At 49.2% G+C, this 60,948-nt stretch overlaps 1 protein-coding gene and 1 long non-coding RNA gene across 2 annotated transcripts in view; both read left to right on the top strand.

The window, feature by feature from the left end:
* Positions 1 to 19,981: 19,981 nt before the first annotated feature.
* Positions 19,982 to 37,491, top strand: LOC144892218 (uncharacterized). Its single transcript, XM_078777696.1, has 4 exons — positions 19,982 to 20,273; positions 22,073 to 22,129; positions 24,815 to 24,922; positions 36,295 to 37,491. Exons 1-4 carry the CDS (start codon positions 20,165 to 20,167, stop codon positions 37,434 to 37,436), a joined length of 1,416 nt encoding a protein of 471 aa, XP_078633822.1. The 5' UTR covers positions 19,982 to 20,164; the 3' UTR covers positions 37,437 to 37,491.
* Positions 37,492 to 60,117: 22,626 nt separating this feature from the next.
* Positions 60,118 to 60,948, top strand: part of LOC137418209 (uncharacterized) — a 13,105-nt gene continuing 12,274 nt past the window's right edge. Inside the window, exon 1 of the long non-coding RNA XR_010982582.2 lies at positions 60,118 to 60,948. This exon is cut by the window's right edge and continues 911 nt beyond it. This is a non-coding gene — a long non-coding RNA (uncharacterized LOC137418209).

The following is a 60,948-nucleotide window of genomic DNA, read 5'->3' as shown; positions in this document are numbered from 1 at the left end:
CAGGCATGATTGCCATTGCCATGGCATGCCGCCCAGTACATGCTCCATCAATCTTTCAAAGGTGGCGGGGGCGTTACACAAACCAAACGGCATCACAGTAAACTGATACAGTCCCTTACCTGTGGAAAATGCCGTTTTCTCCTTCCCTGCCCTATCCATCTCCACCTGCCAATACCCACTCTTGAGGTCCAAAGTTGTGAACCAATTTGAGCCCGCAACGGCATCGAGGGTGTCATCAATTCTTGGCAGGGGATATGAGTCCTTGAGTGTCACGTTGTTTAGCTGGCGATAGTCCACGCAGAACCGCGTGGTCCCATCTTTCTTTTTGACCAGCACAACAGGTGACATCCAAGGACTTCCCGAGGGCTCGATCACACCTGCGTCGAGCATTTTTTCAACCTGCTCGTCATCTTCCGCCCTCTTGCTCCAAGGGAGCCGTCGGGCGGCCTGACGAATAGGCCGGGCCTCACCGGTGTGGATCTGATGTTTCACCAGGCCCGTACGTCCAATATCCTCGGTGGACAAGGAGAAGAGGTCCAAATGGGACCCAACCAGTTTGTGTAAGGCCTCCCTCTGGGTACCTCCCAACTCTACACTACTACGATTTACCATCTCGCAAATGGGATCGGGCCAATTCCTAGAACTTATTGAAGGCTCCCCCTGGGGCCGGCTCGGCTGGACGTTCTCGCCCCTCACTGACGCGACTTCTCTAACTGGGGTGCAGCCAGCTACCTTCGTGCCCCTCACTATAGTGCGTGGTTCTGTGCTAGTATTAATTACTCGGACGGCCACCACCGGCCCGTCCGTTTTTACAAGGGTACGGCCCACGATTAAACCAGGTATGGATAGCGCTGCCACCGGTTCGACCAGGCCGCAGGATTCCTGCCATGTCGGGCGAGCTGACCATCGGGCCGGCACTACGGCCTCGGCCCCCGGAGGGATGGTCACGGCCTCAGGAGCCTCCAGCTCCACCCTCTCGGCCGTGCTCACCCCCTCCAATGGTAGCTCTTCCACTCCCCATCGCAGGATCCCCCGACTCAAGTCGATTTTACAACCGCTGGCAGTCAACAAATCCAACCCTATTAAGCACGGGTCGTACACCTCCGCCACCCAAACCTCTATCTCTTCCTTTACCGATCCCAACTTGAGGGTCACAAAACCACGCCCTATGATCGGAGCCGTTGCCCCGGTAGCCAACTGCAAACTATGATTTTCCAGACGCTGGATTTTACCCCAGCCGTCTGCACTCGAATTAAGGACCACGGGGCTGATGATCGTGGCGCTGGCTCCCGTGTCCACCACGGCGTCCACCCCCACGCCGGCAATTTTGCACCGAATTGTCAAACTACCCGTCCCAATTTGGCCACAATGAATGACCTGTCGCGTCAACGAGGGCTTCTCTCCATCCCCTACTGCCGAACACCGCCCTGCATGCCCGGCACGTTCTAGTTTCCCGGGCCCTGGCGGGGGGGTGTCTGTGGTCGGCTAGGCCGATCGATACTGGGCGGAGTTGAGGGCATCGGTTGGCGGGAAACGTCCCGGCGCGGAGCTCGACACTCCCATGCACGGTGACCCATCCTAGCACAATTATAGCACCTCACCTGGTAAGGTGCTTGCCTCCGGTATTCCAAATTCCCCCCCCTGTATGTCCGAATTGGGGTACTCTGTCGGGGACTACCGGGTGCCACCGCTGGGGCCGCCTGCCATGGTCCAGGTCCCGCCAGGCGCCGATCCACTAACCTCCGGACCATGCTCTCCAGGTCAGGGCCCCCGTCGGGGGCGGGCCCCCTTGGGGGGCCGCCCCCCATCACGGGCCCCATCTGACGCACCGCCACTGCATGGCGCTCGCCTCCCCGGGCCAGGGGCCTCGCTGCTTCCCAACGGGCTGCAGCATCGGCCGCCTGACTCATGGTTTGCGGGCGCCACATGGCGAGCTGTTGCCGGAGCTCCAGATCCGGAAGGGCCTGAATAAAGTGATCCAGCGCCAGGCTTTCCTGGGAACTTGCCGCCATGTCCGCGTGTGCAATCCCGACCGCGCGGCGAATATCGTGAGCAAGTTCCCCGATGGTCTCCTGGGGCTTGCGTTTTCGCTGCGCAAGTTGGGCTTTAACAAGCTCGCTTTGCTGTTCAATGCCGAACCGATTAATTAATGCCGCACGGAGGGCTGGCAGGGTGAGAGCACCCGGTGGTAAAGCCGTCAGCACCTCCGCCGCCGCGCCGCGCAGTGCCCCCACCAGGTGTACTCCACCTTCGTCCGGATTCCAACCGTTGCCTTTACACACGTACTCAAACTGCGCCAGGTACGCCCTCAAATCGCTCTTGCCGTCATACGGCGCGAGCGGGACCTTGTGGGCGCCCGAAGGTCGGACCCCGCGCGTCACTCCTTGCGGGATCAACGCGGGACCAAACCGTTCGGGCTCCCACAGTACGCTATTCCCGGGGGGCTCCCGCGCGTCCCCCGTCCCTCCAAACACTACCCCTCCTGGTGTCGATGCCTGGGTCGCCCCTCCGCAACCCGCTACCCACGCCATACCCCCACAGCCTTGCTCACCAGCACCACCCCCACTCCCCATAGCCAACCCTCCTTGCACACCTCCTCTGTCCATACACTCCGGACCAGTCATACATCTTACCATTGGTCCCTCACGAAGACCTGGGTCTACACCACCCCCCAAGCCGACTGAATCTCCCCTCACATCATGTACATTGCCACTCACCTCCGTACCTCGTCGTATTTCTTCTGCCACCTGCAAACTTTTTATTTGGTCAGTGAGCACCGCATCATGATTTGAACACAGACCCTGTTAGTCTAGTAGGAAGACTAGGTCCCCCTGCACCCCCCGGAGATATACTTCTAATCAGTGTTTCTAGATTGGAAAAAATGTGTAGAAAATGACTAGCTATGGCCCCAAGCTGAAAAAATGTCCCACATACCATTTTTATGCAAATTACTGCTGCCATTATCAAAAAAACGATTTTTGACATATCTCAGCCAATATTGCAGATAATTGAAAAATGAAGGTGTCTAGACCCATGTTTTGAAGGGCATAGATCATGATAGAACTATTCATAACATGATTACATGTGTCTATGGTATACTAGTATGCTAATTAGTGCTTTATTTACAAAATAATCAGTTTTACGAAATAATAGACTCATATTAAGGTCCGTCTACACAGACGTTAACACAAAGTTTTATTTTTCTAAATATTACAACTGTCAAAATAGTCCTAGCACTCAATGTGACCACTCTTCTCTTGCTTGTTTTAGATAAACATCATTAGCATAAGTGATTCTACACTGAGGCAGTCATCATCATTTTCATCGAAATCGTCAGAGTCAAACTCTTCTTCTCCTTCCTCTTCCTCCTCCTCTTCGTGCTCTCCTGTGTTCAGAAGATCCACCAGTGAGGTTGGTAGGATGGGACCACTGGACCACATTGGTTTCAACAGTCCTTCATCAGTCCTTATCCATCCTTGCTCCTCATAAGGTTTTGGCTTTTCGATGATAGGTTGATCGGCTCTTTTGTACAATGCTACGCGGTGGTTCACACGCTGGATGTGCGGCTTCAGGGCAGACTGGCATGGAGGAAGGCGAGCCAGATCAACCTTGGACTTGGATGTGAGGGTCTTGTCCTCTCCCACCATTTTTCGTAGCAGCTTGGCACGGACAATGTCCACTGATGACTCGCGACTCTGGCCGTACATCACACAGGTGAATTTTTCTAACTGCCTCTCCACCTCAGGGTTGGCATCCCAGTTGTCACCCAGTTCACCGAATGCCCTGTGAAACCTGGGATTCTTCTCCAGCTTTTTCAAGGGCCCGACTTTTCCCTTCCCTTTGAAGGCACTGGTGCAGTCTTCTCCGCTGAACACATAGTACCCCAGGAGAGTGGCACAGTAGTCCTCTCCCAGGGATTCTGCCAGCTCAGAGACGTTGACAAGTTGGCGATGCTTCCCTGACCCTGTATCCAGGTACACCGTCAGCTTGATGTTGTGGGCATGGTGGAGCAGGATCAGGAGGATGTCTGTGTCCGGTGTTCTGACTACAGCGTTCTTGTATCCGATGGTAGCAGCATGATGGAGGTACAGAACCACCCTGGTATCAGTCTCTTCCTGGTTGCTGTAGATCGTGGGGAGTTCACGTACCTCGACCTGAAACACAAAAAGGCACCGCATTTCAATCACCAGTCACTGCCAGTTTCAGATCTAGACAAACATCACAGGTAATCACCCTTTTTTCAGGAAAAATTACAAATTGAATCGCCATTCACGAAGGGCTTTCAATTTTACCTTGCCATTCGTTGCCCTTGCCATTCGTTACTCACAGTGGAATACAAGGTTGCCCTCTCCTGTCACAATTTGTGGTGTACGATAAGTTGAGACTTCATCCAGGACCTTGGCGAGAGCAGTTTCCAACTCCAAGGCGAAATCGTAGCTCTCAGAGTGTCCAAGCCTGTGTAGTATTGTGGTGAGCTGTTTGCTTCGGAACAGGTGCCTTACAGTCACACAGAGGAGAATGTGCTTTGGTAACTTCCATTTTCCATCTGACACTGCACGGCACAGATCTTGTCCAATGGAGAAGACCAGACGCTTCACCTTTTCTGTCTCGATGCCCTCCTTGCCAGTCATTAGCACGCTGAGAAAGCGGACAAGGTCTGGAGGTAGGATGTCTTCAGGATTGAGCTCCATGTCTTCAGCTGTTGGTGGCCATGGTTGGTCTTTACACTCTCTGAAAGCCTGTAGAATACCCTGGCGAAGTTGGAGGGCAACATTTTGGTTCTTGTTTGTGCTTCCGAGTGTGAATGCTCGTGCGAGAGCATTGGAAACTGTTATGTTTGAGCTGTGCACAAGCCAGAAAGAAATGACATCACATTTGTCATGATCAACCTTCGTGAAGTGGATATGCTCCTTGATTGGGTCATTCTGTAGGCGTGTCAGTAGTTTCTCTGACCGATAATTTGAGTTCTCATATCCATTCAGTTTCAGTTCCTCGACATAGAGCAAGCGCAAGGAAGAAAGCTGTAGAACTTTATTCTGCTGGATGACCTGGGTTTGAATGTGTTCCAGTACTGAGTTGAATGCCTTTTCATGGGCGGCTGACATGCAAGCCTGCTCCTTTGGTGCTTCGGCTCTGTGAATCGCACGCTCATAGTTGTAGAATGCTGTGCGGAAAGCTTTAAAACATGACGGATGGTGTTTGGCCTCACATGCAAAGAGGTCTTTGTTTTTCACCTTTCGATGGAGTCGATAGAGACCCATTTTCTCAGCCCGTGTTTCGATTTGCTCCCATGCATTTTCTTTGTTTTTAAAGGATGGGAAGGTTGTAGGCCTCTCAGTATTGCGATGAGCATCTTTGGTCTCAACTTTCTCACAAAATATACACTCTGGCGGGAAGATGGGTTCAGCAGAACCTCCTGGTTTACGAGGAGAGTGATGCCATGATGAGGTTGATGGCCCTGGTTCTGTATCATCTCCCAGACGATGAAAGTGGCGGACAAAGTGCTTATAACACTTGCTGTGATATCCTACTCTTTCTAGGTCATCAGGAAGAGTTGCCGGGATCTGATCACATACTGATTGCATACGACATGGGGAGTCATGCGGTTGGTTGAGACGTCTATCCCGGATCTTTTGAAGCAGTTGCAGTTTTTCTGAAGCAGATCCTTTAATTTTACGGAGGGGCGTGAAATCCCCATGATCAGACATGAATGGTACATGAAGGATGCATGTAGGAGGAGAGCTTTGGGCTGCAGGTTCTACACTCCGTTTTCTTTTGGGCATGCTTGCTGTCGATGTCTACCATCACTGTTAAATGACAAATAAGAAATCACGAATGATGTTAAAAGTGCCTGTGAAAGGAGGCTCTGAGTTTTCAGTGAGGTAACAGAGGTTCTGAGTCATGTTCTACACTAGGGTACTTTTTAGCTGACTAAACCATGTTTAGTGGCATCAAAAGTGCTAATAGCTAAAACATCTAAATTCTTCCACACTAACGTTAGCTATCTAGGCCAATGAAACATTGTGCTAAGTTACTGTAGCTAGCTCAGCTGTCGTGCCTCTTTCTGGTTCAATTCATATACAGAAGTCAACAGATATGTCTCATGTTTGGCATTAACAAAAGTTTAAGTTACACCGACATTAGGAACATACTGTACATAGATGAGGCTAGCTTTAACGTTAGCTAACATGGTGCTAGCTGGCTCAGCTGTTATTCTGCCTGTTTATGATTTCATGCAGAAACTGAAGTCAAGAGTGTGAGTAACATTATAGTTAGCATCTTACCTGGCTAGATTGGAGGATGAATACCAAGAACAACACACAGATGGAATGGAAGACTGAACTTTCAACTGAGGTATTCAATAACATCAACGTTACCAATTGATACGAGCGCGCGACATTACCAATTGATACGAGCGCGCGAGCGCGCATGTTACATGGATGGAAATGTAAAATGGCAGCTATAGCAGCACTAATTTGGATCTCTAGTCTGTCATTTCTGCACTGTGATTGGATAACATAAAAAAATATGTTTGGGAGTTAACAGCAGGAGTTGGTAGATTTTACGTGGGCTGGGTGAGAAACCTTTAAATAAGCGAGTGAAAATCTCTCGCAATACAAGGTCAATGGTGGGAAGAAAAGTTGAGTGGTACCAATGTTACTGCCAATGTCCCGCCCCTATGCAAGACTCAGGAGCATCTTGTTGACATTTAACCTTGAAAATACCTGGGTTTAGACCCCTTATGTACCATGTTAAGTTATCTGCAGTATTAACGTATCCTTATCATTTGTAAAACTGATTATTTTGTAATTACAGCATTAATATGCATACTAGTATACCATAGACACATGTAATCATGTTATGAATAGTTCTATCATGATCTATGCCCTTCAAAACATGGGTCTAGACACCTTCATTTTTCAATTATCTGCAATATTGGCTGAGATATGTCAAAAATCGTTTTTTTGATAATGGCAGCAGTAATTTGCATAAAAATGGTATGTGGGACATTTTTTCAGCTTGGGGCCATAGCTAGTCATTTTCTACACATTTTTTCCAATCTAGAAACACTGATTAGAAGTATATCTCCGGGGGGTGCAGGGGGACCTAGTCTTCCTACTAGACTATGTACATATTCCATGACTTCCTCCTTTATCTCCCTCTTAGTTTCCCTCCGTCTCTTTTTAATTTCACTCACCCCTTCTTCCACCTCCTCTAATTTTTCCTTTACCTCCTTCATCTCCCGGTGCGCCCCCTCTATTTCTTCCTCTAACGCCACCTTAACCGTTTCTACGTGCGTCCTTACCTCCCGGTCCTTCGTCTCCATTGCTTCTGTCACCTCCTCCAACTTCTTCGTCAACCCCTCATGTACCATTTGACATTCCTTTTGTGTCGCTATTAATTCATTTTTTATGTCCTTTTGTGTTGCTTTTAAACCCCCGATGATTGCTGTGTTCTTTTCCACTTGGTCCGTTAGTTCCTTTTGTCCCACTGTCAGCTGTTCTACTCCTTTCGTCAGATCTTCTATTCCCCCCTGTAACTTTGCCGTATTATTTCTCACCTCTTTCTCTATACGCTTTTCGCCTCGCTTTACCTCCTCGCGCAGCCCCGAGACCTCCTCACTCACCCCTCGTCGTATTTCCTCCATCTGGTTCCCCATCTGTTCGATTTCCCGGGCGGATTGTTCCCCTATTTCCCGCAATTTGTCCTCCATCCTATTTTCTAACCCCATTAACCCATTTTTCACCCCCTCTAACTGATTCTCCTGGGCAGCCATTCTATTTTCCACCCCCATTAACCCATTTTTCACCTCTTTTATCCCGTTGTCTAACCCCTCTCCGGTACCCCTCGCTTCGTCCCTCATTACCCCCATTTGGTTTCCCATTACCCCCAATTGCTCACTCTGAGCATCCATCCGGTTCCCCATTACCCCCATTTGGTTTCCCATCCTGTTTTCCATCCCTTTGAAATTATCGTCTGTTTTTACCATAAAGGCCATCATCTGTTTCATAAACAGGTTCCAATTCATTGGCATCTCGGGTTCGGCTACCGCGACCATGGGCGTGGCTAAATTTGGTGCCGCAACAACCATGTGCGCGAGGACGCCATCTTGTGCACCTGATACACCCTCAACCACACCTTCTTTACCCTCCTCCACCCTTTCCTCCACATACATTTCCCCGAGGTCCTGGGTCGATTCTACCCCGTCTATCTCTCCCACCGGCATCCCGTCGCCTTGAACAGCCATGGCGCGATTTCAAAATTCGGGTTTTTATACAACAAACAAATTTCGGCTTTATAATTTCGAGCGCGTAAACGCGCTCCGGGTCCGATCTCACTCCTCGACACCAATTGTTATAGATCGCGGTTAGATGTTATAGACCGAGCGGTGGTGTAAGACCGCGACCTAACAAAACTCACCCGATTCACCCAGAACTTTGGCCGTATCGCACCGTAGCTGCTCAATGAGGGAAAAGACAAAAACGACGCAATGCAAGAGGAAAAGGAATTAAAACGAGAAGACGTACAGACGAGTAATGGGGTTTATTATTTACACACACAAGCAAAAAGGAGCAATCAAGTTTATTTACAACACATAAGACGCAGGTGACACAGTGCAAATACTAGCTTATCTACAGGCTTAACTTATCCCATGACAGAACAAACAAAAGACACTGACTCACGCGGGGAATTGCAGGAATCGCAGGAGGTGGATGGCTGGAGGGAGAGGGAAGTCCAAGGGGGGTCATGCAGCACGATCGGCGCGTTTAGCAGCCGCCGTTCCTTTTCGGCCCTGCTCCAAACCGCCGCCCAGGCCCCAAGCGGCTGCCGGGTGTCGCTGCTGCTCCCGCCTCCACTTGCCTTGCCAGGCCTTGTCCCACTCGTCTGGTCCAAACCCTCCACTCTTTCTTGGTCCCTCACTCTGACCACCGACTCCTCACCGCAACCAACTCTGTGCAACCAACTCTGACCAACGGTGCAACCAACCCTGACCAACGGTGCAACCAACTCTCTGCGCAACCAACTCTGTGCAACCAACCAACTGTCCAACCACCTCTCCTTTTACTTCCGTGCGCGCCTTTTTATAGCGCCTCCGGCGGTTAAGCCGCCGGCGTTCAGGACACGCCCATCGGGGTGCTCACCTCGGCCCTGGTTGGTCGCGCGACCCTCGGGCTCCGCCCTGGATGACGACGGGCGGGCACGCCCCTCCTCCCCTCTGACGAGGTGGAGACACGCCTTCCTTCCCTGACTCGTGCCTCGTGGTCAATGGCGGTTATTGGAGGGGAGGTAATATTGGCAATCGAGGCTCGGCAATGACGAGAGGGGATGTAATATGGGATGGAGATTTTGGGGATGGGAAGGAAAGGGGATCTATTCTCTTTCACTGGTGCAATGGAGTATTTCAATTAATGGAAGACACAGCCTTACGCTAATACACATAATAAGGATATAACTGTCAAAAGAAAGGATATATCGTGTCCTGCATGTATGTTTTATGGACTAACTACGGAAACGCCCTTTGACCTTTATACAACCACAAACGGAGGGAGGAGGGGTGATATTTTACAACAACCTTTTACAACAACATTTTACCACAACAACAAAATAAAAAAACATTCTCATATCCACAACAATATTATGCGCAAGAAAATTTAAACCATGTCTAACCCACGGTGTTTAATTTAATAAAAGTGTAATTCTAGAGGGTTCTAATGGTCTTGAAGGGTAATTCTGAAGGATTCTAACGGGTAATTCTAATGGGTTTCGCTCGTTTCTAGGCCTTGCCTATTTCATATTCAAAATGCTAAACTGAACGGCTTCCTGCGGACACGATGTGATTATATATATATTTTTACTCTCTTTGTCTGTCTAGCAGTAAAACAAAATTGAAAATCATACCAAACAGGAAACTTGCTGTTTTTAAGGATGTCATGAAGGACACAAACAACAGGCATGAATAACTAACGTAACGTGTCATACAAGGTGGTGTAAGAGACGCTGCAGCAACAGTGGTAAACTTCCAATAAAAGGTATTTTTTCTACAACCTTGAAAATCATCTGATTTCCATTGAATTACAAACTTAGACATTGTGGAACACAAATCACCTTTTTGACACTTTCAAAAGCCTTCCGTTTCGCAGTACTTGGACAAAATATTACGGCATTTTATGTAATCTCAACAAATCGAATTTGCCGCTCGGCAAACCCCACCCTGTCCTCGTTTCTCAAGACTGTGCGGGGTAAGGTGTTCTATGAACTCTCTGGTTAACTAGAACGGCACTCAGTAGAGAGCATACCTCCGCCTGGTTGGCCATATCACTCAATGGTGAAGAATCACTAAAAAAATTAAATAATTCTCATATCCGAATCCATATTCAGATCTTCACCAAAATCGAACCAATTCTTCCTTGTCCACACACAGAACCTGTTGAACAAGTTTCGTCCAAATCCATGCATAACTTTGAGATATCCTGATATGTATCATTTTTGGCCTTATCTCCCAATGGTGAAGAATCGCTTAAACAATTAAATAATTCTCATATCCAAATCCATATTCAGATCTTCACCAAAATTGAATCTATTTGTCCTTGTGAGACACCGAACATGTCCACCAAGTTTCGTCCAAATCCATCCATAACGTTTTGAGATATCCTGCTGTGTATCATTTTTGGCCCGATCTCCCAAAGGGGAAGAATCACTTTTTAAAATTCTAGTAGCCGGATCCGGATCTTCACCAAAATCTAATCATTTGGCCCTTGTCACATACGCTACATATCTGCCAAATTTCGTCCGAATCCGTTTACAACTTTTTTATATGTTGTTCACAAAGAAACAGACAGGGGTGAAAACATATTAACCTCCATCCACCTTTGGTGACAAACGTAACTACAAGGACGTGAATGACAAATGGAATGACGTCGTCGTTGGCCTGACGGATTCATTTAATCTAGCATTGGTGTTGTACAGGCATGATGGGCCAAATGGCCTCCTGCATGAAATTTCCTTGTTAACTCGTGAACGTTTGCAATGCTTCACTGACGGATGAGTCGATCAATGCCGACGGCGGATCACTCACATGCTCCAGGGGATGGTGATGCATCGGGGGAGATCGCCTTATTTTGAAAGTCCTGCGTGGAGAGCTCATCAAGGGCACTTTTGGCACTTTGCAAAACCCCGTCATGGGGGATGGGGTAACAATGCACCGAAGAACAAGATTTGCACAAATATAGATTGTTGATGGTTCGAAGATGGGAGCCACATGGGCTGCCCAGGTGATTCCCACATGACCTCACCTGGGTTCAGACACAAAAGACACATGCACTATGTCGGTAGGTGGGGTAGGCAGAATTAACACCTTTTTACATGAACTAAGGCACGCAATGGGTATTAAGTGCATGTTTAGGGCTAAGTAGGCCTCTGTATTGTCCATTGACTGGTTTTGTCTGATTAGGTGGTCAGGTTGAGGATGTAGGTTAGGCTGCCTACCCCACCTACCGACATCCTCAACCTGACCACCTAATCAGACAAAACCAGTCAATGGACAATACAGAGGCCTACTTAGCCCTAAACATGCACTTAATACCCACTGCGTGCCTTAGTTCATGTAAAAAGGTGTTAATTCTGCCTACCCCACCTACCGACATAGTATACTAGCAGAAGTACCCAGCGTTGCCGGGCGGGGGAGGGGGAGCAGAGGGGTGGAAGGGGAGGGGGGGAATGAGGGTGGGAGGGGAGGGAAGGAGTGGAGGGGGGCAGGGAGGATTCTTCTCAAATGCGCTAAGTTAAATATCAATAAAAAATATGCATCTCGTCATCGGAGGTCATTTTTAGTAGGCCATGTCCTTCCCAGGCCCAATGGCCATGTCTATGCCAAAAATCAAGTACGTGAGTGAGGATGGAACATCACGTGATCGCTCTGAGCGAATCAGCGAGCTACTCTGGCACAGGCTGAGATCAGTGTATAATGTTCCTCACTCAAATGCGCCAAGTTAAATATCAATAAAAAATATGCATCTCGTCATCGGAGGTCCTTTTTAGGTAGGCCATGTCCTTCCCAGGCCCAATGGCCATGTCTATGCCAAAAATCAAGTATGTGAGCCTCCGTTTAGGAGTCTATAGGTAACACACACACACACATACACAAACTGTGTTTTATTTATATAGATAGATAGATAGATAGATACCTGGTAGTGCGTAATTAGCATTTGTATCAACGTAAGAGCAGCAAGTCTCGCATTCTATTTGACACATTTCTGTTTTCAATGTTAAATCTGGATAACGCAAGACAACTCTTGTGAATAGTAGGAAAAGTTTTTTAACCTTAATGCAGGCAACTCTATTTTTAAGAAATATCAACAACAAAAAAACAACCAGAAAGTTTTGTTTTTCACGAGGAACAACTGACAAGTGATCAGCCATTATTCAAATTTTAAAAATGACGAAAACCGTTATGAATGTCCTCGGACAGAGCTGCTTCGATCATTTTGAAGGTTGTCTGAAGAACAAGGACTTGGGTGGAAATGTTTTTCTTCCTCCAATTGTACGAGACTGTTGCCATCAAATGTGACTCAAGTCACGCAAACCTTTCTGGGGTGCTGTCAATGCTTTGAGTGATGTCAGGTTTATCACAAAGGAAACGGTGGTCCATGCTCAGCAGGATCCGACACTCTCCATGTAGTGACGTCACACCGCCTGCACGAATGGCAGTTCATAGACAGCCCAGCATGTGACTGTTTTCACCTGGATCAGACTGGCCATCATATTGTGAATGAGTGTCACCTATGGAAATTTGACGAAGGATTTAGTTCAATTCAGCCTAACAACGTTTTTTTGTATTTTTTTGTATACAAGGTCGAGGCTCATGTAAGAGCTAACATTGATCACGAAAAAGACAAACTGAAACATAAAACATGTGATAAAGGGAGCGCGGGAGAACAAGATGGAGAGCAGGGACATCAGGAGATCTGTGGGAGGGAGAGGGGGCATCCAGTGGGATCCAGGGGGAGAAGGCATGGTTAGATGGGGGGAGGGAGGGGGGGGGGGGAAGGTAAAAAAAACACGTGGACACTGCTAGGACTTCCAGGAAAGAAGGCTGAAGAAGTTGGACTTTCAACTGTGAGCTGTAATTTGTCATACTAAAGCGCGGCGTTACGCGCGCTGCTTGTGAGCAAGGAGGAAGCGGACAAGCGGTAACATATAAACGTCTTTATTGTAAGACTGCACTGTAACACTGTACCGTTCCGGGCTGGGCGCCCGGTGTATATCATGAGGCCACGCCTACCCCTGGTGCGTGGCCACCGCCCACTTGGTGCGTGGAATGATGTCACCACGCCAGTGGGCTTTTGTGTCCGCCACACGCGCCCCCCCAGAATTCCCGCGCACCTGGAGGGCCAGTTTGCGGGGCAGACGAATGACCCGGCCGAAGCGCCCCCTGGCGATCGGCGGCGTCCGGGGTGCAGGGATACCAGGTGGGATGCCCCTGGCTGCCCCTGGGATGGGTGCAGGACCGGGGGGCGCCGTGGCGGCGGGGCTGGGCGGTGCCGGGGGTCCGCCCGCAGGAGGCCGGCCCCGACGTGGGGGTCGGGCCACTGGCGGTGGATGGTCCACATCGAGGTGGGCCGGCTTGAGGCGGTCTACCGAAACGCGGTCAGGAGTACCGCCGATGTCCAGGGTGAAGTGCTTCGCCCCGGTCTCCAGCACGCGGAAAGGCCCGTCGTACGGGGGCCGCAGTGGTGTCCGATGGGCATCGTGGCGGACGAAGACGTACTCCGCCGTGCGAAGCTCCGGGGCGACGTGCGTCGGTGGGTGCCCGTGGCATGCCGTTGGCACCGGGGCGAACCTCTGGGCGGTCTCTTGCAGAGCGGAGCGCTGCTGTGCCGCGGACCATGGTGCCGTGGAGTCGGGGAGGAACTCGCCCGGCACCCGCAGCGGTTGCCCGAAGACCAACTCCGCCGCGGATGCGCGCAGGTCCTCCTTGGGCGCCGTCCGGAGGCCCAGCAGGACCCAGGGGAGCCTGTCGACCCAGCCGCCGTCGCGGAGGGTGGCCCGGAGCGCATCAATGAGCGGTGAAATCGCTCACACAGGCCGTTAGCCTGGGGGTGGTAGGCCGTGGTTCGGTGCAGCCGGACCCCGAGCCCCTGCGCAACCGCCCCCCAGAGCTCCGAGGTGAACTGGGGGCCGCGGTCGGATGAGATGTCTGAGGGGGCGCCGAACCGGGCGACCCAGGTGGCGATGAAAGCCTGCGCGACATCGGCCGCCGTTGTCGACGCCAAGGGCACGGCCTCCGGCCACCGGGTGGTGCGGTCCACCATGGTGAGGACGTAGGTGAAACCCCGCGAGGGGGGCAGAGGTCCCACCAGGTCCACGTGGACGTGGTCAAACCGGCGTTCCGGCACCGTGAACGGGGCCAACGGGGCCTGGGTGTGCCGGTGCACCTTGGCGCGCTGGCACGCGAGGCACGTCCTGGCCCAGCCACGGACGGCCTTCCGGAGGCCATGCCAGACGAACTTGTCGGCGATCAGCCTTTGGGAGGCCCTCGCGCCCGGGTGGGACAGGCCGTGGATGGCGTCAAACACCTGGCGCTGCCAGCCCGCGGGCACAATGGGGCGAGGACGCCCGAGGGAGACGTCGCACAAGAGGGCCGCCCCCGCGCCGTCGAACGGCACCTCGGTGACGCGGAGGCCCATGACGGCGGTCCGCAAGGCCTGGACGTCGGGGTCAGCGGCCTGGTCCGCTGCCATCCGGGCATAGTCGATGCCGAGGTGGACTGCGTGGGCGACGGCCCGGGAAAGGCAATCCGCCACCGGGTTGTCCTTCCCCGCGACGTGCTGGATGTCCGTCGTGTACTCGGACACGGCCGAGAGGTGACGCTGCTGCCGGGCCGACCACGGCTCGGTGACCTTGCCCATCGCGAAGATCAGCGGCTTGTGGTCGACGAAGGCAGTGAACGCCCGGCCCTCGAGCAGATGGCGGAAGTGCCTGACCGCCAAGTGAAGTCCGAGCAACTCGCGGTCGAAGGTACTGTAACGGCGTTCGGGCGGGCGAAGCTGCCGGCTAAAGAACGCCAGCGGTTGCCAAGCTCCACGCACCCATTGCTCGTGCACCGCGCCCACCGCGTAGTCTGAGGCATCGGTGGTGAGGGCGATCGGTGCATCGGGCGCCGGGTGCGCGAGCATGGTGGCGTTAGCCAAGGCGAGCTTCGCGCCCGTGAACGCCGTGTCCATCTGCTCGGTCCAGGTAACGTCGCCTTTGCCCGGCTTACCTCGGAGAGCTTCGTGCAGGGGGCGCAGGAGCTGGGCGATACGGGGCAGGAACCGATGGTAAAAGTTCACCATGCCCAGGAACTCCTGCAGCCCTCTGATCGTGCGGGGGCACGGAAACCCCTTCACCGCCTCCACCTTGGCCGGCAGGGGGACGGCGCCGTGCCTGGTGACACGGTGCCCCAGAAAATCGATTGTGGCGGCGCCGAACCGGCACTTTGCGGGGTTCACAATCAGGCCATGCTGGCCCAGGCGTTCGAAGAGCGTGCGGAGGTGGCGTAGGTGCTCTTCGCGGGACGCGCTGGCGACGAGGATATCGTCCAGGTAGACGTAGACAAAATCCAAGTCGCGCAGGACGCTGTCCATCAGTCGCTGGAACGCCTGAGCCGCATTCTTCAGACCGAAGGGCATGCGCAGGAACTCGAAGAGTCCGAATGGCGTGATGACCGCCGTCTTCGGGACGTCCTCCGGCCTGACGGGGACCTGATGGTAGCCGCGTATGAGGTCCACCTTCGAGAAGAAGGACCTGCCCGCCAAATGGGCGGAAAAGTCCTGAATGTGGGGGACGGGGTAGCGGTCGGGAGTCGTGGCGTCATTGAGACGGCGATAGTCCCCGCACGGTCGCCATCCCCCGCCGGGCTTCGGCACGATGTGCAGCGGCGACGCCCAAGCGCTCTCTGAGCGCCGAACGATGCCGAGTCGCTCCAGGGTAGCGAACTCCGCTTTTGCCACCGCCAGCTTCGTCGGCTCGAGGCGGCGTGCCCGGGCGTAGACCGGTGGCCCGACGGTGGGGATGTGATGGGCCACCCCGTGCTTGACGGCCCCCGCCGAGAAGGTGGGCCGCGTGAGGGCCGGGAAGCCGGCGAGGAGGCGGGTGAATGCGTCCGCTGCCGGAAGCGTACAGACCAACGTGGCCGGAACCGAATCGTTCGGCAAGCCGCTTGGCAAGCCGCTCGTTGAGCTGGGCAACGCACATGCGAGCGAGCTGAACGTCTCGGCCTGGACAAGCCGTCTGCGCTTGACGTCGACCAGGAGCCCATTAGCGCACAGGAAGTCCGCGCCAAGCAGTGCCATGGGCACGTCGGCGGTGACGAACGTCCATCGGAAAACCTGCCCTCCAAACCGCAGAGAGAGGCAGCGCTTTCCGTACGTACGGATGGGCGTCCCGTTCGCGGCAAGCAGCGCGGGGCCCCCACCCGCGGCGTGCTTGTCTGACGTGCCGGCGGGAATGACACTCACCTGTGCTCCCGTGTCGCACAGGTAACGGCGCCCGGAGAAGGTGTCCGTTATGAACAGCAGGCTGCTCGAACGGCCGGCGCTCATCGCCACAATTGAGCGCCGGCCCGGGCATTTCCCGACCCGTTGAAGGAGCACGGCGGATGACACCGCCGAGCTTCGTGGCCGAACTTGGCGTGGAACCGGCACCAGGTGGTGGAGCTGGAGGAGCGCGGCTGGCTCCGCCAGGCCGGTGGAGTCGACAGGTTTCCCCGCGGTGGCGGTTTTCGCCGCGGCGGTGGGCGGGGCGTGGCGGCGTTCACGAGGTGCGTATCAGCATGCTGCTGAACCACAGCGTGCTGTAGAAGATGATGCTGTGGAACATCAGCGTGCTGTAGAAGATGATGCTGTGGAACATCAGCGTGCTGTAGAAGATGATGCTGTGGAACATCAGCGTGCTGTAGAAGATGATGCTGTGGAACATCAGCGTCGAAGGCCGTGACGGCCACGCCAACGCTCGCCCGCGTGTCCGAAGCGGCGAAGTACTTGTCCGCCTCGGCCGCCAATGCTCGGGGTTCCGTTAGCCCGGTCCCGGCCAACGCGAGGCGAACCTGCGCTGGAAGTTGGCGACGGAAAAGCGCCCGGAATAGCGAACCGGGGGCCTCGTCGCCCAACAGGGACAGCATATGGTCCATTCGGACCGACGGGCGCGTCTCACCGAGCTCGGGGAGATCCAGGAGGCGGTCGGCATGTGCGTCGTCCGTGAGGCCGAACGTGGCTAGGAGTAGCCGCTTGAGTGTCTCGTACTTGTGGCCGTCCGGTGGGTGGCGAAGGACGGACACAACTCGAGCGGCCGTGCCGGGCCCGAGGGAGGCGACGACATGGCAGTAGCGCAGGTCGTCGTTGGTGAGGCGCCGAAGCTGAAACTGGGCTTCGGCTTGAACGAACCAGACCTCGGCCTGGGCCTCCCAAAATTCGGGAAGTTTAATCGCCATTGCCATGGCGTCGTGTTCGGAAGGATCGCTACGGCAGATCCAACGTCGAGGGTCACCAGTAAAGCGCGGCGTTACGCGCGCTGCTTGTGAGCAAGGAGGAAGCGGACAAGCGGTAACATATAAACGTCTTTATTGTAAGACTGCACTGTAACACTGTACCGTTCCGGGCTGGGCGCCCGGTGTATATCATGAGGCCACGCCTACCCCTGGTGCGTGGCCACCGCCCACTTGGTGCGTGGAATGATGTCACCACGCCAGTGGGCTTTTGTGTCCGCCACAATACACAAGAAGAAAGAACCAAAGACCAGGGAAATGCATTTCCTTCTTGGGAACAAGTAGGTGAAAAAAAATTGCTTGTTCGGTTCTCAACATCTTTTCTTTCTTTCCGGTTTTGGATGTTCGCATCTGAAATTCAAATTATGAAAGACTAAATTACAGTATTGAACAAATCATGGACAATAAAGCTTGAATTTTATGAAGTAAAACCTACCTATGAGCTGCCTGACCTGGGGTTTCTCTTCACAGACGGTTGCATCACAAAGTGCGCGTCCCTCGGATGGATATTGGTTAGAGTTAGGCAGTTAAGAGGAAGCATCGTTCATTTTTTCAGGAAAGCACCAAATTTGGCACAGATGTAGTATGGACCTAAACAATTGTTTTCCTGAGGGGCGCCCAAAAATTCAGAAAATTCAAAAAATCCAAAAAAATGTCCTGGATGCCGTGAAAAAGGGGAGAAAACGGGTATTGATTCGAACTGTAGATTCTGATATTGTGGTCTTGGCAATAGCACACTACTTTACCTACCAGTCACACGGTGTGGAGGAACTCTGGATTGCCATTGGCACTGGTAAAAGCTACCGCTACCTTGCCATCCATAAAATTGCCACCGGCCTTGGCCGCAGGAAGTCCGAGTCTTTGCCATTATTTCATGCCTTCACTGGCTGCGACACAGTGTCATTTTTTGCCCAAATTGGGAAAAAGACAGCCTGGAAGGCTTGGGAGGCATACCCCAGCATCACGCAGACCTTTCATGCTCTCGCTTATAGGCCATCTGTGGACGCTATTGCTATGGAACTACAGAGCATAGAAAGATATGTTGCCATCCTCTATGACCGGACTACCGAGATAAAGACAGTGAATGACATGCGCCGACACTTGTTCACGAAGAAGGCAAGAACAATTGATCACATTCCCCCATCAGCAGACGCCTTCGAACAACACCTAAAACGTGCGTGTTTTCAGGCTGGACACGTATGGAGTCAGGCACTTGTGCCCTACCCAGAACTTCCATCACCAGCTGATTGGGGCTGGATGAAAACAGGGACTTCTTGGACCCCAATTTGGACCACAATACCACTGATACAGGAGGCATGTTCAGAGCTTACAAGCTGCCATTGTAAGTCGGCCTGTAAAGGCACAACTGTAAATGCTCCAGGGCAAATCTGCCCTGCACATCACTGTGTGACTGCGATGGACAGTGCTTGTAGTACTACGCGTCTGTGCGAGAGCCTCCACCTTTCAAGTGCCCACAATATTTTAAGTTAAAACTGCAACTGTGTGTAACTTTGATGAATTAATACCATTCCATTGTTATCAGAGACCAATAAAACAATGTGTATCACTTGGAATTGAAATTTTACCTAAAATACTATGAGAGATTCAAGGAAAATGGAAACACCATGGCGGCCATCTTGAAATTAAAGATGATGGATGCCAATCTTTATGCAATTGATCCCATTGGATTCAGACACCATGAAAACATGGGGTAAGACACTGGAACTGTGGTGTTATCGCTCATAGTATAGAAGTTATTGAGGGAAATAGGTCACAGAGGGCGGTCATGTTGAAATTCAATATGGCGGCCACCAGGGGTTCTGAATTTTTGGGCGCCCCTCAGGAAAACAATTGGATAGGTCCATACTACATCTGTGCCAAATTTGGTGCTTTCCTGAAAAAATGAACGATACGCCCTATTTTTCGGTCTTAACTGCCGAAGTATAAGGTTAGGTAAGGGATCCAGTCAAAAGTCAAGCTTGGTGAGACAGTTGGGCCAGACTTCTCCCTTGGGCCAACTCCACAAAAAAGTTTGGATTAATTGTAGTGACAGTACTGTAGTAATAGTAGTAGTAAATGCTGTTCTATCACCTGTGCTTCTGCATTCCTATAGTCTATACATTATATTTAGTCCCTTCCAAAACAAATGAACTGTCTTGACATTGTTTGTTGTTTGAACATTACAGGCTCGACATGAGACATAAATATTATAACAAAGGTTTTATTTAATTTTCAGACTGAAAGGACTGAATTAAAAGACTGAATTAATTTTCAAACTGAATTAAATTGTATCGTTAAGCTGAGCTTGTCCATTCCCCCTTTAACCTTTTCAACGTCTGTTTTTTTTCGATCTTCGCGTGAAAGTTTGAAACAAAAGTCGGGGCTTTCGGGCAATAAATAATCAAATATATTTTAAAAATTGTTAACTACAAGCGTTCCCAGAACCAAAACGAAAATACAGAACGCACATGTGCTGGAGGTGTGTCGTGGCCAACGGCACGGCATCCTGGTCGTCATGCTCAAGTGCAAGAACGACGTCATCAGTTAAAGACGAACCTGATGCCGTGCTGATGTTCATGAAACGAAACCCCCCGATCTGCGCACACAAACTCAGATCCTCGGACTCCAAGTCGGGCTCTGATGGAGGGAACGGAGAGGGTGCAGGAGGGGAATGGTGGGATCTGCGGGTTCAGGATCCTGGACATTCAGAACCTTCGTGATGGAGTGGATGAGGCTTGCCTGGAATCAGGTACGGGGCTCTGTTTGTGCCGGTTATGCTCCTATCGAATGAGATGCATAATAAGTGCATAACATTAGGAGAGGGAGATTTGGCGAAGTAAGGGATGAGGGGCATGGGAGGACACCTGGGGTGATGGATGCAGTAGAAAATCTCCTGGGAAGAAAATATACTGGAAGCCTGGAAAGAGGTGGGCTTGTGGAGGGTTAATGGTGGTGGAAAAGATCAACATTTTAGAAGGGGGATGATCTGAGATGGTGAACAACTGTCTTGAAGACCTGGAGGGAAGAATTGGATTGAAGAGGATGTGGAAGTTGGTTCCACAGTTGGGGAAAGAGAGGAACCAATGAGGGGAGGTGAGAATGATCTTGGATTTAGGACGTTTCACCAGAAGAGGGTTCATGGTGGATCTCATGCACCTTGCAGATACCTTGGGGGGAGGGGGGGGGGGGGGGGGGGGAACTTTCTGATCATCCAACTTCTGAGTTTATCATCCATCGAACCTTCTGAATTGTGTGTTACCGTTAACCGGCTTAGTGCTCGTCGTAAAGGAGGTTTGTGGAAATTTGGAAGTAAGTTGGGATTCATAATCTGGATGTGGCATCAGATCGAGATATGATGTAAACTTAGCCTGGGTTATAAAATCCACTTGGTGGTGGAGTTATGTTACGACTGTCAATTCGGAATACATGGTGTGAGTCATCAAGTATGAAGCTTGAGGTGTCACTAAAAGGTTTTCATGGATGTTTGTTAAACTAGACCTTCCCACTTTTATTTGTACCTCCGCCACCGAAGGTGGATACAGGGTTTCACCCGTTGTTTGTCTGTCTGTGAACAGGTTGTCTGGAAAGGTTCGGGATGGATTCGGACGAAATTTGGTGGACAGATTGGTTGTGTGACGAGGTTGAATTGATTCGATTTTGGTGAAGATCTGGATCTGGATCTGGATACAATAATTTTTTAATTACCTCCACCAACAAAGGTGAACTGAGGTTATGTTTTTGAGGCACTGTCTACTTGTTACTTCTGAAAATTGAAGATTTTTCAAGTATATTGGTTGGTGGTCACATGTGTTATTCCGTCTGTCTGTCTGTCAATTGCCTACAGGTCTCAATTTTAAACTGATCTTCACTAAACTTCACCAAATGGTAGAGTTGGTCATAAGGAAGAATCCTCTTGATTTTGAGGTCATAGGTTAACTCCTCAATTTTCATCTAAAATCCTTAATTTTCATCCAAGTGACTTGAAATTTGAATAGGATTTGCATGTTTGGCCATTAAATTCAACCACCAATTGCTTTTGAGGCCAAAATTTGTTTTAGGGATTTCACAAGTGTTTTGCTCTGCACAACGTCCTCCTTGTCTGTTTGTGACCAAGATATCTCAAAAGGTTGTGGATGGATTCAGACGAAACTTGGTGGACGGGTTGGGTGTGTGACAAGGTCGAATCAATCCGATTTTGGTGAAGATCTGAATACGGATCCGGATACGAGATTCATTTTAGATTTTTAAGAGATTCTTCACCATTGAGTGATCGGGCCACAAACGATGTATAGCACGATATCTCAAAAAGTTGTGGACGAGTTATGACAAAACTTGGTGGATGAGTTGGTTTGGCAACAAGAACAAGCCGATTCGATTTTGGTTAAGGTCCGGATCCTGATCCGGCCTATCGGTGAGATACAAAACGTAAACTTTCTGAACCGTTTTTGGTTTCTAGTTCAGGAGTGTTGAAGATGTCATCAAGATGGTGATTGCCCTTTGTTGATGTTATTTTGAGCTTTGTTTATAACAGGTTTTGTTTCTCTGCAGATCCAATAGTGGTGGTGAAGGTGGAACCTGAATCTACAGGTGGTTCTCCCTCACAAGGTAGGAATCCAGACTCACGTTGCACAATTTGAAGGTAACGATACTGGATGATAAGAATTGTTTGTTGGGTTGTGTCGAGGTTTACAGTTGATTTGTAAATGAAACCTGAAATTTTTGCTAAATCGAGACTCTCTTAAAATAGCCAGATCACCGTCACAGGTTGTGCTTTTCACGTTTGAATAAATTACTGCTTAAATTTCCACGAGCACCAGCTTGCCACTTATCTTTACTCCATAGGCCCCAGAAATGCATAGCTAACCTGGTTGGTGTGGAGATGTGTTCAACTCTTCAACCGCTCTCGCACAGTAGGTCAGTTGCCACTCTTGGTTTGTTCTACAGATGTTTTCATGGCAAATGTTCTGTTGGACTTTCTAACTTGGTTCCTCCCGTACGAGTGTTTGGGCGCAAAACTCGGTTTGCCATCTCCGCACACCCATACACTATAGCTGATCCAAAGTGCAGAATGAAAGGCTGTTCTGATAGTTTTATCCCTCGTGCTGTCTCTCTCTGGAATTCACTACCTGTAACATGCTTCCCATTCTTCTATGATCTACTCTGCTTCAAGAGGAATGTCAATTTCTACTTCCTACATCTTTGAGGTTTAATCACATTTTTCCTGACTTCTGCTACTTCCTGTGTCATGGATGTTTTATTGTTATTTTTTTTTCTTTATTTCTATTTTGTTTTGCTTTATCCTCATCTTTTCCTTACCTTTTCTTATCCCCTTACCTAGTGTGGCTCTATGCCTTCTTTGGGGCGATTCCCATAAATAAATAAAAATTAAAATTGGCAATTCTTTTTTTTAAATTTTCATCCGATAGCGTTGTCTGCTGTAGCTTTCTAATTGTGCTTACGTATATGATCGTTACTGAGAATGTAGTTTTAAGTTGTTTTCCTTTATAGGAATTTTTGGGAAATGCTCAAAATGGTGTTTTCATGTGCATTTCGCATTCTGCAAATAAAGCGGAAAAGATCTGTTCACGGTGAGCGTGACGTGGGTGAAATATCCACGACATCAGAACGAAAACCATTTTTGTGTTTTGTCATTCTTTGTGTGGTCCATTCATTGAGATCCTTGAGATCGGGCCCTCACACCACCCTTCTCCTGTTCAAGTCCACCACTGTCCCGTCTTGAATCGCCATGGGCTGGCGTTGCCGCTCCGCCTCTCTCATGGTCGTAGCTTTCAATCGGACAGTAACATGCGGAAGTCTCTGCTTTCACCGGTCGACCTAACGGTCCACGTCGTGATTTTCCCTGGCAAATAATTCCCCCTCAGTTCAGATTATTTTGAAGTCAATCACCTTTAGATATTGATAATTTGCACCATCAGAAGCCATTCTCCGGTGCGTGCCACCTCGGTGATTGAACTGTAGCACTTGCGATGAATATAAGGTGCATGCAAGATGTCATAACTTTTATTGTAAGTGCAGTGTGTACGCTGTAAGCGTCTTGCATGCAAACCCAACCGGAAGTGTGCAAGACAACAAGAGCTCGTTAAACAAACACTGTATAGCTCCACCTGTGGGGGTGATCTGGCTCTTTAAGAAAAGATGGCCTCCATTGTTTTGCACAATGCAAACTGAGCGGTTACATTTTAAATATTCATGGAAATGAGAAAGTGAATCTACGCATCCGTTTGTCAAAACATTTTCTGCAGAAGTCATTAATTAACAACTAGAATGGCACTCGGTACAGCGCATACATGTACGTCCGTCCAACAGCTTGTTTTGTAGCCCACTATGAGGCCGGATCTGCATCCGGATATTAATAAAAATCCAATCGGCTTGTTCTTGTCACCGACACAACTCATCCACCAAGTTTTGTCATAACCCATCCCAACTTTATGACATATCGTGCTATGTATGGTTTTTGGCCCCATCTCTCAATGGTGAAGAATCACTTAAATAATTATAGTATCTGCATCTGGATCTTCACAAAAATCGTTTCAATTTGTCCTTGTCACACACCCAACCTGTCCACCAAATTTTGGCCTAATACGTGCATAGCTTTTTGAGATATCCTTCTCACAGTCAGACTGATAAACAAATGAAAAATCACCCATAGAGCGACACTTGGAAAAAGAGAACAAAGTAGAATGGCATTCAGTAGAGAATCATTTTGACCTCAAAAATAATTGGTGGTTGAATTCGGTGACCTGACATGCAAATCGTATTCAAAATTTAAGTTAATCGGATGAAAATTGACAATTTTAGAAATTCAGCCTATGTTGACCTTTTGGCCTAAGTTGACCTCAAAATAGTTGGTGGTTGAATCCAGTTAACTGATATGTAAATCTTATTCAAATGTCAAGTCAATCCGATGAAAATTGAGGATTTTAGGAATTTGCAGAAAGTGGTTGACCTTTGGCCTATGTTGACCTTTTGACCTCAAAAATAAATAGGATTTTGGTGGGACCACCAACTCTTCCATTTGGTGAAGTTTCGTGAGCGGATAAGTATAAGTGAGCGGACAGACAAACACGCACACACACACACACACACACACACAAACACACAAACTGGAGTGATCAACATACTTGTCCAAAAAAATTTTTTTTGCCACGTAGCAAATAGACAAACAGGAATGAAAACGTAACTTCCATCCACCTTCGGTGGCGGGGGTAATCAGGTCTTTCTACTTGGAGTGTAGCATTAATCATTGTCCTAACATTTACCTCTGTGCAGGTGAAGTAGATCCGGTGGAAGCAGAACGTTTCCAAGGTAACGTTCCTCTGACTTCACGAAGCGTTTATGTGAAGGACGAGCCAAGTGAAGATGATGACGTTGCATATGGTGAGCACTGTGTGGGTGCAATACAAAGATGAAGACTCCACACATATATTACTGTCACATAGTCAGGTGTAGGATCCTACGATCCTGGGTTCGAATCCCGGTCGATCGCTGAATTAACGCCAGGGGGGTTGACTCAGCCTGTCATCCTTCTGAGGTCAGCTAATTGAGTACCAGTTCACTGGTAATTCCCTGCTTGTCGTTAAAGGTGGCAAAAAGGGTTGGCGTCAGGAAGGGCATCTGGCCGTAAAACATTGCTTCAAAAAGGGGACCGAAAAACAACAACAACCACGGTTCCCGAAAAAGGCCAACCCCCGCCTTGCGGGGAAAAATGGCCTCTAAAGGTGGTTTTTTTATTATTTTTATAGTCAGGGGTCCCAACTACTCTCAGGTCGGAGTCAGATGACCACACCCAAAAGACCGTAGCCATACCCCAAGTCACGGAACTGGTTGCGGCTCAGATATCAGTTGCAGCAAACGTGATGCTTAAGCAAATATCGGTAAAACAGGACTCTTGCCCCATTGCTGGTTATATAAATATCAACCCTTTCGTTACAATTTACAAACTTGAAGCCAATCGCCTGAAACGTATGATTGAATGAAGCAAATACAGAGAAGCAACAGTTCAACAAAACATGTCAGCACTGTGTATGAATTCTGAAGCCTGGCCCATCGTCGTATGTGGGCACATTGAGAGATTATTTAAAAATGTATTTATATGGTGCCTTTTGCCTATGGATACAGGATTATATGGAAGTTCATATAGAACACCTTATCCCACACACTTAAAAAAATACACGAGTCTGCGAGCAGCAATTTAGATTGGTCAAGACAATGTAAAATGCCGTAACATCTTGTCCAAGTCCTGCTGAACGAAAGGTTCTTGAAAATGCCAAAAAGGCAATTTTAGTTCTTCAGTGTTCAAGCCTGGTGTTGGCTTTGCGGTTAGGGTGCCGGCTTGGGATCCTAGGATCCTGGGTTTGAATCCCGGTCGATCGCTAAATTAACAACAGGGGGGGTTGACTCAGCCTGTCATCCTTCTAAGGTCGGCAAATTGAGTACCAGCTTGCTGGGATGAATGATCCTGGTGTGTACCCCGATTTAGAATAGGTACACTGTATCATAATAGGCGACTGAGGGTTGGCGTCAGGAAGGGCATCCGGCCATAAAAACATTGCCTCAAACAGGGAACCATGATTGTCATGGGGCCCACAAGGCTAACCCCCGCTCGAGCGGGGAAAATGGCCTTAAAACGATCATTCATTCAGTGTTCAAGAACATAATTACATTTAAATAGATAAAAAATTTAAAGGTTGTTGAAAAAAATAAATCGGAATGTTACCGCCGTTTATGCAGCGTCTTTTACACCACTTTATTAGTTTCACTGGAGGGGACTACAGCTTTGCTCTGCGTCTGTCCGCCCCACCTGTGATTTTCCAGACATTTTTGCCATATCCATTAACATATTCAACTGAAACTTGGCACATGGATTTATCTTACTATAATTCACCAAATGTCTGTCTGTCCGTCTGTTCCCAGGTACCACTAAAACGGCTGAACCGATCGCAACGAAATTTTGGGTGGGTAATCCTGGGACCCCCTGGACTAAAATAGGCTTTATTGTTTTTCCAATTTTTCCAATTAGGAATTTTTTCCCAATTTTCTAGTTTTTCCAAACACGATGGAATAATATTTACCAATATGAACAGTGACGTGGCTTTTATTGAAATTCTACAAATACTGTTTAGATTTTGATGATTTGCGTGTGATATGATTTAACGGATGTTTGTATAAATCGTTTAAAATAAAAAAAAGCCTTCAATTTCTGATATTTTGCCTTTTCATTTGGGCCTCTCAATTGAAGCCCCGCCCGTAGGGCGGTTACCTTTGCTAGTTATGATAATTTACAGAAACTGCAACTTATTCTGTAGCTTTGCACACCTAAAACAATTTGTCGTACTGTGTATGGATCACAATGTCTGAGTGCTTGGAACAAGAACATTCATTGGGACCAGTCGGGGACATGTATCGCAAAGCAATTCTCCCTCCTGTTTAACACATTGTATTAGTTCTTCGTGTCCATCACTGTCTGTGTCTTTGTGTCCTTTAGGGCGGCCTTAAGAACAGGAAGTTTCGTGTTTGGAATGACTTTCAATTTTGTTTGACTGACAGGCAGATATAAGTTTTTTAATTTCACTCCTCGCTACGCACGTGTGGTCAGAATTGATTCAGAAGCAAAGTCCTGTTAAACTACTGGCTCATGTTCTGATTCGTGTTCAAAATGCAACATGCAATAATTGGAATCAAGTTGTTCCTCGATCATAACGTGACGTTTGCAGACAGAAGGATTTGTAGATAGAAGGACAGACAGACAAACAAATTGAATCTATTGCTTAACCCCACGCTTCGCACATGGGGTAATAAAGCGTGATGATCATTTTTACGGTGCGGTGAGTACAGCAGTAGATGGGTTTGTATCTGATTTATGAAGCAGTTTTAACCATGCAGTGTTTATGCCTCCGCTCCCGAAGGTGGCCGACGGCATTATGTTTTCGGGTTGTCCGTCCGTCTGTACGGGCTAAACCTTGTTTTTCTCAGCAACCATAGGTCCGATTGAGACAAAACATTCAGGGTAGGAGTGACACCCATGCAGAATGTTTTTATGACAATTGTGATGTCATGGGTCACGTGGTATGGCAGCCATCTCGGATTAAATGCAAATAATTAAAAAAATATTTCTCGGAAACCGCTGAATGGAAAAATTTTAAACTTGGCACATTGTCAATACTCCCAATGGGGAACAAAAGCATGATCATGGTGACATCATAGGTGATGTGGTATAAGACAAAAATGTTTTAATCGCATTCCTTATCCTAAAAATCAGAAATTGCATGCACATGATCTATGACCATTTGTATTGAAATATTTAACTTATGACATCATAGGTCACATGGTTTGGCAGCCATATTGGATTTAACCTTAAACCTTAAAAAAACATCTTCTCCCAAACCACCAAATTGATTGACTCGAAACTTTACCTGTGTCATTGACTTGGCATGGCGATTAAAAGATGATCACGAAAACATAATTGGTCACATGGTGTGGCAGCCATATTGGATTGAAGGAAAATATTAAATAACTAGCCGAAACCCGTGGAACATCCACGGAAGGGAGGATGTGGTGTATGGATAGAGTGTACCATTATGGATGGCAGAGGGGATTTGCTTGTCCGAGTAAGAGTTAGGAAGAAAGATGAGAATGAAGAGTGCGTATATGAACAACGATCGCCGACACCGGCACAAATGCATGCTCTGGATTGTCCACTTAGTGGACGGCTTGCTTTCGCCTTCGCCCAGCAGACGCCAATACGATGGTGTCGTAAGATGGCGTCGTATCGGCAGTTAATCGGATGCTTTTGGGCCCCAACGTCGGCTAATTCAGATTTTGCGAGTATGGCTGTACGTGATGAACAAAGAGCGCGGTTCGTAGATCGTAAATCCATTAGTGCCGTGGGCATCGGGTCACTGGGTGCGGCGTAAAAGGGATAACAAAGTCGAGTCCTTGCGCTATTATTATATAGATTATATCTCTGAAACCGTTTACCTTATCGATGCGAAATTTTACAAATATCTAACACCACTGTTGCATATAGTTTGAAAATGTGATGTCATAGGTCACGTGGTTTGGCAATGTTGAGGAATAATTTCTACTCCTGTTCTAACAATTAAAACTTCAAGAAACTCGTTTTAGCAAAATCAATGTCTTATTCACTTTTGAGAGTTTTGCTGTATTCTACTAAATGTACTAATTAGATATTAATGACGTTGTCTGCCGGTCGTGGCTGTAGCTCCTTCTGTAGGTCTTTTGTTGAACCTCATTCAGTTGTTGACCAGTCTCCAGTTGTTCACTCCTCTTCAGTCACTCTCCCAGTCCACTCTGCTCTTCCGTCACTCTCCCAGTTCTCTCTCTCAATCGCAACTTTCTCTTTCTTATAAAGGCCCAGACTCCTTCATCCAAAAGCCTTATTTGGCTCTTTTGGCCAGCTTTCTATGTTGGGAGACTGAGAGCACTACCTTATTTCTGTTCAAGAGGTCAAATACTCTGACCTGCTGAGGGAGAATTTGCAGCCTGTGTTCCATCTATGGAACACAGGCTAAATATTGATAGACACAGATGGCAGTCCAAGAGCGGTACACATTCTGTCTTTTAAAATTAACTTCTCTCTGGACCACCTGTTAGCTCTTTAACCGAAGCTAAATAGTTCAAGAGGTTTCACAGTTTTATCCAAACTGCACCACAGAGCATTTTTACTCCAGACACATTCTGTCTTTAATTATATTGCTCTAGTCCTATGCTCTTGGCTCATTTGTAAAGTAAAACATATTCCACTTTACACAAGATCACATTTAGATATATTCTAGCAATATTGTCAATAAGAATATTTATTCCCTGACAGCAGCCATCTTGGATAGAAAAACGAACCTTATCCGATCCACACGAAACTTCACAAACGTGATCCTCTACCCATACATATGCAGAGTGTACATTTTTAAGGTCATATGTCATGTGGTGTGGCAGCCACATTAGCTTGAAAACAACAACAACAGGCATTTTAAGGCCATTTTCCCTGCAAGAGCGGGGGTTAGCGTTGCGGTCCCCATGACAATCTTCTCCATTTTGCCCTATTTTCTGCATCTCCCCTTGTTAACCCCCTTGCCCGCATTTCTTCTTCGACCATCTTTAGCCAAGTCTTTCTCGGTCTTCCCTGTCCTCTACTTCCTTCTACATTCATTTCCATCGCTCTTCTCAACCAGTCACTTTCATCCTTCCTCAACACATGACCAAACCATCTCAACGTGTTCCTCTTCACAGCATCCATCACAGGCTCTATTCCCATCATCTTTCGCAATTCATCATTTGTCGTCCTCTCTCTCAACGATACTCCACACATCCACCGAACCATTCGCATTTCCACCCTTTCCAGCCTTCTTTGCTGCTCTACGTTCATTACCCATGTCTCACTCCCATAAATCATAACACTTCTCACACATGCAGCATACACCTTTCCCTTCAGCTTCAACGACACTCCCCTCCTCGTCAGCATGCCACTCAGTTCCCGAAACTTCTTCCATGCACATCTCACTCGAGCAACCGTTGCCGAGTCAATGTTTGATCTGATCCACCTTCTCCATTCAGCATGTCTCCGTGGTAACAAAATGTTTTCACACCTTCCAGCTTCACGCCGTCTCCTAGATCCAACTCAACATTTCCTCCATCTGCAGCTCAGTCTGTGCACATCTTACACTTGAATGTAGCTGCCACACTGGTTAATGGCCCTCTCAAACCACTACATTTTTCATGAACCCACTCAGCGCACAATGTACATTGAATGGAATTCACTCCGACACCCTTCCTGCACACAGCACACGGCCACTTCCCAGTTCTTTCCACCTCACCACATGCTTTACCACTTGCCATCACCTTCGTTTTTCCGATATTCACCTTCAGACCTTTTGTCTCCATACATTCCTTCCACTTGTTCATCTTCTCCTTCAGTCCATCCATACTTTCTGCAATCAACACCAGATCATCTGCATACAACAACTCCCACGGTAAACCCTCCTTTACGTTCTGAGCCAGCACCTCCATCACAGCTACAAATAGTGGTGGACTTAGTACCGACCCCTGATGCACTCCCACCTTCACCTCAAACTCACCAATGTTCCCGTCCTTCGTCCTTACAGCTGTGCGAGCTCTTTTGTACATTGCCATCACTACTCTGATCAACCATTCCTCCACTCCTAACTTCCTCAATGCCCATGTCAATACTTTGCGTGGAACCCTATCGAATGCTTTCTCCAGATCAACAAACCCAAGAAACAACTTCTTCCTCTTCTCCATGTACTTCTCCTGCAACTGCCTCACAATAAAAAGCGTGTCTGTCGTTCCTCTTCCTGGCATAAATCCAAACTGCATTTCGTCAATCTTCACTTTCTTCCTTATCCTCCTCTCCAACACCCTTTCCAATACCTTCATTCCATGCTCCAATAACTTTATCGCTTGATACGAGCCACAGTCCAGAGGGTCACCTTTCCTCTTGTATAGAGGGACGAGGGTACTCGGTTCCCAATCCACTGGAATGCGGCCTTCTTTCACCACCAGATTACAGATCTCTGTCGTTCTGTTCACACCCCAACTTCCTGCTGCCTTCAACATGTCTCCCACAACTCCCGTCGGCCCTCCCGCTTTTCTACTCTTCATTGCTTTTATCGCTTCCTCAACTTCCTTCTCGGTTATCTTCTCTGCCGGTCCTAAAACTGAGTTACTCTCTATGTTGCCATCCCATTCATTCTCTGCATTCAACAGCATTTCCATATATCTCTTCCATCTTCCTTTAATTCCATCTGGGTCCACAACGATTTGTCCCACTTCATCCTTCAAGCAACTCACCCCCATCACATCACACCTCTCTTTCGCTATCTGCTTTGCAATCCTGAATACCGCTCTCTGACCCTCTTCCGAATCCAAGCGTTCTCCAAACATTTTCCTCCATGTCTCCTGGCCTTTGCTACCTCCTTCTTTGCAGCCTTCTTGGCTGCCTTATAACTTTCATGCTCTGCCTTTTCTGCTCCCGTACCCTTCGCCTTCTGCCACTCCTTGAACTTCTTCCTCTTCTCGTCAATCCTCTTTCCAACTTCATCATCCCACCACCTTGTTTCCGAGTGCCTCGGTGGTCCTTTTGTCCATCCACATACCTCACCAACGGCTCCCAACAGACTATCTTTCATTGACCTCCAACTACTTTCAAGCTCAACCACATCATCCTCGACCATACTCAGCCTCTCTTTTAATGCCTCCCTCACTGTCACCTCTTTCAACCTCCACACCTTCATTCTCGGTTGACATTAGCTTGAAAGCCGATATTCAAAACAATCCCTTCTCTGAAACTGCTTCACTGAGTCATGCCTGGTGAAAATGTGATACTTGAAAACAGCTGAAGGGATTTAAATCAAACTTGTTTATTTTTCGGACTGTGAACGATGGCATCTACCTGTTGTGGGACTATGCGGAGCGGCCGCCCGCCCGCAGGCATATTGGCATTGTTCTAGTTTATCTTTATTTTTTGCATTTCGATGCAAGCGTACCCGTTTGGTAAGTGATGTCATCCTCAATGCAAGGATCACTAGTGTGACTCATGGCTGGACGGGGCATCCGTCACTAGACCTGTAGAAACAGTGTTCCAACCTAGGATACTCCAAGTGGCTGATTTGGTCCGCACCGAGGTCAAAGATCCAATGAAACTACTTTTGAAGGGAGAATCCACCCGAGCATGACTCGATATGATGCAATCTCAAAGACTTGGGACTTCATCATCTCTCCTCTTTATTTGTTTCCTCTGTTTGTTGGTGACCTCTTACTCTCTCGACCTAGTTCAAGTATTTTATAGCTGCGTACCTCATCTAGGATCCTGAGTTTGAATCCCGGTCGATTGTTGAATTAACGCCACGGGGTTGACTCAGCCTGTCATCCTTCCCAGGTCGGCAAATTGAGTACCAGCTATGTATATTGTTATGAATTTGGTAGAGCAACATCTAGAGCTAGGTAGATCTGAATCGGTAGGTATTCGGCTGTCGTGACAGGGACTCTACATGTAATAAGTTCTTGATGTTTAGGCGTTTGTCGGGGGAAGATGTATGATTGTGGACCTACCTGGAGGTTCGAGTGTTAAATAGTGAGGGATTAAAGGTAACGCCCCTGTGAGTCTCACCTAGTAGTCAAACCTTTGTCCATTATGGCACTGCAAACCACATAAACATTAGTTAGGTCCTTAGCGCAACATTAAATAATTCCTTTCCCTGACAATGACTTCGGAATAAATGGACAGGAGGCCAGGCCAAGGGCACCGCCGCGGTTGGCCGCCGCCGTTTGCACCTCCAGGGCCTACAAACCTCGCCTGGCACGTGTTATAACACAAGGACCGCGGGGTCGGGGACGGGAGATGTCAAGAGTGGAGCGATGCCGGAGAGGGCGTGACCTGGGCGAGCCGGCGAGTTGGGAGGCTATGATTGGCTGAGGAGTGCGCCAATGTGACGTCATCGGCGAGAGATATAAGCGACGGTCGGACGCCATTTAGAGTTGGCACACAGGGCAGTCGGCAGTTGGCACTGAAGAGTTGGCACACAGAGCAGTCGGCAGTTGGCACTGAAGAGTTGGCACAGAGCAGTTCGTACGGCAGTTCGTTGGCAGTTGGCACAGAACACAGAGCAGTCGGCAGTTGGCACTGAAGAGTTGGCACAGAGCAGTTCGTACGGCAGTTCGTTGGCAGTTGGCACAGAGCAGTGAACAGTTGGCACTTGGCTGCCAGCACTCCCGCAGAGAGTCGAGTCGAGTGGAGTTCAAAGGAGTCCTTCCTGGCCCTGGTCGAGTGGAGTTCGTTTGCTTTGTGCAGCCCTGCGTTGGACCGTTGGAGCAAGGGAGCTCGTGGTGTGGGTGTGCCGTTGAACCGACGAGGCCTGGTGGCGGTTGAGCGCGGCCGTGTTACAAGAAGACGAAAGGAGCCAGATAAGCCCGAGCTCCGCGTTACACTTTACCTGACGAGACGTGTTATTTTCGTATTCATAATCTCCCTCGTATCGTGTTTGGTATCTGTTGTGTGTGGGATCCCAATTTAGGCTTATTAGAGTTATTAGTATTACCGGCGCGGGCTTTTTCACTGTCTTTACTTTTCATTAATAAATCCTTGTATTATTTTCTGTATATATCTGAACGCAGTTTCCTGGGTGTTTGATTTTAATAGATAAGGCGGCGGGGGGGAGCTTCGCCGTGTCCGCCATTCCGCGCGTTTAACTTTGTGTTGAGTTTGAATCCGCCATTGAGTTTTCGCCTCGGGAGTGTAAAGTCTCGCAATCGGCCATCCGTAACTGTGGTGTTAATCACGGTTGCGTAACAATATGTTCACAGATGTATCATGTTTACAGATGGCGGATAACCTGAGGAAGAGTTGAACAGCCATATTGAATCCCTGAAGGGAAGAATTAGCTTAAACAGAGTGAGGAAGTTGGTACCAGAGTTAAGAGAAAAAAAGGAAAAATTGAGTGGAGGTAAGTGGTGAGCGCGCTGGGTGTTTCACCAGAAATGGCTACTGGTAGACCAGACCACATGTTATCTGGATAAACCTGAGGAAAGGAAGTAGGTTGAGAATGGAAAGCGTAAAGCGTACAGAGACAGAAAAGAGGCCATCGACCGACCTGTCTGCTATACGAGGTAAACAGGGCCGGTTATTTGGTTTAATCGTGGGTGATTCCAATACTTTTGCGGGCTTCGGCCTCCAACAAGATGTCAAAGGAATGGGCGAGGGTCACCAGTCCAAAAGTCAGATATCGTTGGAGAACAGGAAGGATTTGATGTCAAATGCGATGACAGATTCCATGACTTAGCTTATACAGGAATTGGAAGTTACCTCATGGACCTGTAGTTTTTGAAACATTTTCCATTGTGTTTTTGCAACTTTTTTAGTGCAGTGATGTTGGCCGACTTCCAAGTAGACAGGCGTTCACCAAGGGCAAATGACAGCTTGAACAGAGCAGAAATAGGTTATGCAATAGAGCAGTTCTTATCACATGGGTGCTGATGCCAGCCAGGCCCATCACGGAATTCGAGTTGAGGGTTGCCAAAATGTCTCCACTTTCGCAGGTGAGAAAGAAACCATGTCCAGGAGCAGTTACAAATGATTAGGGTAGGTACATGGAGTGAGGGGTTGGGCGTGCTATATTTGGAAGCAAACGCAGGATTGAGACATTCGGCCTTCTCACGAGCAGAGTCACCTCTGGTACCATTGGCAGGGAAGGAGGAGAAGTATTCACCAAAGACAGACTTGTCAAGGTACCACCACATCCTTGAGGAAGGAAACAGGTACACCCTCCAAAAGGTGAAAGAAAGTTATTTGAAGGCAACTACCCCACCACAGGATTTCAGTGTGCCAGAGCTTAGAGGATGGGTTAAAAAAGCAAATGATTTACGTAGATCCCTCAAGTTGGCTTGCGTGAACCGCCAGACCCTCCGGCTATGAGGCAGCTCTGATAATAGCCAGAGAGATGTTCTCTCTCACAAGAATATGATCAGATGAACCAACTGGAGCAGTGGAGGAACAGGAGACGTAAACAGGGAAGCTGGTCATTACCACGTCCAGAAGGGAGGATTTGCCTTTGGCATAAATCCGGGTCGGAAATTCACGGATTGCGTCGGGCCTGTGGAGTCCCGGGAGACCTTTGCTGCAGAGGTACTAACGCCCAGCCAATCGGTTGGGAAGTGGTACCGACAATTCTGCAGATTCAAAGCAATCAAGAAAGAAAAATCTAGGCTTGCTTCGACTTGTCTTCCTCTGCCAAAGAGCGTAACTCTCTTTTGGAAGACCTTTTCACTCTTATTCACACGTGACCTTTTTATCTGCCCCAAAATGCATCATATTGATTAATCTCTCTGGTGTTGTCCTCATGCTTACCTGTGCTGTGCTAATGTTTTAACCCCATGCACGCAAAGCGAAAAGCGGGGTTAAGCAATTGATTGTGTCTGTCCACAAACGTCAGGTAATGATCGAGGAACAACTTGATCTAAATAGAATGTTATATTTTGGACATGAATTGGAACACCAAACTGCAGTCGAGCTGTGCTTTGACTCTGAATTTGGTAAATTGAACGGAATCTCGTCCCGATTGTGCACGCGCGGAAAGGAGTGAGATTTTTTTTTGTTCGTCTGTCTGTCTTCCTGTCTGGCAGTCAAACAAAATTGAAAATCATTCCAAACAGGAAGCTTGCTGTTTTTAAGGACGTCATGTAGGACACAAACACCAGGCACGAATAACTAACGTAGCGTGTTAAATAGGGTGGTGTAAAAGATGCTGCATCAACGGCGGTGAACTTCGATCTGATAAAAAAAAAAATTATACAAACTTTAAAATCTTTATCTTATTTTCATTGAATTATATACTTGGACACTGCAGAACACATATCGCCTTTTTGATACTTTCAAAACCCCTCCATTTATCAGCATTTGGATGAGATATTACGGCATTTTACGTCATCACTTTCAGTGGAATTTGCTGCTCATAGACCCCGCCCATGTCCTTGTTTCCCAAGACTGCATGGAGTAAGGTGTTCTATGCATGAACTCTTCAATTTTGTGATTGGTGGATAAGTAACAATTTAAGAGGTTTTATATGGAGTGGGATAAGTTCCTGACTTTTCACTCGAGAAATCTAAGGCAATTCTCGGTATAATCGGATGAAAGTGCACTGTGGATTTTGATACCTTGCAAATGTAAAAGAGCCTTTTTTTTTCTCCAACCTAATTTGTATTTTTGTGGATTATTGTTGCAGAGGGACTGGCGATCCACGGTGAAAGCTTCTGTTCGAGCTGGCCTGAGCTTTTGCACAATAAGGTCACTTTGAAAAGGCATGTAAAGAGGAAGCACCACCACCAGGGATCATGTCAGGCGAACAAAAGGTTAAACAATTGTTCTAGCATCATCAATCGCAGAAGAAAATTTAAACATGCGAGTGCTCACGCAGGTGAGAAAACGTCCGAGCTTCCTGTTTCAGGAACAGATTTTACATCTAGTTGGCGAAGGAAACACGTCACCAGGCGCACAAAGGCAAAGCTTTACAAGTGCACCGTCTGTCAAAAGGCCTTTGTGAGTCCATCTTCTCTAAAGATTCACGAGATGATTCATACGGGTGAAAAACCACACAAATGCTCCGTTTGCGAAAAACCTTTCCGGACGATGTACAAACTAAAGATGCATGAGAAGATTCACTCGGGCGAGAAGCCATACGACTGTTCCGTCTGTAAAAAGTCATTCGCCTATTCCAGCACCCTCAAGAGGCATAAAGTTATGCACATGAACGAGCCGCCAAATAAATGTTCCGTTTGTCAAAAGACCTTCACGACTTCGTCTTATCTGAAAATGCACGAGAGGCTTCACGTGGGCGAAACGCCGTACCCATGTTCCGTCTGTACGAAAGCGTTCTGGAACCCTTACGATCTACAGCGACACGGGGTCATTCACATCGGTGAAAAGTTATGTGCATGTCCTTTTTGCAAAAAGGCTTTTACAACGTCCTCTTATTTGAAGATGCATCTGAAATTTCACACCGGCAAGAATTCCTACAAGTGTGTTGTTTGTGATAAAGGCTTTTGGAATCCTTCATCCTTAAAGAGACATAGGAATATTCACCTGAGCGAAAATGCATACAAATGCTCGATTTGTGAAAAGGTTTTCACGATCTACTGGTACCTCAAGAGACACGAGATGATTCACACGGGTTTAAAGCCGTACATATGCACGTTTTGTAAAAAGGCCTTCAGAACACTATCCCATCTACAAAGGCATGAAAAAATTCACACCGGTGAAAAGCCATACAGATGCTTCATTTGTAATAAGACTTTCCGGATTGCCCATCATCTTAAAGGTCATGAGAAGGTTCACGTCAGCAAAGGTACACATGTACTCTGCTCATGAATAAAAAAAACATGCTAAATGGCTCTAAGGAATTATGCCGATATATATATATATATATATATATATATATATATATATATATATATATATATATATATATATATATATATATATATATATATATATATATATATATATATATATATTTACGAGGGCCAGTCAATAAGGAACTTTAAAATGGCAATATAAATTTGAGAGTGTAGTTGTAGACGACATATGTTATATCTATGGGTAAGAGTCATGTTTTGCCCGTTTTAGATCTGGCAACATTGAGCGTATGACGTCAGTAGGGCAAGAGCAACAATGTCCCAGGCCGAAGAGAGTGAAAAACATGCACAAGTGCAGAGAGAACAAAGTCCAGAAACCAAAAAGTCAAAAACGTGTTGAGTGTAACCAGTAGTGAGAGACAGGCCCAGTGTCTCCAAAAACGTGTTCAATCTCCTTTGTTCACCCTCGCCGAGGGTGGGGAGGGGGGGGGGGGGGGGAGTCTTGGAGGTGTCCTGGCTCCGGATTGGTGGAGCCCATTACTCCACCCCACAAGCTCCCCCGAAGTGTCTCAGGCCCCGATTGGTGTGTTTGAAAAGTGGGAAGGGGCTAAGATAATGGTCTGCGATGAAATAACTATTCTAAGGGACCTATTCTGAAACTAAACTATTCTGAAATAACTAAAATGTATGGTGTTTGCCAATACATTTTAGTGGTTTCCCAAAACCACAACAATATATGTGTATATATATATATATATATATATATATATATATATATATATATATATATATATATATATATATTGTTGCGGATCTCGAACGTCGGCTCTCCCCTTATCAAGGGGAGGTTAATCCCCTTGTCCTTTTATCTGGCCGACGCGAGTCCTGGAAGTTATACGCTCCTTCTGGTCGGTATTAGGTAGGGTTATTGGTCAACTTAGTCCTAATACCTAATTACTAACACCGACCGTGAAGCAGGGAAATAACTCCCGCCCAAACCACGGTGTTAGTGGACACGCCGAGCGAAGCAAGCCGCAATTCGGGCCGTTAGCAATGACTAAACCCGATTATGGCGGTTCCGATCGTGCCACGTTTACCCAATGGATAAAAGACTGATGCGATCGGATGGATAGGAAACCCAGAAAATAGGAAGAACAAAGATTGGTTTATTAATTATGTACAAAGAAAGAAGAGGAAACGAAAGAAATGTACAGGATATGAAGAGGAAGAAGAAGCACACAGGGCAGCCTTAAACGGTCTTATTCTTAATACCCCAGGACAAACGGGCCCGTCTCACATACACACTCACACGGGGATTGTAGATGGTTGAAGGTCACCACCGCATCCAGACTCCAGCCCGGCTCCGGTCCAGGCTCCTGTCCAGTGGGCGAAACCCGGCAGGCAGCTTCGCGTGTAGTGGAACACGAACGGACAATTATATAACGGGGGGAAGGCTGGTGTCCTAGCAGCGTACGTAATAAGTGCACGCTCGTGCCACACGCCCCGCTCTTCTAGTCAGTCCTTCAAATCACAGTAGTCCTCCAAGTCCTTTCACATGTGTGCTCTCCCAATAGTCCTGTAAAAGGGCTTTGCATTCGCGCTTTTATAAGTCAAGCAGCGATCGCTCCGCGAGCTCAAAAGCCACACCTAGCAGGCGATCTTACCTCAGCCCTGGTTGGCTGGTCATCGCTTACCGGCCATGCCCTGATGGTGGGTTGACGTGGCCACACCTTCTTCCTGGCGTTCCGCCCCCTTTTTCCGGGCCTCACCTCGTGGCTTATGGCGGCGTTTGAGCGGAAGCCCAGCGAGGCTGCGAACGCTGCTGGCAAGGCGCGTAACAATTTGGGAGGGCCATGGGGCACAGACAGGAGGGCGCGCTTAATGGCGTCGCTTGGAGGGGGAGGCTGGCAAAATGAATGGAATGGGGCCTACTCCTTATTTGATTGACACAACGCAGATTCAACTATTGGAAACACGGCCTTACCTATACACATACTAATGAAATAACTGAAGTCCTTTGATGACCTACGTGTTGCTTGTGGCCTAACTATGGGGTGCTACCTTTAACCTTTTAATGATGTCATATTTACAAGTGTGGGTTCTCAAAACCACAACACTGCACCCCCCCTTTTCCTAGGCTCGCCCAAGCCGAAACAATAGGACTATCTTTTAATTAGTGTGACACTTAGGTGTGGTTACCCTCTACTTTTAACCTACTACCCTGAGTGCGACAGTTTTAACACTAGATATGTCCCCCCTGCTGCGTTGCGTCCTACCTGACTCACGCCCACAATTAACCGAATTACGGAATGGTTCTCAATCTAAACATTTAAGCCAGTGGGGAGCATTATTTACAAGACTGCTTTTTCCCACAAAAGACAGGTCCTGGGTTGTAGTGTAAATAATAGTAGAGAGAATTTGAAAAGAGGAAAATGCCATTGCAATGCACTGCACCGATACACCATACCCATATGTACCAATAAAATGCACCCTAATAAAAAATGCATGAAAAGCACCAAAAATGCACAAAACAAACATTTTAAAATGATTGATGTCTTCTGGGCTTCTCTGCTGGGCCGATGTATCTTGGCTGTCTTCTTGCTTGATGTTAATTTAATAAAAAGGGCACAAACCGCGTCCGCTTTTTTATTTATGGCCAGCAGGGCCAACGTAGGTGGTCCGACTGCTGGGCATTGATGCCACTTTAAAACACAGTGGTGCGCAAGCCAGATACGGCTGGCAGCAATGGTCTATCCCAGCAGAGGTGCCAGGCCACAGAACGTGTGGTCCATAGGTGCCAGGCCACAGAACATGTGGTCCATAGGTGCCAGGCCACAGAACGTGTGGTCCATAGGGTGTACCGGTGCAGGCAGGCAGGCAGCAAGGGTGCAGGCAGCAAGATTCAGGACACCTGCACACTCCCCTTGGACAAAAGACCATGGTCCATGAGTGGGGAGGCAGACAAAGCAGAGGTTAGCGGGGGTGGGGGGGGGGGCAAGGGCGCAAGGGTACTCATAATCACAAAGCAGTGCGACATGAAGGGCGCGGGAGAGCGAGCTGAGAAAAGCTCGTCCCTACTCGTACGTCACCCCCCATGTCACCTACTCTACCCTTGCCCTTCCCCGTATTTACAAATTTCGTCTCTACCCGTCTTGTCTCCCATATCTCCCCTAATGCCAAATTCGTTACCAATCCCTCCCAAGAAGGAAGGGATGGAATCACATACAATGTCCCATTCCGTCATGATGCGTCTCACATTTCCAAACATTTGCAAAAACTGGTGTGGAGTTCTGTCACCTCGGTGAGTGGATGCGGATGGTGCGAAGAGATTTTCTCCTAACTATCTTCTAAATGACATTTACTCTCTTTAATCTACCGGGGGTCTTGCCCTGCCAATCCATTGGCCATCTTACACTATGTGGTTCTAGAAACCAATTCCCATTGACCATCCCTGTGGTGCTCACCAATTTGGGGTCTCACTCCCCCAATTTTTCTCTACTGTGCCCTCACACAATTTCGGGGCTGGGTCATGTGGCTCTTCTAGCAGGTCCTACTTACCTGCGCATCTCCGCCACCGAACGTCACCACCCGAGCTTGCCTAGCTCCTCACTATCCTAACCTACCTGGGGAAGGCCCTCCCTGGCACTTACCCCCTCGATGCCCTCTCTGGCATTGGGCTACCCGGGTCCTCTCCTGGGATCCTCGGGCCCCGCTGAACACTACTGAACTGAACACTAACTGGCTCCCAGAGCCTACCTGCGGCCTCACCTGGCCAACAGACTACCAGTGGCGGAGTGCCCCAATAACCACACTTACTAACAGGCTCACACGCCCAGCCATTCCACTTCACTTATGCACCCAACAAAACACTACTTTCCACTACCCGCACCACAGATGCCAATATCCACCAAATTTACCTACTCCCTCTACCTAACTTTAAACTACCCTCCCCGGGTATTCGTGAAGGGGTCCATCCTTCCCCCATCCACTCCTTCGCACCATGCACTCCACTCCACTCATTCCATACTCCATCTACTCCACACCATTTATTTCACACAACCATTCTCCACTTCCACGCCATGCAAGTCATTCACTCAACACCATTACACTCATCCACAATACCCTCACAATACATCACTTCTCCAAACCATTGCCTCATTCTCTCAGATCTTCCCACACTCCAATTCCTCATTTCAACATGCTCACCAGCAAAACTCTCATTCAATTCCTCATTTAATAAACTACACCACAAACACACTGCATCATCTAATCTAACTATTTCCCCTAATACTGGTGCTCTCCCTGTCATCCCTTATACGAAGCACTCCCTCGTCATTATCATCCATCTAATCTCTCTACGTCCCCACTACTTGTACAATGTCACTACTTAAATCTCAAGTCACCTATGGTCATCTTTCTAAATTCCTAACATTATCCTAACCCTCCCTGGCTAGCTTGCACCGCCAAACCCCATAAAGCTATAGCTCCTTTGCCCCAAAAAGGGATGTGAGGGATGGTAGAGCTACCATCCCCCGACATCACTATCGCCATTTGTCCACTACTCTGAGCCTCTCGTGCGGTAATGCATTTTCACAGCTCGGCTTCGAAAAACCGAGCAATGCGTGCGGATGGTCAGTCTCCTGTAGGTTGGGTCCGTCCGGCATTTTCGATTCTGGGGAGGAGGCATACTCGGGCCGAGGTTCCAAGGTCCATCTCGGCGCGGAGCCCTTTGGTCTCCGGCCCGATGACCCAACCTCGCCCGGTCGGAACACCGCGCCCGCCAGGGGGCAAAGGTCCGACCTGGCCTTTCTCCCCCGGAATCGTGCCGGTCGCCGCTATGACGCGGCACCGACCAAACAGGGCGGGACCCGGCCCGAATCGTGCACAGCGCTCCTTGTGAGAGCGCCACGGCAACGATCCCCGCCGGCCCCCGCAGCACACAAAGAACACCACGCCCCGAGAGCTCGCGTCGGCTATACGTCGGCCTAACCGCTGCCCCGGTCAGCGTCGATGCTCGAATCGCATGCTCACATCCACGCCTCGCGACCCGTTCTACACTCACACATCGAGGCATCTCCATACACTCCTTTGTTACACACCTTTCTTCCACGCACTTCTCTCGTGCACTCTCTTTTCTTACACACTCTCGCGCACATTCTTGTGCACCCATTCCTTCCTCACACTTCATTACACACCTGGCCATTACACACCCTCATGCGCACTCTCCCGTTACGTACTCCGTAACCACCACGGGTGTGCACTCTTGCACATACCCACTCAGCGCACACCTACCCCCGGGTGTGCAATCTCCTGTCGCACACCCAATCACGCGCTCTAATGTGCATCCCCGCACACTCTCCACAACCAACTCAGGTGTGCATCCTCTCACACTCTCCCCATCCATCTCACTCTCTGTATCACACTCACTCTCACACATACACTCCCTTGTGCATTCTCCCTCGCTCTCGGTTTCATACTCGCGCTCCGGCGCCATTCGCACATGCACGCCATTTCCATTCACACAGTGCACCACGGACCTTCTACGAGCGCCCAGGTGACGCCGGGATCCCAAGCACGCGAAAAATCCTTTCGCGCCAAACCTTTTCGCGCCATATACAGCCCGGCTTACCTTCGGGATCCTTTTCTCCACACGCAGCTGCAAACTTTTATTTTGGTTAAGAAGCACGGCATCATGATGTAAATACAGACTTTGTACACATTTCATCTTTTCCTCCCGCGAGTGCTTTTCTAAGTCCGCCGTCTCTTCCGCCCCAATTTCCACTATTTCTTTGATTTTATTTTCTTTATTCAGCTCGACAACCGCTAGCGCCAATAAAATAAGATTTTCTAATTCAGCGGTCGTCGGCTTCTCTCTTCCCTGAGTCGCGATTTCTACCCCGGTCCACCCGGCCGTGCTTTGCTCAGGCTTGCTTTGCTCAGGCTTGCTTTCCCCGCGCTTCTCAAATCGCGCTACCCCGTCGCATACCCGTGTGCCTTTCCCGCCTGACCTGCCATCTATGTCTTTCCCCATCTGTCTTATCTGGCCACCCATTCTGTTTCCAAACCCCGTTAACCTGTCCTTCATGCCCTCCATTTGATTTTCTCGGGTGGCCATCCTTTTTTTCAACCCCGTTAACCCCTCATTCATTTCTCTGGCTTGGCCACCCATGTCCTCTAATTGGCCCCCTAATCTGTTTTCTAATCCCCCCCAATTTGCTTTCTAACCTCCCAATTGCTCCCCCATTCTATTTTCTAACCCTTTTATTTCCCGAGTGGACTTATCACTTTGGGTGTCCAACTTTGCCATCATCTGGATCATAAAGACTCGCATGTACTCTGGCATCTCGGGCTCGGCTGCCGCGGCCATGTGCGAAGCGCCGCCATTTTGTTCGCCTCCAACCCCCACTGCCGCACGCTCTTCACTTTCCTCCTCCATTCCTCCCAATTGTTCTTCCCTGGGGTCCTGGGTTAATTCTAACCCCTCCTCTACCTCCTCATTTACCCCCACCGGCATCCGATCGCCTTGGCTATCCATGGCACGATTTAATTTAGATTTTATATAAAATTTCGGCTGCTCGTAATTTTGACCAAATTTTGTCCAGATATAAAGAATTTGGTTCGGGTCCCAAATCCCACTCCCCCAACACCAATTGTTGCTGCCAATAGCACAATTGGTGTCCAAAATTTTGTCTAACAAATTTAGTCCCAGGTTCCAAATCCCCACTCCTGACTACCAATTGTTGCGGATCTCGAACGTCGGCTCTCCCCTTATCAAGGGGGGGGCGGGGAGGGGGGTTAATCCCCTTGTCCTTTTATCTGGCCGACGCGAGTCCTGGAAGTTATACGCTCCTTCCGGTCGGTATTAGGTAGGGTTATTGGTCAACTTAGTCCTAATACCTAATTACTAACACCGACCGTGAAGCAGGGAAATAACTCCCGCCCGAACCACGGCGTTAGTGGACACGCTGAGCGAAGCGAGCCGCGATTCGGGCCGTTAGCAAGGACTGAACCCGATTATGGCGGTTCCGATCGTGCCACGTTTACCCAATGGAGAAAAGACTGATGCAATTGGATGGAGAGGAAACCCAAAAAATAGGAAGAACAAAGATTGGTTTATTAATTATGTACAAAGAAAGAAGAGGAAACGAAAGAAATGTACAGGATAGGAAGAGGAAGAAGAAGCACACAGGGCAGCCTTAAACAGTCTTATTCTTAATACCCCCAGGACAAACGGGCCCGTCTCACATACACACTCACATGGGGATTGTAGATGGTTGATGGTCACCAGCGCAGCGCGTCCAGGCTCCAGCCAGGCTCCGGTCCAGCGGGCGAAACCTGGCAGGCAGCTCCGCGTGTAGTGGAACGCGAACGGACAATTATATAACGGGGGGGAGGCTCGTGTCCTAGCGGCGTACGTAATAAGTGCACGCTCGTGCCAAACGCCCCCTCTCTCCAATGTCCTGCTTTAGCACAAGGTTCCAACCAGAGTCCTTTCACAAGCGCGCTCTTCTAGTCAGTCCTTCAAATCACAGTACCCCTCCAAGTCCTTTCACATGTGCGCTCTCCCAATAGTCCTGTAAAAGGGCTTTGCGCTCGCACTTTTATAAGTCGAGCAGTGACCGCTCCGCGAGCCCAAAAGCCACGCCTAGCAGGCGATCGTACCTCAGCCCTGGTTGCCTGGTCATCTCTTACCGGCCACGCCCTGATGGTGGGTTGACGTGGCCACACCTTCCTGGCGTTCCGCCCCCTTTTTCCGGGCCTCACCTCGTGGCTTATAGCGGCGTTTGGGCAGAAGTCCAGCGAGGCTGCGAACACTGCTGGCAAGGCGTGTAACAATTTGGGAGGGCCATGGGGCACAGACAGGAGGGCACACTTAATGGCATTGCTTGGAGAGGGAGGCTGGCAAAATGAATGGAATGGGGCCTACTCCTTATTTGATTGACACAACGCAGATTCAACTATTGGAAACACGGCCTTACCTATACACATACTAATGAAATAACTGAAGTCCTATGATGACCTACGTGTTGCTTGTGGCCTAACTATGGGGTGCTACCTTTAACCTTTTAATGATGTCATATTTACAAGAGTGGGTTCTCAAAACCGCAACAATATATTGTCGCGTCACCCCTGTAGTGACCTTCGCAGGGTGACGGATCGCCGACTGAGCTTTAACTCTGAGGCGTATACTCAACTATGGCGGGAGTGACATGCGCGGGGGGGGGGGGGGGGGGTATTGGAGGGTTGCGAGAGCTTGCCTGCCTGGCCGAGCACACGACACCAAGCACAGCCGTCACGAAGCCAGCACCAAGGAGAGGAAAGGATGCGTCCGCCTTTCCCGAACCCGGAACAGGGAGAGCGAAAATGCGACCAGGACACGAGAGAGCAAATAATAAGCGACCGTGACATGTTGAGATGCAGGTCTTGACAGACAAATGAGCGTCTCGAGAACCAGGGAATGGAGCCTCGCCAAAAGCTGGAGCAAGTAAATGCGCGACCGCTCTTGACGACCACCAGAACAGAAGAGAGAAAAATGCGTCCTCCCGCAATCAAACCCAGCGCAAGAGAGCTAAAATGGCGGGACGTGTCCTTTTTGTCCCTGGCGCTGGAATGTTCTCTCTGACATCACACTCTCGCCAATCGTGCCACGCCTCACGGCCATACCCGGTGCCCATCGAGCATATTTGAGCTGCGTGGTGTCGTCGTAATGTTCGGATCCAGTTGGCGATCGCTTTATTGAATTTATACGCTGATTGCATGACTGGTGTTGTAAGTGTCATAAGGAACAAATTTGTGCATCCTCTTTCTAATGGTAGACTCGTGCACTTTGACATCAACAGTGGCAAGAGCTACCTGTAGGTCCCGTGATGACATTCTGGGGTTCTTAGAGACTTCTTTCAGCATCTTGCGGTCTGCTCTCAGGCTGAACTTGCTGGGGCGGCCTGGCCTGAACAAGTTGGCAGTTGTTTGGAATCTTCTCCACTTGTAGATGATCTTCCGGACAGTCGAATGATTGATTTCAAATTGTTTGGAGATCTTTTTAAATCCCTTCCCAGACTCGTAGGCATCTATAACCTTCTTTCTGAAAGCCTCAGTGTGCTCTTTTGATCTAGGCATGGTGACACTGCACACTTCAACAACAAGGAGCAAACCAAACTAAATGTCTGAGGTTTAAATATGACAGGTTCCTCCAAGATCCTCTCTAACGATGTTATAATCATTTGCACCTGAGCTGGTGCACCTGATTCTAATTTTAGGTATTTGAAGTAGTGATAAGTGTAGGGGTGTACTTACTTTTTCCACATGCGAAATTTGCATTTATGTTTATTTAAATTTTACAATGGACTACAAAATGTAAATGTTTCATGATATTTGTTATGTTATATCACCTTTGTCCATCAATATTGTTTAAATGAAGATCAAATAGCTGTACGTTGAAATATGTTGAAAAAGTCAAAACTTTACATGGGGTGTACTTTTTCACGTGACTGTATATACTACATGGCCAAAGGTATGTGGACTCCCCTTCTAATTAGTGGATTCAGCTATTTCAGCCACACCCATTGCTGACAGGTATATATAATCAAGCACACAGCCATGCAATCTCCGTAGACAAACATTGGCAGTAGAATGGGCCGTACTGAAGTGCTCAGTTACTCAGTTACATTTGGCACCGTCGTAGAATGCCACCTTTCCAACAAGTCAGTTCGTGAAATTTCTGCCCTGCTAAAGCTGCCCCGGTCAACTGTAAGTGCTGTTATTGTGAAGTGGAAACGTCTCGGAGCAACAACAGCTCAACCGCGAAGTGGTAGGCCATACAAGCTCATAGAACGGGACCGCCGAGTGCTGAAGCTCTATGCACGTAAAAATTGTCTGTCCTCGGCTTCAACACTCAACACTCACTACTGACTTCCAAACTGACTCTGGAAGCAACGTCAGCACAAAAACTGTTCGTTGGGAGCTTCATGGATTTCCATGGCCGAGCAGCCATACACAAGCCTATGATCACCGTGCACAATGCCAAGCGCCGGCTGGAGTGGTGTAAAGCTCGCCGCCATTGGACTTTGGAGCAGTGGATACGCATTCTCTGGAGTGATTAATCACACTTCACCATCTGGCAGTCCGACGGACGAATTTGGGTGTGGCGGATGCCAGGAGAACGCTACTTCCCCGAATGCATAGTGCCAATTGTAAAGTTTGGTGGAGGAGGAATAATTATTGTCTGGGGCTGTTTTTCATGGTTCGGGCTCGGCCCCTTAGTTCCAGTGAAGGGAAATCTTAACGCTACAGCACACAATGACATTCTAGATGATTGTGTGCTTCCAAATTTGTGGCAACAGTTTGGGGCAGGCCCTTTCCTGTTTCAGCATGATAATGCCCCATGCACAAAGTGAGGTCCATACAGAAATGGTGTGTTGAGATCGGTGTGGAAGAACTTGACTGGCCTGCACAGAACCCTGACCTCAACCCCATCGAACACATTTGGGATGAATTGGAACGCCGACTCCGAGCCCGGCCTAATCACTCGACATCAGTGCCCGACCTCACTAATGCTGTTGTGGCTGAATGGAAGCAAATCCCCGCAGCAATGTTCTAACATCTAGTGGAAAGCCTTCCCAGAAAAGTGGAGGCTGTTATAGCAGCAAAGGGGGGACCAACTCAATATTAATGCTCGTGATTTTGGAATGAGATGTTCGATAAGGACATACGGGTGTGATGTTCGGGTGTACACATACTTTTGGCCATACATATATTGTGTGCTGTAATGAGAATGCACAAGGTATTTGCCCAAGAGAGGACATGCAGGTTTTTTTTGGCTTTGGAAGCCAAATTGGAGATGGATTTTTCATTAGCCCGTCCCGTGCACAGCAGGAGACGGGGTTTTTAATCTTGTTTGTCTGTCTGTCTGTCTGTCTGTCGATGTGTCTGTCTGTCCGGGCCATAACTTTTTTTCTCTTTTGAGATATTGTCATCAAATGTTCACCAAAGCTTTTTGATGATACGGAGAAGGCAAATTAATAATTTTGTCAAAGGTTAGCGTCACATAAAATCATCAATTTTCATCCAATTGACCTGAAATTTCAATTTACCATTTGAGTTTTGTCATCAAATGTTTAACAAAGCTTTATTATGAGAATATAGAGAAGGCAAATTAATAATTTGGTCAAAAGGTCAAAGGTCAGCATCACATAAAATTGTCAATTTTCTTCCGATTTACCTGAAATTTAAAGAATTTGCATATCAGGTCACTGAATTAGTTCACCAATCAAAATATACAAGCCATTTGTTTTTTTTAGATCTAAAGGTCAAAGGTCTCAAGGTTGTGTAAAATCATGAATTTTCATTTTGTATATTTTATATTTTTAAACTGTTTTCGTTATTTTGAGAATACAGAAGAAGAAGAAGATGTCTGAATACAAATTGATGCGGACACGCTTTGCATTTTCAGATGCTTTCTAGTTGTACTTGAAATGTAGCCACACTATATTTTTCTGTCTTGCAAGGTACATGTTCAACAGTTTTGTAATATTTTATGGAAATAAAGTTCAATTTGAAAATAAATATCGATAATAATGTCGATCGAAGAGTGTCTACTTTTTTGTATACAGCTGAGCTCGTGTTGGAGCGACAACAAAGAACGGACCAGAACATGACAAAACATAACCTCTGTCCACCCATAAATTAAAAGAGTTAAAATTAAAAAATAATTATCGCATCCGGGTGCGGACCTTCACCAAAATCTAATCAATTCGTCTTTGTCACACACCCAAACTGTCTGCCAAATTATGGCCGATTTCGTCCACAACCTTTTGAGACATCCTGCTCCCAGACAGACAAACGCACAAATAAACTCTAACGGCACTCAGTGGTCGAGCGTATACTTCCGCCAGGATGAACAGTTTACGTTTTGTATCCTACTGACAGTCCGGATATGGATCTGGACCTTAACCAAAATGTAATCAACTTGTTCTTGTCACCTGCTCAAGCTGGCAACTCATCCACCAGGTTTTGTCATGATCCATCTAAAACTTTTTGAGATATTGTGCTGTGCATCGTTTTTAGCCTGATCACTCATGATAAATAATCGTTAAAAAAAATTCCGATCCGGATCCAGATCTCCACTAAAAGCGAATCGATTCAATTCGTCCTTGTCACACACCCAACCGTCCACCAAGTTTCGTCCAAACCTGTCCATAATATTTTGAGATGTCATGATATATTGTGCATATAGTTTTTGGTCCCATCTCTCGATGATTAAAAATCACTTTGAAAATCCTCGTATTTGGATCCAGATCTTCACCAAAATCAATTCAATTCGTCCTTGTCACACCCAACCTGTACACCAAGTTCCGTCCGAATCTGTCTGTAACCTTTTGAGATACCCTACTCACAGACAGACAGACAAACGGGTGAAAACATAAGCTCTGTCCACCTTCGGTGATGGAGGTAAAAAAAGAACAGTCAAAGTGACGGTGAGGAGAGGCCACCAACAGCAGGATTGATGGAGATTGAATAGGAAGCAAGGACATGGGGAATAATGAGAACAAGAGGAGGACATAAGCTGGATACAGGTGCAACTCTCCATCACTGAAGTGGGAGGAAAACTTGGGGAAGAAGTAGAAATGGAACAAATAAAATAATTGAACAGGATGGTGAAGGAGTGGGGGGGAAACGGTACCCTGGAAACCTGGAATGAGGTGGATTCGGGTAGAGTTTGAGGGTAGACAAGATCATGGGTAAGGATTGGGGATGACCTGTTCGCGAACAGCTGTCTTGAAACCCCTAAGGGATGATTGGGATTGAACAGATTGAGGGAGTTGATTATACAGGTGAGAAAAGAGAACGATTGAGTGGAGGTGAGCCTGGATTTTGGGAGTTTTACCAGGTAGTTACGAGCAGACCATACACCCTGCAGAAACCTGGGGAGAGACAAAGCATGGAAAGGGCAGAGGATGCAACACCAGAAATGAAGAGGTAGAAGGCAGAGAGGCCACCGACCTGTCTGTGATGGGAACGTGTCAGGCACAGAGACTCAGGTTCCTCACAAATTAAGATCTTGGTTTCCACAGCTTAATGCTGAGAAAGGTGTGAGGAACTTGGTGCCAGACCAAAAAGGAGAGCAGTTCTCCATCAAACTGTGGATGAAGGGCATGTACGCATATAAAAATTCACATGTACCAATGAAAGACTCTGTAAAACGGAAGATGCTCAGTGCACAATGCAGCGCACTGCCCTGGAAGATGCCTTTCCATGACGAGATAATGCAAGGCTGGCTTTGGAGGCCATCTTAGATATTTGGATTACCCAAGAAAGATCATGGCTGATGGTGAGGCTCAAAAGTTTGAGTTGCTCATCTTCTTCAAGGGGTTTGTTAAGGAAGTCGATGGGGGTGTTCGCCAGAGGATCCTTTCAGAGAGAGAGTGTGAGATTTCTCAGGATTGAGGGACAGAATCCTGAGCACGTCCAACACTTGGAATATATCAAGATCTGCAGAGATTGAAGAAGATTCCAATCCTACCTGCCTATCTGAAGAATGCCGGATGCTACGCCAGAGGGTGATGCCATCAGCAAATGTCTAAAGAGGATGTTCCAGAGAATCAGAGAGATCTTTGAAGAAGATTAGAAACAAGAAAGAAAGAAAACAAATCGTGAAGAGCTACATTCAAAGTACACCACCCCATGCCAAATCTATAATAATAAAAGGCAGTGTGTGTGTCTCCTCCATAACTCCAAAACCATGAAACCAAGTGCCCCCAAACTTTGCACGCATACTTCGTGGCCTCCACAAGCGGGCATGAATGAAAACTGGGTGTTTGGGTGTGTTTAAACTTTGAAGATGATGAAACTTCACTCTTTGAAGATGCTTAATGAGGTGCTCATAACAACAACAAAAAAACTCTTAACAAAATGGCAGTCTGTCATCTTGGTCAGCCCACTGTCATGTCGCTGGGTTCTCAAGCCGCCATTTTGTTTCATCGAATTGAGATTGTTCACCCACTAAGAGGGAACGTGAGCTTGGTTTCGACTGTCGTGAGACAGGTTTCCTGCGTCGGCCCTGCAGATACATGTGGATAATTGGTAAGACAAGGGTGTGAATAAGGTAAGTCTTATGTTTGTGAGGTTTGTAGTTTTTGATTTATTAATGTTTTAAAATATGGCCCGTAGGCCGTTGATCTTGGCTAGATGCCAGACCACGCGGATTTTGGCGAATGAAGTTGTCTAAATGAATGTTTTGGTTAATGCTATGAACATCATTGTGTGCCTGAGGTTATAAGCTCTTGGTGTATGTGAGGATGGATGATGTATGGCTTGGAATGATGTTTTATGACTTTGAAAATAATTTCCTCTGGTTAAAAATGGTTTTTTTGCTTTGCACCCTCACGGGCTTGTTTCAACTCGGATTTGATTTCTGTTTTCGGTTTTGGTTGTTTATGAAGTGGTTGAACACTCGACTACAACAAATGTGGTGAACATCTGACAAATTGTGACTAACTTACGGCAATTAAGGATTCAACATGGGGAAGGACGGCGATTAGGATCCTCGTCATCTTTCCTTCAAGGCTTCGTGTGGCCTCACAGGTTTATTTTAACTCTGATTCAATTTGTTTTCGATTTTAATCTCAAGTTAGGGTCGATAAAGGCCCTGGTAAAACAAATTCGGTGAAAATCTGATAACTTTTGACTAATTTACGGCCTTTACAGGTTCAACGTTATTTATGGATGCTGCTCTTGACGATGGTTTTTAATGTTTTGAGCGGACTCACGGTTTATTTTAACTCAGATTTGATTTCTGTTTTCAGTTTTATTGGCAACCTAAGGACGATAAAGGCCCTGGTAAAACAAATTTGTTGAAAATCCGATTAATTTTCACAACTTATGGCTTTTAAGGACAACGTAGGAATTGATCATGTCAAATGATCTTCCCAAATGTTCTTGAGGACCTCATGGGTTTATCCTAACTCCGATTCAATTTCTCTGTTTGGCGTTAGTGGTCGCTGGAGTGGCGGAACACTCAACGACAACAAATTTGGTGGAAATCTTGATAAATATTTAATCACTTACAATCTTTAAGGATTTAATGTGGAAAATGATGACCATTACAACGTTAAGTGCAACCCTCTCACCTCCTCTCTCCATTTTTCTTCTCCCCCTTCCCTACCCCCATCACTCACCTCCCTCTCCCCGCTCCCCCTCTCCTACCCCCCTCCCCTTCCCTTCGTTCCCCCTCCCTCTACCCTTCCCACCCTTCCCTCACCCCTTCCCACCCTTCTCTCACCCCTTCCCACCCTTCTCTCTCCCTTTCCCACCCTTCCCTCTCCCCTTCCCACCCTTCTCTCACCCCTTCCCACCCTTCCCTCACCCCTGCCCACCCTTCCCTCACCCCTTCCCACCCTTCCCTCACCCCTTCCCACCCTTCCCGCACCCCTTCCCACCCTTCTCTCACCCCTTCCCACCCTTCTCTCTCCCCTTCCCCACCCTACCCTCACTCCTTCCCACCCTTCTCTCACCCCTTGCCACCCTTCTCTCTCCCCTTCCCACCCTTTTCTCTCCCCTTCCCACCCTTCTCTCACCCCTTCCCACCCTTCCCTCACCCCTTCCCACCCTTCCCTCACCCCTTCCCACCCTTCCCTCACCCCTTCCCACCCTTCCCTCACCCCTTGCCACCCTTCTCTCTCCCCTTCCCACCCTTCCCTCTCCCCTTCCCACCCTTCCCTCTCCCGTTCCCACCCTTTTCTCTCGCCTTCCCACCCTTCCTTCACCCCTTCCCACCCTTCTCTCACCCCTTCCCACCTTTCTCTCACCCCTTCCCACCTTTCTCTCACCCCTTCCCACCCTTCTCTCACCCCTTCCCACCCTTTCTCACCCCTTCCCACCCTTCCCTCACCCCTTCCCACCCTTCTCTCTCCCCTTCCCACCCTTCTCTCTCCCCTTCCCACCCTTCTCTCTCCCCTTCCCACCCTTCCCTCTCCCCTTCCCACCCTTCTCTCTCCCCTTTCCACCCTTCTCTCTCCCCTTTCCACCATTCTCTCACCCCTTCCCACCCTTCCCTCACCCCTTCCCACCCTTCTCTCACCCCTTCCCACCCTTCTCTCTCCCCTTCCCACCCTCCTCTCACCCTTCTCTCACCCCTTCCCACCCTTCCCTCACCCCTTCCCACCCTTCTCTCTCCCCTTCCCACCCTTCTCTCTCCCCTTCGCACCCTTCTCTACCCTTCCCACCCTTCTCTCTCGCCTTCCCACCCTCCCACCCTTCCCTCACCCCTTCCCACCCTTCCCTCACCCCTTGCCACCCTTCCCTCACCCCTTCCCACCCTTCTCTCTCCCCTTTCCACCCTTCTCTCTCCCCTTTCCACCATTCTCTCACCCCTTCCCACCCTTCCCTCACCCCTTCCCACCCTTCTCTCACCCCTTCCCACCCTTCTCTCTCCCCTTCCCACCCTCCTCTCACCCTTCTCTCACCCCTTCCCACCCTTCCCTCACCCCTTCCCACCCTTCTCTCTCCCCTTCCCACCCTTCTCTCTCCCCTTCGCACCCTTCTCTACCCTTCCCACCCTTCTCTCTCGCCTTCCCACCCTCCCACCCTTCCCTCACCCCTTCCCACCCTTCCCTCACCCCTTGCCACCCTTCCCTCACCCCTTGCCACCCTTCTCTCACCCTTTCCACCCTTCTCTCACCCCTTTCCACCCTTCTCTCACCCCTTGCCACCCTTCTCTCTCCCCTTCCCACCCTTCTCTCTCCCCTTCCCACCCTTCCCACCCTTCTCTCTCCCCTTCCCACCCTTCCCACCCTTCTCTCTCCCCTTCCCACCCTTCTCTCTCCCCTTCCCACCCTTCTCTCACCCCTTCCCACCCTTCTCTCACCCCTTCCCACCCTTCCCTCACCCCTGCCCACCCTTCCCTCACCCCTTCCCACCCTTCCCTCACCCCTTCCCACCCTTCCCGCACCCCTTCCCACCCTTCTCTCACCCCTTCCCACCCTTCTCTCTCCCCTTCCCACCCTTCTCTCTCCCCTTCCCACCCTTCTCTCACCCCTTCCCACCCTTCTCTCTCCCCTTCCCACCCTTCTCTCTCCCCTTCCCACCCTTCTCTCACCCCTTCCCACCCTTCTCTCACCCCTTCCCACCCTTCTCTCACCCCTTCCCACCCTTCCCTCACCCCTGCCCACCCTTCCCTCACCCCTTCCCACCCTTCCCTCGCCCCTTCCCACCCTTCTCTCTCCCCTTCCCACCCTTCTCTCACCCCTTCCCACCCTTCTCTCTCCCCTTCCCACCCTTCTCTCTCCCCTTCCCACCCTTCTCTCTCCCCTTCCCACCCTTCTCTCTCCCCTTCCCACCCTTCCCTCTCCCCTTCCCACCCTTCTCTCTCCCCTTTCCACCCTTCTCTCTCCCCTTTCCACCCTTCCCTCACCCCTTCCCACCCTTCTCTCACCCCTTCCCACCCTTTCTCGCCCCTTCCCACCCTTCCCTCACCCCTTCCCACCCTTCTCTCTCCCCTTTCCACCCTTCTCTCTCCCCTTCCCACCCTTCCCTCACCCCTTCCCACCCTTCTCTCACCCCTTCCCACCCTTTCTCACCCCTTCCCACCCTTCCCTCACCCCTTCCCACCCTTCTCTCTCCCCTTCCCACCCTTCTCTCTCCCCTTCCCACCCTTCTCTCTCCCCTTCCCACCCTTCTCTCTCCCCTTCCCACCCTTCCCTCTCCCCTTCCCACCCTTCTCTCTCCCCTTTCCACCCTTCTCTCTCCCCTTTCCACCATTCTCTCTCCCCTTCCCACCCTTCTCTCTCCCCTTCCCACCCTTCTCTCTCCCCTTCCCACCCTTCTCTCTCCCCTTCCCACCCTTCTCTCTCCCCTTTCCACCCTTCTCTCTCCCCTTTCCACCCTTCTCTCTCCCCTTCCCACCCTTCTCTCTCCCCTTCCCACCCTTCCCTCTCCCCTTCCCACCCTTCTCTCTCCCCTTTCCACCCTTCTCTCTCCCCTTTCCACCATTCTCTCTCCCCTTCCCACCCTTCCCTCTCCCCTTCCCACCCTTCTCTCTCCCCTTTCCACCCTTCTCTCTCCCCTTTCCACCATTCTCTCTCCCCTTTCCACCCTTCTCTCTCCCCTTCCCACCCTTCTCTCTCCCCTTCCCACCCTTCCCTCTCCCCTTCCCACCCTTCCCTCTCCCCTTCCCACCCTTCTCTCTCCCCTTTCCACCCTTCTCTCTCCCCTTTCCACCCTTCCCTCACCCCTTCCCACCCTTCTCTCACCCCTTCCCACCCTTTCTCACCCCTTCCCACCCTTCCCTCACCCCTTCCCACCCTTCTCTCTCCCCTTTCCACCCTTCTCTCTCCCCTTCCCACCCTTCCCTCACCCCTTCCCACCCTTCTCTCACCCCTTCCCACCCTTTCTCACCCCTTCCCACCCTTCCCTCACCCCTTCCCACCCTTCTCTCTCCCCTTCCCACCCTTCTCTCTCCCCTTCCCACCCTTCTCTCTCCCCTTCCCACCCTTCCCTCTCCCCTTCCCACCCTTCTCTCTCCCCTTTCCACCCTTCTCTCTCCCCTTTCCACCATTCTCTCACCCCTTCCCACCCTTCCCTCACCCCTTCCCACCCTTCTCTCACCCCTTCCCACCCTTCTCTCTCCCCTTCCCACCCTCCTCTCACCCCTTCCCACCCTTCTCTCACCCCTTCCCACCCTTCCCTCACCCCTTCCCACCCTTCTCTCTCCCCTTCCCACCCTTCTCTCTCCCCTTCGCACCCTTCTCTACCCTTCCCACCCTTCTCTCTCGCCTTCCCACCCTCCCACCCTTCCCTCACCCCTTCCCACCCTTCCCTCACCCCTTGCCACCCTTCCCTCACCCCTTGCCACCCTTCTCTCACCCTTTCCACCCTTCTCTCACCCCTTTCCACCCTTCTCTCACCCCTTGCCACCCTTCTCTCTCCCCTTCCCACCCTTCTCTCTCCCCTTCCCACCCTTCCCACCCTTCTCTCTCCCCTTCCCACCCTTCCCATCCTTCTCTCTCCCCTTCCCACCCTTCTCTCTCCCCTTCCCACCCTTCTCTCACCCCTTCCCACCCTTCTCTCACCCCTTCCCACCCTTCCCTCACCCCTGCCCACCCTTCCCTCACCCCTTCCCACCCTTCCCTCACCCCTTCCCACCCTTCCCGCACCCCTTCCCACCCTTCTCTCACCCCTTCCCACCCTTCTCTCTCCCCTTCCCACCCTTCTCTCTCCCCTTCCCACCCTTCTCTCACCCTTCTCTCTCCCCTTCCCACCCTTCTCTCTCCCCTTCCCACCCTTCTCTCACCCCTTCCCACCCTTCTCTCACCCCTTCCCACCCTTCCCTCACCCCTGCCCACCCTTCCCTCACCCCTTCCCACCCTTCCCTCACCCCTTCCCACCCTTCTCTCTCCCCTTCCCACCCTTCTCTCACCCCTTCCCACCCTTCTCTCTCCCCTTCCCACCCTTCTCTCTCCCCTTCCCACCCTTCTCTCACCCCTTCCCACCCTTCTCTCACCCCTTCCCACCCTTCCCTCACCCCTGCCCACCCTTCCCTCACCCCTTCCCACCCTTCCCTCACCCCTTCCCACCCTTCCCGCACCCCTTCCCACCCTTCTCTCACCCCTTCCCACCCTTCTCTCTCCCCTTCCCACCCTTCTCTCTCCCCTTCCCACCCTTCTCTCACCCCTTCCCACCCTTCCCTCACCCCTTCCCACCCTTCCCGCACCCCTTCCCACCCTTCTCTCACCCCTTCCCACCCTTCTCTCTCCCCTTCCCACCCTTCCCTCTCCCCTTCCCACCCTTCTCTCTCCCCTTCCCACCCTTCTCTCTCCCCTTCCCACCCTTCTCTCTCCCTTCCCACCCTTCTCTCTCCCCTTCCCACCCTTCTCTCTCCCCTTCCCACCCTTCTCTCTCCCCTTCCCACCCTTCTCTCTCCCCTTCCCACCCTTCTCTCACCCCTTCCCACCCTTCTCTCACCCCTTCCCACCCTTCCCTCACCCCTGCCCACCCTTCCCTCACCCCTTCCCACCCTTCCCTCACCCCTTCCCACCCTTCCCGCACCCCTTCCCACCCTTCTCTCACCCCTTCCCACCCTTCTCTCTCCCCTTCCCACCCTTCTCTCTCCCCTTCCCACCCTTCTCTCACCCCTTCCCACCCTTCCCTCACCCCTTCCCACCCTTCCCGCACCCCTTCCCACCCTTCTCTCACCCCTTCCCACCCTTCTCTCTCCCCTTCCCACCCTTCCCTCTCCCCTTCCCACCCTTCTCTCTCCCCTTCCCACCCTTCTCTCTCCCCTTCCCACCCTTCTCTCTCCCCTTCCCACCCTTCTCTCTCCCCTTCCCACCCTTCTCTCTCCCCTTCCCACCCTTCTCTCTCCCCTTCCCACCCTTCTCTCACCCCTCTTCCCTTCCTCTTCCACCTCTCACCTCTCCCTTTCTTTCTCTCCCCCACCTTGGTCCATGCTAAAGCCTTATCCTTTGATAACGACCCTGTACCCCCCACACATAACAATATGTTATTTTGAAACCCTAAATGTGGCCATCAACCCCCATCTCATGTAGATATCCATTGGATCTCCTTTTAAAGGCGCAATTTTCTGCACATCCTGAATGCAATTATCCATACACCTCGATGTTTGTGCCCATTCGAGAGTTTTATTAATTTTCTGCCATGTCCTTGTTGGTTTGTGTCCCATTGCCTCGAGCTGCCGATAAACACCTGGTTCACCGTTATCAACACGACGCGTAGGTGGAGTACAAGGTCAGCTGGATGGTTGTTTTTAAGCTATTTGTGTCTTTCTCTTGTTCCCAGAAGAGTTCATCAAACAAAGAAATTTGATCAGAGGTTGATGATTGACCAGGGAGAATAACTCACTCCGTGACCACAGCGCTGATGCCTTATAAGGTAACTTTTATACTTGTTTTCCCAGTTGTAAACAACTATGATCAACAACACATTCACCGCATGATTATTTCTCTTTGCCATTAAGTTCAATGTTGTTTTGGAAGAACTTGTTTTTGGCAAACCTGATCTCCCTGGTCAATCATCAAACTCTGATCAAATTTGTTTTGTCAGGCCGACGCTTCTGTGAACAAGAGAAACAGACGTGGCTGCGCTATCAAACAAATAACCTTCCAACTGACCTTTTCCACCACCGACCACGTGTCATGTACATTACTCAATTTTTGGCATCTGCGAGTGAAGTATTTCTGGTCAGCTTTTTTGTTTTTTGTGTGCAATGTCGAGGTTCATGGAGAAGCGACAGCAGAATGGAAAGGAGGAAACACCAACAACAGAGTAGAAGTGAGATTGAGGGGTGGGGGAGAATGACACATGGAGGTGAACAAGCTGCGCACCAGCTGAACGAACAAACTAAAAGGGGTGAGAGAGCGAGGGGAAAAATCACAACAATCTGGAAAAAAAAGCAATGCTTGGGATTGGGGTCATTTGGGAAGAAGAAATCAAGAGTGTGGATGGGGATGGCTTGAGGAAGTGGTGAACAGCCGTCTTGAAGCCCTGAAGAGAATAATGGGGCTGAACAAACTGGAGAAGTTGTTGTTTAGCCCCAGACAGTTCTCTTGAACAAACCCGCAGCACCGAGACAGTCGATTGATCTCGCAGGAGCGACCCAGAGATCCCCCCACATCCAGGATGGTGCACCCTGTACCCCCGCATTCACAAAGTCAGGGCCACGATCGAGTTAGAGAAAGAGAAAGAAAGAGAGAGACCAGAGGGAAAGGGCCGGTCCATGGGGACCAATCGGCACTCTGACCATGACTGTGCAGCCCTGACAAATCTGGGCAGCAGAGAAGAATGGGGAAGATTTGGAAATTTGAAGGTGACTATCTGCCATGATCTTTCCTGGAAAACCACATTTCCAAGCTGGCCTCCAAAGCCAGTCGCCGGCTGGGCATCCTCCATGGTGTGAAGTCCTTCCTTGGCACACCTGAGCTCCTCACCACATACAAGGCTTTCATCCGCAGCTCAATGGAATACTGTTCCCCCCTCTGGGCCGGTGCTCCTGCCTCACACCTAGCTCGGCTTCACGCTGTTGAAACCAAAGCATTCAGAATCATTGGAATCTCCCGTGATGACGCTATCTCCGAGGGCCTCTCACTCACTCACCGCAGGCAGGTTGGTGGTCTTTGTCTTCTACCGACTCTTCTCTGGCCTGGTTGCTTTTCTTTTGTCTTTTGCAGTGTCCTTGTGTTTTATACTTCCCCCCCCCCCCCCACCCCACCCCCCAATTCCTCTCCCTCCCACAGATCTCCCGATGTCCCTGCTCTCAAATGTTGTACTTGTTTGCTTCCTCCTCTCTCCCCATCTTGTCTCCCGCTCCCTTTATTATGTCTTATGTGTCCGTTTATTTATTTTTGTCATTAATGTTAGCTTTTACATGAGCCTCGATCTTGTATACAAAAAAAAAAAAAAATGCCAATGCCAGGCATGTATTATAGTAACAGCATAGTACTGAGTATCAGGTCAGGGATAACATGCACAGAGATGGAACTGTTTTCCTGGGGTTCTGATAACGGGGTGTCGGGGCAAGAACCCAACGGTGTGAGAAACTAGACATGACCAATGTGAGGATTTTCTGCCTCCTCAGATCCCAAGATGGATCCACATCTGTAAAGCAGGACTGGAAGCACCAAGGGCTTAAAGACTCGGACTTTTGTCCTCCTGCAGAGATAATGATGGCCCTCAGCTCCCTGAACAGCTCAGTTCTGCCATAAAGCCTGGCCCTGCGACTCTGGTCAATGGTATCCAGTGTCCCTTTGGAGACAAAGCTTCTCTTCACCTGATGGTGGGTTCCAAGACACCCACCGGAAACATCATGGATGGTAGTCTTGAAGGCACCCCACAACGCTTCAGGATCCCCTGAAACGACCAGATCCCGTAGACCCCCACTTAAGCTGTCCGCAAACTCCTCAGCTACCCTTTCAACCTTGAGCTTGCCAACATCCAGCCGAGGCTGGGATGGTACATTCTCTTGGATTTGAGTCGCAGCTTCAGAGTTGCTACGACAAGCCTGTGATCAGAATTGAGGAACTGATCACTCCGGTAGACCCTAGAGTTCTGGAGCAACCTCCATCGACCATCAATGAGAACATGGTCAAGCTCCTTTACCAAACCACCAGCAATGGCATACCAAGTCCAGCGATGTGGCTGCGGGTGCTAAAACCAGCCACTCACTTCCTCAGTTGGAGCATGTACAGAAGCAAGGGAAATAACACCCAGTGTAACAAAATCTCAGTCTCAAAATACACTCGTTGACTGATGTTGCCTCGATTACAATCAGTTGGATACAGCTACAGCAGACAGCAGTCAGCTTGTTGGATACAGCTACAGCAACGTCCTTGGAATGGTTAAACCATCAGAGCAACCAGACCAGTAGTACGTGTAGCCACCCACCATGATCTCGCCATTATCCAGTCTCCGAAGCTCAGAAAGTGCTGCAATGCTGATGTTCAGAAGCTGGAGCTCAGATGACAGCAAAACCAGGTGACTGTCCTCTCTTACAGTGAGGATATTCAAGGTACCCACCC

Source organism: Myxine glutinosa, chromosome 5 (genome assembly GCF_964187855.1).
Source record: "Myxine glutinosa chromosome 5, kmMyxGlut1.1, whole genome shotgun sequence".
Taxonomy (NCBI): domain Eukaryota; kingdom Metazoa; phylum Chordata; class Myxini; order Myxiniformes; family Myxinidae; genus Myxine; species Myxine glutinosa.
Note: the sequence above shows the minus strand (reverse complement) of the source record. Positions and strands in the feature narration are given on the sequence as shown.

Coding starts and splice junctions, on each gene's coding strand:
- LOC144892218 (XM_078777696.1), top strand. CDS start 20,165: ATGGAGGGAACGGAGAGGGTGCAGGAGGGGAATGGTGGGATCTGCGGG. Junction 22,130..24,814: donor AGGTGGTTCTCCCTCACAAG/GTAGGAATCCAG, acceptor ACCTCTGTGCAG/GTGAAGTAGATCCGGTGGAA. Junction 24,923..36,294: donor AGATGATGACGTTGCATATG/GTGAGCACTGTG, acceptor TTATTGTTGCAG/AGGGACTGGCGATCCACGGT.